This window comes from Dasypus novemcinctus, chromosome 25, assembly GCF_030445035.2.
Source record: "Dasypus novemcinctus isolate mDasNov1 chromosome 25, mDasNov1.1.hap2, whole genome shotgun sequence".
NCBI classification, from domain to species: Eukaryota; Metazoa; Chordata; class Mammalia; order Cingulata; family Dasypodidae; genus Dasypus; species Dasypus novemcinctus.
This window is the reverse complement of record NC_080697.1, coordinates 26,647,846-26,719,934: the sequence shown is the minus strand read 5'-3', so window position 1 is coordinate 26,719,934 and position 72,089 is coordinate 26,647,846. Positions and strand designations below refer to the sequence as shown.

Sequence of the window (72,089 nt, the reverse complement as noted above, 5' to 3'; positions counted from 1 at the left end):
TTTTCCTTGAGTTTTTAAGGACTCAGCTCAGGTTGTGAGGAAGCATCGCAGGTCTAAATCTGGGTGGGGGTGTTTAGCCCTTCTGGGCTTCCCAGAATGGCTTCTGATTACCTTGCTGAGACCAACACAACGCACTCAGTAATGGAGTTTCTCATACAACTTTGGAAGCATGTAGGCATCAGACACTTTCTCCCGAAATGCCCTGATGGCTGCCACCTCTATGTTTCAAGTGATGAGCTTAATAACCTTATCCTTGTATGAGCAACCAGCAAGGAAAAGGCTACATGTGGTCCCAGTCCTTTTTAGCAGAACCATTGTTCCTTCTTTTTTTTGTCATCTTAGAAGGAACACCATGTGCTTCTCTTTTCTGAGGGAGTAAAACAATAAAAACAAAATCAGTACTTATATAACCTTAATATGCACACATAGCCTAAATGCTTTACATATATTACCTCAATTAATTCTCATAATAACTGCTATCATGTACATACAATTGTTATCATCATTTTTGGAGAGAAGAGGACTGAAGCAAGGAGAGATCAGCTATTGCCCCAAATCTACAGATAGAAATATAAGGGCCAGGAATTAAACTCAAGCTGTCTGGTTCTAAATATGTGCTCTTACTTATGGTACCATATCACCTCTTTATAAATAAAGGCTAAAATAATCATAGTTTATTTTTATTGGATGCTCATTATGTACCTCCAGGCACTTTTCAAAGTTCTTACATGTATCAATACATTGATTCAGTGAAAGTCTATTGACATTCTAGCTTACAACATATACAAAAATTAGCTCAAAACAAATTGATAACCTAAATATAAGAGCTAATGCATAAATCTTTTAGAAGAAAACACTGGTAAAGTATTCATGATTTTTTTGCCAATTTCATTGCCAATCTATGACTTTGGATTTGGCAATAGTTTCTTAAATATGATACCAAAACCAGTAGCTAGAAAAGAAAAAGATAAATTGAACTTAGTCAAAATTAGCATTTGTGCATCAAAAGACATTATCAAGAAAGTGAAAAAACACCTACACAATAGGATAAAATAATTGCTAGTTATATATCTTACAAAAGCCTAGTACCAAAATAGATAAAGAACTCTCAATAACAAAAATCAAACAACCCAAGTAAAAAACAGGCAAAGGACTTGAACAGATATTAATCCAAAGAAGCTAAACTAATGGCCAATAAATACACAGAAAGATGTCTAACATCATTAATTATTAGGAAAATGCAAATCAAAACTACAGTAAGATGCCACTTCACATCTACTAGGGTGGTTGTAATATTTTTAAAAATGGAAAATAACAAGTTTTGTTGAAGATGTGGAGAAATTGAACAGTTCTTGAGGTATGGGAAAAAGAAGCATACATGGTTTATGAGAATGTAAATTGTTCAGCCGCTGTGGCAAACAGTTTGATATTGCTTCCAAAAGTTAAGCATAGAATTACCATAAAACCCAGCAAATACATTCCTAGATACATGCCCCAAAGTATTGATAACTGTTACTCAAATAAATACATGCACATGTATATTCCTAACCTCAATATTCAAAACGGCCAAATGTCCATCAGTGGATGAATGGTGGACAAATTGTGGTAAATGCATATGTGGTGGTTGCAACTGTATGTACCCCAGAAAAGCATGTTCTTAAAGTTGCTCCATTCTTGTGGGTATGGACCCATTGTAAGTGGGATCTTTGAATAAGGCTACTTCAGTAAAGGTGTGACCTATCTCAGTCAGGATGGGTCTTACTATTCTTTCTATGAATAATACAGAGACAGAAAAAGCCACAAAAGCAAGAGGCTGAAATCTCAAAACCCAGAAGAGAAGGGAGAGATCAGCAGACACTGCCATGTGTCTTGCCATGTGGCAGCAGAGCCAAGGAGTGATGGCAGCTGGTCTTCAGAAATACAGTATCACCTTAATGATGCCTTAATTTGGACATTCTCAAGGTCTCAAAATGTAATCGAATACATTTTCACCATTAAAAGCCAACCCTTTTCATGGTACTCACTTTCAGCAGCCTAGCAAGCTAAAACAGCATACAATAGAACATTATTCAGCCAAATAAAGGAAAAAAGTACTAATACATGTTAAAAGGTCAATGAACTTTGAAAACATTATAGTAAGTGAAAGAAGCCAGATATATAAATTTATACATTGCCCTGTAAGAAGAGCCACACCGCGCAAAGAAAGTACAACCTGCCCAGGAGTGGCGCCCACACACGCAGAGCTGCCAGCAAGATGACACAACAAAGAGAGACACAGATTCCCCGTGCAGCTGACAAGAATGCAAGTGGACACAGAAAACACACAGCGAATGGACACAGAGAGCAGACAATGCAGGGGTGCAGGGGGGGGGGGGGGGAGCGGGGGGTAAGGGGAGAGAAATAAATAAAAAGCAATAAAAATTTTTTTAAAAATCTAAAAAAAAAAAGCCATGCATTGTATGATTCCAATAACATAAAATGTCCAGCATAAGTAAATCCAAACAGAAACTCAGCAGACTGGAGGCTGCCAGGGGTTCAGGGAAGGGAGCACCAAGGGGAGTAACTACTTAAAGGTGACGGAGCTTCCCTCTGGGGTGGTGCACATGTTTTGGAACTAGGTAGACATGGTATTTGCACAAAATATGACACTGAATTAATCACTTTGAAATGATTAATTTTGCTATGTGAATTTCACCTCAATAAAACAAAATACGAATTAAAAAAAATTTTTTAAGATTTATTTTTCTCCCCTTCTCCCCCTCCCCTGATTGTCTGCTCTGTGTCCATTCGCTGTGCGTTCTTTTGCGACCGCTTCCATCCTTATCAGTGGCACCAGGAATCTCTGTTTCTTTTTGTTGCGTCATCTTATGTCGCTCTCTGTAATGTGTGGCTCCATTCTTGGGTAAGCTGCACTTTCTTTCACGCTGGGGGGCTCTCTTTACAGGGTGCACTCCTTGTGCGTGGAGCTCCCCTACACGGGGGACACCCCTGCCATGGCACGGCACTCGGCACTCGTTGCGCACATCAGCACTACGCATGGGCCAGCTCCATACGGGTCAAGGAGACCCGAGGTTTGAACCGCGGACCTCCCATGTGGTAAGTGGACGCCCTATTCATTGGGCCAAGTCCGTTTCCCCCCCAAAAATTTTAAAAATCTATAGAAAACCTACTGTTCTAGGCACTGAGAATATAGCCTTGCATAAAACTTCCAAAATCTTTGCCCTCAAGAGTTTCCATTTTAAGAAGGGGAGACAGGCCATAAAAAAAATGAGTACATGAATAAGTAAATATATAGCATTTCAGATGATGACTAATGTGAAGTGACATAGGATTTAGAAGTGTCAAGGTGAAAGTGGCTATGCCTACTTGCATAATGTGCTTAGGGAAGACCTCACTGACGTGGTGTTGAGTAAAGAGATGAAGGAGTGAGGAAATGAAATATCTAACTATATGAGAGGACAACATCCCAGACAGAAGAACAGCAAGCAAGGCCCCTGAAATAAAATGTGCTTGGGATGTTCAATAAACAGCTAAGACACAGGGTGACAAGATCAGAATGAGCAAGGTAGAGAGCAGTCAGATATGAAGTCAGAGAGCATCAGGCTATTTTATGTTGCTTCTCTGACCTTCATGTAGGACTTTGGCTATTACTCTGAGCTGAGAAGACATTGGAAAGTCTTGAGCAGGAATGTGTGATGTGATGCATGCTAATAGGATCATTCTGGATGTCATATATACAACAGACTGTGAAGGAGCAGGAGAAAAAAATAACATCAATTAAGAGGCTATTTAAATAACCTAGGCTAAGATGACGGTGTCTTGGATCAGTGCAGAAGCACCATGTATGATAAAAGGTTGTACAGTTCTTGTTATACTTTGAGGATAGAGTCAGCTGGATTCGTTGATTGATAGGATGTGAGGTATGGGAAAAAGAAGCATCAAGGATCACTCCTGAATAACAGAAAGGATGGTGATGAAATATACTGAGTTAGGAAAACCTGGGTATACCAGGATTGAAAGAGAAGATCAGGCATTTGGCTTTGTACTTGTTGAGTTTGAAATCTCCATTAGAGTCAAATGAAGATGTTGAAGAGAGTTACAGCCACAAATCTGAAATTCAAGGGAACGATTCAGGCTAAACATAAAAGTTTGGCAGCTATCATAAAATAAATGATAATTAAAACAATAACATGGGATGATATTTAAAGCATAATAGATGATATTTAATAGTATATTAGGTTAGTGACTATACATAAAAAAGAGGAGCCTTGCAAACTGATTCCTGGGAAACTTGAGCATTTGAAGACTGGGGAAGAAGGATCCCACAAAACAAGCAAGGAAGAAGCAGTGTATAAGAAGGGGGATATCCATAGTGTACAACTAACTAAACCCTTTCTAGAAGATATAAATGATCAACTGTGTCAAATATCGCCGAAAGGTTGTTACTGAGGGTTGAGGAATTGACCACTGGGTTTAACAATGTGCAGGTCATTAGGAACATTGATGAGAACAATTTTGGTGCATGAAGGATAAAAGTCTTAGTGGAGTAAATTCAAGAGCAAATAAAGAAGAAAAACTGGAAAGAGAAACTTCTTTCAAGAAGTTTTTTTGTTAAAGGAAGCCAATAATAGGGTGGCTAGCTGGACAGAGGAAAGCATGGTGTAAAAGGAGAAATATTATTTAGAGGAGAAAAAATTGTAGCCAGTTTCCATACCAATAGAATACGGATGGGGAACAATTGCTGGAGTAATGATGCTAAGGGGCAAGAAAGAATAGAATCTGATGTACTGGAGAGAGGCATAAGTAGTACATCCATAGATATAGGACAGAACCAGACTATATGGGGACACTTTGATAATTAGGTAATGTGACAATGGAAGAAGTTGAGTTTTTTACTTCTGATGGTTTCTTTTTTTCTCATTAAAATAAGAAGTGGTAGCTGGGAGTGAGGAAAGGGAGATACAGAGATTTGATGAGCGAAGAGAGAATGTAAAATAATCAACTAGGGGAGTATGAAAGTTAATGAACCAGGGAATATAAAATTGCCAGTCACTGAAGCACTTAATCGTCATGCCATCTTTATGAGTTTGAAGTTATTATACTTATTTAATAGATGAGAAAACAGAAATGCAGAAATGGTTCATAACTTACCCAAAGCCATAGCTTTAATAAATTTCAGGCAATTTATCTTTTGGGGCTTTGAAAGCCAAGTTGGTATTTATTCTTGTACCACTGAATCATTTTCAACAAGAATATGGCAAGATCAAGTTTACATTTTTAAAAGATCACATTGATTGAACATTGGCCAAAGAGAATCTATGGTACTTGACCAGTGTGGAGGCAGAAAAGTTGGAGAGAAGTGATAATATTTTTCAGAGGTAAAACAGATATACATAGTGATGAATTGATTATGAGGGTTGTCAGCAATGGCTACGGAATTTTGGATTTGCAGTACTGGATGGATGGTGATATCATTAACTGACAGATACAAAGTTGGGAGAAGAAAGTACTTTAATTTTTTTACCTTTTGTGTTTGCAGGAACTGTGAGCTCTTGCAATGAAGATTCTGAGTAAAGAGTTCACTAGTTGGCTCCACAGGAATGTTGCTCAGAGGCTGGAAAGATAAAATATGAGGCATAGAATAGAGATGATAATTAAACCGTATCTGAGTATGAGATTGCTTTGGAATGATCAAACAGAGGAAAAGAGAGTATACATTTGTATCTTTAAGAACTACAAAATGTAAAGGCTAAATATATGAGGATGTATCTGCCTGTTTCCACAGAGCTAAGAATAAGTTAAGAAGACTGTAGCAGCCAGGTAGCCACATAAAATTTTCAAGCGGGAGGGCCTGCTCAACAGTGCTGTTGAGAGGGCAAGATTGGGAATCAAAATATCTATTAGCTACTCATATTTCAAGGGCTCAAAAAACACATGTGGCAATTGTACCAAATGTATAGCACAGGTCTAAACAATATATTGCTTAGTTTTGACAGTTTTTGCACTTTATATAAATGGTGACATTCTTCTGAGAATTATTTCTTTTTCTCAAATGTGTGGTTTTGAGACTCATCTATGATGATGCATACAACTGTTGTTCATTAATTTGCATTGTTGCTTAATTTTTCACAGCATGAATATATCACAAATCATGTGTTCTTCTAATATTGATAGACTTAAGTGTTGTTTGTTGGTTTCTTTTAGTATGAACAATGTTAATATGTTCCTGGTACAAAATTACACCATGGTAAACATACCTGGAAGTAGAAGTGCAGTATGTGGGACGTGTGTGTGTATAATACAGATTTACTAGGTAATGCCAAACTGATTTCTGATGAGTTGTACCATTTTTCCATCTCCAGTGGATGTGAAATTTCCTGGCTCTGCAGCCTTACTAACATTTAGAATTATTAAACTTTTAATCTTATGAGTTTGAAATGGATTCTCACTGCAGTTTTAATTTCCCTAATTCCCTGTGAAGTAGAATAACTTTTCACATATTTATATTTGTATTCCTTCTGTTGAAATATGCCTATCAGTATCTTTTGCCATTTGTTCCCAATGTGTTGCTTGCCCTTTATTTATTGTATGAGTCTTTTAAAGATCTATATTCTGGGTCATAATCTTTTCTAGGTTATAAGTATTAAAATTATCATTCATAGTTGGTGACTTGTCTTTTCACTCTCTTTTTAGTAGTCAAATTTGCCAGTCTTTTTCCTTTGGGTTTGTACTTTTTGTGCCTTGTTTAATAAATATTTCCCTATCTCAAGGTCATAAAATTATTTTCCATATATGTATATATGTATTACAAATATACAAATGGAGAAACCATGGAAGACATTATACAGGATAATTTCTATAGAATAGCAAAGGCAGAAGCCAGAATGGAATGTGTAAGGATGAGTTAAATGTAAGGTAATTGCCACAAAAATGTACAAATAAACTAAAAAAAAATTTAGCTGAGAAGGTATTATGAAGGAGAATCATATTATCTATCCTATAGGTATAAGGGTTGAGGGTAAGAATTTTTAAAAGGAAGAAAGTTGATCTGGTTTAAATGTAAAAGGCAAGTTTTAGATGACAGACATTAGTTTAATTTGTGGGAATATTAGAAACATAATCGATCATGTGAGATGGGAGAAGAGAACAGAATTTCAAACATGGGTTAAAGGGTCATATGAGAAGAAGGATATTGTAACCCAAAAAGAAGCAAACGTGTTTTAGTAAAAAAGAAAATAACAATAACTGTGATAACTCATGAATGATAACCTTGATGTATGTTAGCCTTTTGAAGTAGCAAGAAGCAGACATGTATAATTATTATAACTCACTCATCTCTAACCAGGTTCCTTGTGTCTCTAATGTTGATGCTGTATTTTGAAACTGGATGATAAGAAGACAACTCCTTACTGGCCCTGCTTGTATCCCCTTATCTTGTTTTAAACCCTGAAGTGGGGTTCCCTTGCACATAGCCCCTGAAGTCAGGTGCCCTTGCATATAACCCCATGTTGATTAGCATGAATCAGCCCAGAACTGAGTACCCCAAATTCCTAAGTTATCTTGCTGGACCAAGGCATCTCTGATTAGAGTTGGCCCACCCGACATGCGCAGTAGCCTAAATCAAAAGTTTCAATTAAACTAAACACTAAACAATCTGCACATGCTCAGTGATGAGACTGTCTCTAACCTCATCATTATCCTAAGGCTGCCTGCCTTTGTTTTAAGGATATAAAACACTAAAAGTTTCTCCAGTTCAGGGAGACAGATTTATGGCCAATTGGCCTTTTGATCTCCTTGGTTTGTGCTTGACAATAAACTCTCTCTCTGTTTGAATCTCTGGTGTCACATAACTGACTACTCTGTGTGCATCACGCAGAGAACCCCACATTGATCAGTTTCAATCAGCGACTAGGAAGGGACGAAGAGGTTCCTAAGGAGCCTGACTGCTCAAAGTTCTGGAGCCTCAGCAAGACAGGTGAGCATGGTAATCTAGTCTACTGGCCACCTAGACCTGCTAGTCTAGAGCAGGGGTTCTTAGACTTTTTTGTTCCATGTATTCCTTTGCCAGTCAGGTGAAAACCACAGACCCCTTCTCAGAATATATCAGCAGGTAGTTTTATGACACTCAACATCAGCATGTCTTTAAGTTCAATTTTAGGATTATTCAAAATTATGTTTTACAATTTTCCCATAATTTCAATACCTGATAACATACCACATTGCAACATCTGTTCAAATGGTCGTTTCCAGCGAACACTTAGAAATTCGAGTTTTGTCATGGCATCATAAAACCATCTCCATCATCCTTAGCAACCTTTTTTCAGACAGTTATCATTGCACTCAGAATATGTGACATCAAAATAAAAAATCACACTAAGTCCACACTATACTGTGTATTATTTAATAAACATATCATACCTGCACCAATATGTCCCCACACAAATAAGGATTTTTTAAAATTTTCAATTCAGGTTCACAGGAACCCCTGAAATCTTTCCACAGACCTCTTGGGGGTCCATGGACCCCTGGTTAAGAATTCTTGCTCTAGAGCCTGGGCAACTAGCTCGCCCTGCCCTGCCCACATCCAAGGCTCTCAGTGCTTCAACATTTCAAAGAGAGAAATGGTTCCAGGTCCATATATCTGGCTAAGTGACTAGTTCATCAGGGTAGAAGTTGATTGGGAAGAGAGTGTGGGGGTTCGAGGCTCCCAGACCAGGGTTAGAGGTCCTAGATCTGACTTCCAGATGATCTCCTTTGCTTTGACCACTACACCTACCTGAATCATTTGAGAAAATCCTGTGTGGGCCTGAGTTGAATATTAAGTGTATGCTAGTGATAGAGATATAGTTAGTGACTATTTAACTGTTTAAAGTGAGTGTGTATTATGTGTATTAGTGAATTTGCATTGTTACTGAACCTTTTAAAATGGGAATGTCTAATTCTAACAAGATTTCAGAAGGTAGCACCTTGGGCTGTGTTCTGAAAAATTGGGAAGATTTTGGTTATGAACCTAAGAAGCAGCAGAAAATGGTGTATTTTGGTAACATGGTCTATCCTTAGTATGATTTGGAATCAGGTGAAAAGTGGCCTGAGAATGTTCTATAGAGAAAAATACTATATTACAAATAGACCTGTATCATAAAAGAGAAGAAAAATGAGATGCAATCTCATATGAACAAACTTTTATATCTTTGTATCAGAAAAGATAGAAAAGGGTGCAAAATTATGATTCAAACTAGTGAGTTTTATATCTCTGTGTTTGATTTTCCATTTATGTCTGGTTGTTTGATGTATACTTTCTTACTTCTGGATGGTAATGCCAAATTTTCTTACTTCTGGATGGTAATGCCAAAAATTCCTAAGAGAGTTCTATCCACATTGCTTAAAGATAAATAAGTGTGTGTGTGTGTGTGTGTGTGTAGCACCTTGGGCTCTGTTCGGAAAAATATATGTTAGTACTCCTGGAGTCCCAGAATTTAGGAAAGCCAAGCTTCTAGTGCTCTTTAAAATCCTCCTGTTTTCTCCCTCTGTGTCCTGGCTTAGCCTAACTCCCCTTCAATAATGATGTTTTCCCAAATCTTACTGAAGTCTCAGAGGGTCTTGCAAATAATTCAGTCTTATCATTCAGGCTTATGAGCCTGGATACTCAAAACTTTACCAATTAATGTACAGGACTGCTGACAAAATTTATGCAGAAATTAGACAAAACTATTTGAAAAGATAAAGAACTGAGAAAAAAGAAATACTCATGCTAAAAATAGTTGTTAAATTTGTAAGCATACCTAATTACAAAAATTTTTTTTAAAACCGTAAAAGCAAAATACCTCATGGATTTCAAAATTCATATAAAACTAAATCATATACAACACATTATGGGTTTTTTTGGGACAATGTAATACCTACATGTGCCATTAATATTTATCAAAAATTATATATTACTGTTTCAAAAGTGCATTGACTAAGGCATTTTAAATATTTGGACAAATCTGCTTGTGCAAAACATGTTTTCGTAGCTTCATTTATTTAGTTTCACTATATTATATAGAAAGAATATTTAGGAATATTAGTAAAAACTCTTCAAGTGACGGATAACATTAATATTCTCTGCTCTGTTTCCATGTTAATTCTAATTGGATCTAGATAGCCTTATTAATAGAATTGGTGCTGTTAAAGTTTAGTAAATTTTGAGCCAGACAACTCTATTTTAGAAATAGAAAATGCCGGTTTCTTTTGTAAAACTACAATTAAGTCATGGCTTGGCCCTAAACTCTAGCCCTCCTTCACTTGCCTCACTTGTTTCAGAAATGGTTTTGTAAATGTTTTGTAATATATCTCACTAAAATACTGATAAAATGGTAAATTGAAGAAAGCAGTATTTCTAAAAACCACCTCTTATAAGCTATCAATGTTAAATACAACTCAAGCATACAATTTTATTCTACTTCAGTATATTCTCCCTAAATTTATACTGCTTTACTAGTCAAATGAGCTAGTGTTGCATCTACTAAATACTTTAAAAATTGAATAAATTCAAAATTGAAAAATTATGTTTGCATTTAACCAAATTAAGTCATTAATTTGACAAGTTTATTTTGACAGTAATTGTATGTTGTAAGATGTTTACTTGAAAATAGTTTCTACAATCATTTTGGTAACTTAAGTATGTAAGGTATATAAGGTATATAGGATGTGTTTTTTTTCTTTTTAAGATTTATTTATTTCTTTCTCTCCCCTTCCCCCCGCCCCCCACCCCGGTTGTCTGTTCTCTGTGTCTATTTACTGGGTCTTCTTTGTCCGCTTCTGTTGTTGTCAGTGGCACGGGAATCTGTGTTTCTTTTGTTGTTGCATCATCTTGTTTCAGCTCTCCGTGTGTGTGGCACCATTCCTGGGCAGGCTGCACTTTCTTTTGCGCTGGGCAGCTCTCCTTATGGGTGCACTCCTTGTGCATGGGGCTCCCCTACGCGGGGGACACCCCTGGTGGCAGGGCACTCCTTGTGCGCATCAGCACTGTGCATGGGCCAGCTCTACATGGGTCAAGGAGGCCCGGGATTTGAACCGCGGACCTCCCATGTGGTAGACGGATGCCCTAACCACTGGGCCAAGTCCACCGCCAGGATGTGTTTTTCTAATTAAAGGAAAAGAAAGTAATTTTGTCCTAAGATAAGATGACTGGCTATTTTTTAAAAAAGAGGAAAATGTGAGGCAAAACCTGATGATTATAGACAGTGCAGAAGTTTTGCAGAAAAGGAAATTTACTTCTTATGGTCAAAATTAGATAAGATTTGATGGGTCTATATATAAAATTTTTAAGAGCCAAAGTATCAAATAGTATACTGATACAAAACTAGAATTCGGTTTTCTCTTTATTAAAGAATCAAAGTTTTCTTAGAGTATTGGTCTTCTTTTAGTAAGCAGTTATAAATGTATTATTCTGAATAATCAGTAAAAGAAAGTCTGCGTTTTATCAGAATAACTTCTTGTATTTATGTTAACCTTATCATCCTTTATTGTATTAAAAACAAATCTCCTGACTTTTAAAAGAACTATCTTTTCTCGAATTTAATTAAAATATAAAGCTCTGTGTGTAACAAAGTTAGACTCATTTATAGTTTCTCTACACATGGCTCTTCTGTCCCTTTTATTTGAACCTATAATTAGCACTGTACTTGTTAAATATATGTTCCATAGACTTAAATCTTTGATCCATTCATGTGACAATTGAGCCCTGAATCTCAGCAGAGTTGCAGCACCTTCTCTGCAGTTCATTGGACTCATCCAGGACAACTAACAAGGAGGTGATGATGGACAACACTGATCCAAAAGAACAATGAGTGTCTGCAACTGCAAGCAAGGTAGTTCCATCCATCTGCCCCATGAGACCTAAGCCCCTTCTCAATTAGAAACAAAGTGGGCATCACCATCCCCAAATCCTCAAGACTGAAGAATGAACAGTGGACTAATAGACTTATGATTCTTCTTTAGACTTATTATTCTAGCAGTGGTGTAAAGGCAGTGACCATCAGAGGTTCTGAGGGGAGGGAGAGGGAAGAATAGGTGTAATAGGGGGGCATTTTTCAGACATTGGAATTATCATGCATGACATTGCAATGATGGGTAAAGGCCACTATATATTTTGTCACAACCTACAAAATTGTGCAGAATAGAGTGTAAACTATAATGTAAAATATAGTCCACCGTTAGTAGCAATGCTGATGTGGACTATGGGTGGGAGGCTCTTTGTCTCTTTCAAAGAGAACCTAAGCTGTCTGACTTGTGGGTGTGGGATGGTGAGAGGCTGCAGTCCTGCCCTTGGTGACCATGGCAATGACTCCAGTCCCAGGAAACAGTTTAACAATGCAAGGTCTATAAACTTGAAGTATTCAGGGGAAATGCTAAAAGCTTATCTAGAATGTATGAAGTCCATGCTAAAAGCTTACCTAAGATGTGGAAGACATATATGCTAATTCAGGCCTACTGAGAACAGAAACAAAGGGACCATTTAACCTTTCCTCTCTGTATAAAAGAAACTCGGAAGTCTTGTTTGGGGCTCGGGATTGAAACAGAAAGCTCCCGAGTCCGGCTGGCCGTCAATAAACCATTTTTCCTTCTCAAAATCATTCTTGAGTCCTGGCCTCCCTATATGCAAATAATTGAACCTCTCTCAAATTCTACAACAATGCTTCAATATGTGTTCATCAATTGTAACAAATGCACCACGCTAATGAAGGATGTCAGTAAGTGGGAAAGTGTGGGAGGAGTGGGTTGGGGCATATGGGAAACCCCTACATTTTTTATGCAACATTTATGTAATATAAAGCTTCTTTAAAAATAAAAATTTAAAAAAACATATAAAGCAAATATTTTTCACAGTGACCCTTTTCCTGTTAACATAATATTCAACTCAGGGGCAAACTCTAAGAAATATCTTTTGTTTCAAACTGTCTAAGATTTTTCCAGTCTTTCATCTTGTAAAAAGAGAGGTGCTAAGAATAGTTAAGTTCATTTAATATGTTATGAGTTGTATAGAAAACATCAAAAAGAATTTTCTAACCTTCTGATAGTTGAATTTGTATTGATGAAATATTATTCAATAACTATTTAGAGATTATATAAATTTTCTAAAGATTTAACTGTGCTCCCACTGTCCGTGCTCTGTCCTGATACGGATCTGCTTAATATTAAACAATAGTGTTAGGCATGGTTTTAATTATTCTTAAAAAAATGTTAAATGCCACAGAAATAAACAAATTTCCTTGTTGGTTACACTCTTTTACTCTGACTCTTGTCCACAAGTCAGGACAAAGCTTAATCTTAAGCAAAAAAGACTTTAAGCAAAGAAAGACAAGACAAGCATATAAATTATGTTCTACCTATTAGTCAACACAATCCGAGTAAAAATGTTTAAAAAAAACAACAGAAAAAACTTCTGCTATAGTCTGTGGTTGATAACCTCAATATAACTTAATCGTCAAATATTTTGTTTCCTGAAATAACTTCATTTAGAAAATGCTCATAGATTGCAAGCTCTTGCAACAGGCATATTTGTTGTTGATAGGCTTTATTGCTATTTCTAAATTTTCAAGTGCTTTACTCTTCATGCGTTAACCTGTTAACTCCATGGAACTTTAAATATCTCTTTGACACCTGAAACTCTAGTTAAAGTTCTCTAGTTCTGGAAGTACTGAAATAGCTGCATTAATTCTAATAGACGACTCCATGCAGCAACTAATGAAAAGCTAAAAAAGAAATCAGACTTCAACGAAGAAAATGAATGAGACCAATCTAATTAAGACCAGGGTGAATTAAAATACAAGGTAAAGAGTAATATTATCTGTATTTTATTTTAATTTCTATATGAGACCAAGTAGGACTGATTTATTTTTCCCGAAATCTGAATTTTCTGTGGCACGTTGTCTAATTTTACAGTCTAATCAGTTCAGTTTAGCAACCTAACTTGGCTTTATTTAACATAGAACCTAAAATAAGGAATGAGATCTTTTATTCTATACATATTGATGCAATACCTTAATGCATTTTAGAGAGGTTTGGGCAAAAAATGAAAAAATACTTGTAAAGTTCTTTAAGGGACTAGCAAAGAAAAGCATAAAACTGCAAACCTCTCCCCCTGAGGAATTCCTGCTATTCTCTCAAGCTTACTGAAACTGTAATAATAATAATAATAAAACAATAACAACAATAATAAAACATTACAAGATCTAAATTTAAGATCCACTCTGTTTAGAAAGCAAATTATCCTCTAAAGTTATAACAGAAAGACCTATGGAAATACACTCTTTTCTATCTTTGAAACCCTGGCCACATAATTAGTTCTTCCATGCACATGGGCAGAGAACCCCTGCACTGATCCATATCAATATCTCCTCCATTATTACAAGGTGATATGGAAAAATAGATAGATTTGTACAAGTCCTTTGCATATTTGTCTATCGGCATTTTCTTTATTGTATTGCTTTGAAAGAGCTCTCATAAAGGTACTGATCCTCAACCTTCATTATATATGTTACATCTATTTCTGAATTTTTGTCTCTTAATTTTTATTAACTTATGATTTATGACATATATGTTTATATTATTTCTATCTAGCTTCTTTTACCCAATTTTCCACTATGGTTTCTACATGTTGTATTCTGAGTAGAAAGACTTTCTAAAAAACAGTTTATATAAACACCCTTCAATAATTTTTTTTTCCCTGACAGTCATGGTTTTTTCAGTTTTGAAGTTTAATGCATCAGGAAGTCAAATTTATATTAGTCACGAAGTAGGTATCTACTCTAGGCACACCTCCACCACAGGACCTCAGTGGTTAACCTTAATTAGTACAGGATGTTCACCCTCCAGGTTTCAGCCTTAAGCACCTAATAAATTGTGTAATGTGATCCAGGAGCACTTCTGAGTGCTGGATCAAAACTGCCTACTGTTTCGTTAATTTCTCATCCTTGCAGTGGAAGCAGGTTCCAAGAACTGCACACATCTTTTCTCAAGCACATGTGCCTCTCTTCTACTAGAATCATTCAGGATGTTTCCTGTGTGTAAATTTTTGATGATTTTACTCATTTCTCAATTTAAAGGTATATTTAATCTTTTATCAGGGTTTTCTTATAATGTTACAAGGTAATGTAGCTTTAGTCACAAAGTTTAAATTTATAAATGATAGAAACTTAAATATTCACTGATGTTTTTGCTGAGAACGTCCTGGTGAGAGTGGCTCTTGTGTATGTTCCCTCTTAATTGCTCTGGAGGGGTCTTCATAGTTGGCAGAATTTAAAAAAGGAAAATACACACAGCAGAAGAAAACAAGCTTTCATCTTCGTCAGTAATTAATTCTATATTTATGTTATGTTGGATTCATAACTGATGCACTAATATACCTGCAGAGATATGGTAGAGATTTGTGCATTCAAATTTTGAAGAGAGCAGACTGATTTAAGCTTTTGTTGGGTTTGAGAGATGTAGAAGAAAGTTTCTGTTGTCTTGTCTCCCAAATCCATTGCTGTTGAAGGTAATTAGAAAAAGGGATTAAAGCTACAACACAACATGTGTTGTTATTTTAAGAAGTATAGGTATCAAAGATGTACCTGACTGGATTAAAACTCTGAAAAACCCAGTAAATTTTACTTCCTTGTTTTGGACCAAGTATATGTGATCGGCTTGTTTGTTTATGACTTCCTTTTCCTTTCTAAAAACACAGTATGAATCTTTTAGGAAAGAACTCTAGTTAATTAATGTTTTATAATGTATTTCAATTGAAAATAATCCTAGTCCTAGTATATGCAAAGACTATATGTATATATATATCTTTTCTCTCTTTCTCTCTCTGCAGCATCTAAGTAAAAAATTCTGTCCTATGACAAAGCTGTATGTGGTGCAGAGGATGCTGGTAGTAGACATTTGGTTTATACTTCCATAAATCTGCTATAGAACAAAGGCTGGAGACAGTACTCTCTTCATTTTGAAAATTTAGACATTCGAATTTATATCCCCACTCTGAAAAAAAAATACCTTCCATATTTAAAAAGTACTCTGGAAAAGTATAGATGTCCAGAATGAGATTTCTTATTCTTTTTGGGTTGGAGGCTCAGTAATCAGAATTGAAAGAATTACATTCTAATGGATATGGTGCTAATTAATTAAAATGGTACTCTGAGTAGTAGTGCAGTTTAAATAATAGAATTGGAAGGGACTTTAGTGACCATCTCGTCAAATATATAATCAACATGTCTTAATATAGTTTTCAAGAGATACATTTTATTCTACAGAAATGCACAGGATGGTTTTCTCACTTGACTGCATTTTCTCTTTTCTTCTAAAGACCATGAATTTCTTTTACACCAAGAATCATAATGAAACATATTTATAAAGACAATCCAATTTTACTTGTTAGGAGGACTAGTTTAACAACCTGCCATGATCAAAAGGGTTATAATTTAGCTTGTTTTTAGGCTGCCTACTTGACTTTTTGTTATATATTTCAGTGCTAGGTGAGGAGAGAATAATCTGTACTTATCCCACCTACACTGAGATACCCAAGAACCAGTGGCCAATAAATAAAATCTACTCATTTCATAACTACAGAATGTCAAAAAAAAGGAAGAAAGAACTAAAGTTGCTTAATAACTAAAGATATAAAATTATTAATGATTTTCCCTATAGGGATAGCATATTGTCTGAAAAGCATCCCAGATATAAAAGGCTGTCTCTGTTACGAAATAGTTAAATAACCCTCACCAATGCACTTGCCATATATTTAGGGCTCAGTTCTGCATCAACATTAAGATGCTAGAATATACAGAGAATCACAATACCTTTTATAGAGGTCTACTAATCTAAAAGTTAGTGATTGCTTATCATTTACCTTCAAAGGATGAGATTATATTTTTCATGCATCTCCAAAAATAAGATTCCACAATTCAAAGAGCAATTGAAGCAGCTCAGAAGGTCATAATTTGAGAGAAAGTTTGGACGATAGCTATCCCTAAATACTTGAAAACTATCAAAAGGAAGCAAGATTAGATTTATTCTTTGTAGCTCCAGAAGGTAGAGTATGGAAAAGAGACAAAGAGAGAGTTTTCAGTTGAACCTAGTGAGATTGTGGAACTATCTCCAGTACAAGGAAATACAGGAATAAATTGTGATACTTTCTTGTGAGAGTGATTGATGGCCTTTGTCAAGGCTGTTGATGAAGGCTCTAAACATAGCATAAGATTTGGACTAGATTATTGCTAATTTTGAGATTCTATGAGTGTATGAAATATCATACCACTCTTAAATACTCCGGCTCATGGTGAGAAGGAAGAAGGGGACAATTCCTGAGTATCTAAAATGTAGTAGGCTCCATTTTGTATGTTAGAATTGTTTAAAGTTCCCACTTTACAGATGAGAAAATCGAGACTAATTGTTCACACATCAGAGAGATTACATATGCTACTCCTGGTCATACAGCTAATCAATTAGTAAAATCTTGGTTCAAATTCACAACACTCTCCCAAAACACATGCCTTAACCATGTCTTAACTGCCGCATGGTAATTAAGCAGGGCTCATCTAGCACATGACACTTGTAGGAGCTGAGGATATTATGTTTAACACTGACTGACTCAAGAGCACCTACAGTTCTGTCAATGTGTGAACACCTTTTGTTTAACCACAGGAACTAAGACTTCAAATGCAATATACCTCTGGGAGTTTAAAAAAATTCAGCAATTTGCACTGGAAAAGGTTATGCCAATTGGTAGGTTGTCATTCAAGGAAGCATCCAGAGGTAGGCATGACAAGGAGAATAAGATAATAAAGTTGATAACTGCAGAGCAAGGTGTAATTATGGCAGAAACTCAGGGACACTGATACTTCTTTGCCTAAATGGGGCTAATAGTTCATAGTGGTGTTGTAATCGCAAGACAGTGAACAACTGCAGTGAACAACTATGAGAACAGCTGCAGTTTTTATTCATGAATATTAAAGAGAGATGTATTTCTCCTTTATTTTTACTTTTAGAAAAGGTAATCCTTGGAGTTAAGGGCCAAGAACTGGTTTATCCTAAAAGGCTCCCTCTGATGCATAAGAGAAATGTTGAGAACATGCATGATCCTGACAAACAGGTACAAATTTTGTGCATGTGTGCATATGTAAATTACTTTTTTATTGTCTTTTATTTTCAACAATGATTACCTGAACCTAAAAAAAAAGACTTTATTAACCTAATGATCACTGAAAAGACAAACCAGGTACAGCTTTTGATTGTATTTAGTAAATACAATTTATTGCTTTCACAAGGCAATAAGAAAGTTACCTTTGACCCCACCCCAGAAACAAACATGAAAATTCACACTCAGCTTATAATGTGCTTGGGAATGGGGGTTGCGGGTATGGAGAGCAACTCTTTAACCAATTAGGAAATGAGAAGGAATAACATTCAGGTTTTAGGGAATGACATTTAAAATTTTCCAACTTATAAGAGGACTTCCACCAACAATATGAACCATCTTTCAAGATTAATTTAAGGCAACCTCCTTTGTGCTGAACTGGTACCCTTAGAAATCATTCAGTCTCCAAGCATTTTGCTTTCTCAGTAATCTTTTTTGCAGGTTTGTCTGTTGTACTGATTCAGCAGCAAAACTGGACAACTTTCATAGAAACGAAAGAGTCTGCTTGGGACGGGTATAGCTCAGTGATTTGAGCATCTGCTTCCCATTTACAAGTTCCCGGGTTCAATCCCAGGTACCTCCAAAAGAAAAAAAAAAGGGACTTGTCACTTTAGAAGAGTGTTTATCCAGGTTTTAACATTTTAAATATTTAAGAATTTAAAAGTAATAAATGGTTATCATAGGAAATAGATAATACAGATGAGAGGAACAAGCTTCAACCTTAGATGGTTTTCAGTTTCCCACTCTTTTATGAAAGATAATAGATGAATGTTCTTAAATATTTATGATTAGGCATTTGCATTTTAAGCCTTACATCTTTAATTTGGTCTTGGAGAATAATGATTGGTGCTTTGTTCCAACAAATTTTGGGAGTGCAGACGTCTCAAAGCAACAATGTTTAGCACTAGTCCTGGCACAGACTTTGGATTTTTTCTATTATGATGCTTCACACACTGAATCACATTTGCTTTCTCAACTGGTGTTCTTAGCCAAGCTGTGGTTTCCATGATGTCAGTGACCCATATTTTGTGCCTCATTATATTTTCCATATTATCACTGTGCCTGAAGTAAAAGCTATTGAATGAATGGGTGAACAAAAAACTAAGAGGAATGTGCAGCATGTATGACCAATAACTGCGAGCCTTAAATGATAAGTAATTCTTATGAGTCATAAAGAAATAAAATACCACAAAAGACAATAGTGATAGGGCACATGTGAATTAGCAATTCATATAAGCATAAATAACTAAATAAAGGAAAGGAAAAAAATTAGCCATCTCAATAGTCATCAAGGAAAACAATTCACAAGTAGTTACTATTTCATTATTTGACTTTTCTTAATGATATTATCTATTACTAGTAAGAATGCAAGGAAACAGGAACCAGTATAAATTGCTAGTGCTGTTCTAAATTTGTACTTCCTTTCTGTAGGGTAATCTGGCAATATTTATCAAAAGTTTTACATTTTTTCCATGTTGTTAACAATGCAATTCTGTCTAACTACAGTGGGAACACCTCAAAACAAATTTTGAATATTTAAGTAAATGAAATTTCATTCACATTGTAAAAGTCTTTGCAGTTGTAAAAAGTAAGCTACAATTAACATTTATTGGAATAGAAAAATGGTCATGATTGATTGCTAAGTCAAAAAGTAGAATGTAAAGCATACAACATTGTTAAAATATGTAAACAAAAGATACCTGAGAGGATAACAAGGACATAGAATAAACTGTCCTTCTCTGGATAAGAGAAGGATTTACATTTTTCCATTTTTTTTTCTTTTATAACTAGGGGAAAAGCCTTTTGAAAATTTTAATTAAAAAGTAACTTGAAAGTAAAAATCCTCCTTATAATTTTGGTTCTCTTAGAAATTCATCTTTCTTATTAATAGTATTTATCATTTTGCATGAAAGGACTGCTGGGTAGGCTGTGGGAGAGCTGTAACTACCTCCACTAGCTTCTCACCACCCTTAATGCATGTTTTAGTTTGTTAGGCTGCTGAAAGCAGATACCATAAAATGGGTTGGCTTTTACCAATGGGAATCTATTAGCTTACAACTTAAAGTTTTGAGGCTGAGAAAAATGTCCAAATCCAGGCATTAAGGCACTGCTTTCTTCATGAAGACCGGCTGACAGTGATCCGAGATTCCTATGTCACATGGCAAGGCAATGGTGGCATCTGCTGGTCTCACTCTTCTCTTCTGGGTGTCTTTCATTTCAGCTCCTTGCTTCTATGGCTTTCTGTTTTCTTTGTCTGAATTATATTCTCTTATAAAGGATTTCATTAAGAGGCACCCTGGGTCACTCCTTAACTGAAGTAATATCATCAAAAGGGTCTATTTACAATAGGTTTATATCCACAGTAATAGATTAGCTTTAAGGACATGATTTTCTGTCCTTAAAACCATTTTCAAAGCACCACAACACATTTGAGTCATGTAATGAATATTGTTTTTCAGGAACCTTATGAAGAAGAATTGTTGTATGAAATCAGACTTAATAGAAAAATCTTACTACTTCACCTTTTAAGAACAAGGTAAGTTCTGTTGTGATTCATTATATTAAAGACTTAGTAATTTGTAGTATCTCAGTATCCTAAAGACCACCAATGAAGTGAATTCTTCAAGTCATTGTCACCTATTAGTATCAGTATTTTTATGCTTCTAAGAAGTCTTAGTGACTTATTCCATGTAATCACTCCAAGATTAATGTATTATTCCTTTGTGAACCAGTGGAATTTGAAAATCTGATATTTAAAGTGACTTCTAAAAGCTATTTAAATTACATATCAAACCAAGTTTTATTGGAGATTAAACAGAGAAAAGGGAAGAACTTGCTTCATAAAGTCATCTTATGTAAGCTAAATAATTCTAATGCCCTTAACTTTCTTCATTAGCCCTCTTCAGAATTTTTTTTAATTTTTCATTGTTTTCTTTTAAGTCATTCCCACACAAAATAGCTCTGACTCAGAGTCTCAAACATTAAAATCATGAGGCAACTGTACTGAAGAATGTGGAGTAGAATGGCAGCTCTGCTGAAGAATCAACTCTCTGCCCTGTTAGCTAAAAACAAACAAAAAGCACAGTAAAACTACCCCTCAACTCTGTCTCTTACCCAACAAATGTACAGAAATACAATAAACCTAATAACATAACCATACTGATCATTTACACAGACCCTGTGTATCCTGACAATCTAAGAATGGACACTGACATTTATTGAGCTGTTTCTATGTGTTTTTCACCAATGTTATCTCTTAATTCCTACAATATCCTATAAAGTAGATGTTCTTTAATTTCCATTTTACTGAGGAAGAATCATAGGTTGACTGAAATATTAATTTGTCTAAGTCATAAGGAGGTGATGCTGCTGACACACTAACAAGTCTACCTTCTTTCAAAGCTACACCATACAACCTATGCCTCAAGTAGCCAGTCTCATTACATGAACAATACTTTTATGTTGCGTATCATCCTGGAGTGGTATATTATAGAATTTTGTACACACAAAGCAGTTAAATGCAATAAGAGGTAAAAAGTTACATCTGTTGTGTATATGAGGCAGTGGAGACATACATTTAGAATCTATTACAGAGCAAAGCACTTTATTAGATTTATATATGCTCTCTCAAAATAGCCTCAGAAATGATTTTATTCTACCTATTTACATGATGTATGTAATTCATCTTTTTAACAATTTATTTTTTTAAATTTACATATACATAAAAGTTGAAAGATTTTATAGTGGACATTCATATATCCATTAACATACACCTAGATCCATATGTCCATTAAGATATACATATATACACATACCCATTAACATTTTACTATACTTGTTTTATAAAATATTTCTCCATTTTTTCATTCCTCCCACTATCCATCCATCCATCCATCCCTTATATTTAATGTTTTTCAAATTATATTACAGATATCATTGTATTTCCTGCTAAATTGTTCAACAAGCATAACATTAGAGTTTTAATATTTGATTAATTTTTTCCTTTTGATGTAAAATTTCCATATAATGAAATGTACAAAGTATGAGTGTACATTCATTGAATTTTGACTTATACATAAACCTGTGTTAGCTAAACTCCTTTAAAAGTATAGAACCATAACTCCAGAAACTTTCCTCGTGCTCCTTCCTGGTCAACTGTGCTCATAGAGGAAATTGCATATCCTGTTTTTTCTTAACATAGATTAATTTGTCCTGTTTTGGAAATTCTAATGAATCATAATGTATGCAATTGTGTAAAACTTCTTTAATTCAGCATAATATTATTGAGATTCACCCATGATATTTCAAGTATTAGAAGTATGGTTCTCTTATTTTGTGATTAGTATTCCCTCATATAAATATACTTACAGTCCTTTTATCCTAGTTCTCTATTAATGGGCACCTGGGCTGGTTCCAGTGTTTGACTATGAATATATCTTTTAAGAGTATTGATGCACAAGTCTTTTTTATAAACATATATTTTCATTTCTCTTTGGTGAATACCAAGGAGTAGAATTTACTGGATAATAGGATACATATATCCTATATATACATATGTAAAAGAAACTGCCAGAATCTTTTCCAAAGTACGATTTTACCTAAATGCTAATAATGAGAATTCTGCTTGCTCCATATCTTCTTCATAATTTATTGTTGTCAATTAAAAAATATATATCTATACTGGTTGTTTTGTGTTAGTATTTTGAGAGATGTAAATTTCATTTCCTTTTGAAAATTGTTTCATGTGTTCTCTTTTTTCTATCTTCTTTTTCTGTATCTTCTTTTGTAAACTGCCTATTTAAATCTCTACCCATTTTTAATTGGGTTATTTGTCTTGTTGTTCAACTTGGATACAAGTTTTTTGCCAATTTTCAAAAATTGTTTTAATGTAAAATATATACAATCTAAAATTCCCCTTTTTAGCCAACCACATTCTACTATATAATCCAGTGGAATTAACTACATAAACGACGTTGTGCTATCATCACCATCAATGATTTAAAAAGTTTCCCACCACCTCAAGTAGAAACTCTGTACCAACTAAGCATTTAACTCTCCATTCTCCACCCATACTCTGGCATGGATAACTTGTATTCTAGTTACTGACAATATTAATTTGCTTATTATAATTATTTCATATTAGTGAAATCATATAATATCTGTTCTTTTTATGTCTGGATTATTTCATTCAAAAGGATGTTTTCAAGGTTCGTCCATATTTTGTCATATATCAGGGCTTCATTCTTTTTTTATGCCTGTATAATATTCCATTGTATGTATATACCACATTTTATTTATCCATTCATCACTCAATGGACACTTGAGTTTGGCAATTATAAATAATACCACTATGAACATTGGTGTGCAAATATCTCTTTGAGCCCCTGTTATGAATTCTTTTGGGTATATATCCACCAGTAAGATTGCCAGGTCATATGGTACCAGTATACTTAACTTTCTGAGGAACTACCAAACTGTCTCCCACAGCAGCTGCACCATTTTACATTGCCATAAGCAAAAATGAATTCCTATTTCTCCACCTCTTCTCCAATATTTGTTATTTTCTGGTGTTTTTGTTTTGTTTTGTTTTGTTTGTTTTTGTTTTAATAGCAGCTATTTTCCTGGGGGTAAAATGTTATCTCATTCTCTTTTTGATTTGCATTTTCTGAATGGCTAATGATGTTGGGCATTTATGATGTGCAATTTATCATTTATACATCCTCTTTGTAAAAATATCTATTCAAGTCTTTAGCCCCATTTTAAAAAAAATTAGATTGTTTGTGTTTTTGTTGTTGACTTGTAGGCTTTCTTTATCATTGAGGATACTAAACCCTTATCAGATATGTAGTTTCCATATATATTCTCCCATTCTTCAGGTTGTATTTTTAATATCATGACGAAGTTCTATTTGATGCACAAAATTTTTTTTTTTTTTTTGATGAGGTCCTATTGATCTATTTGTTTGTTTTTCTTCCTCACTCACACTTTTGGTTAAAGTCTAAGAAGACGTTGCTTAACACAAGTTCCTGAAGATGCATCCCAATGTTTTATTCTAAGAGTTTTATAGTTTCAATCCTTATATTAAAGTCATTGATCAATTTTGGGTTGATTTTTTATTTGTTGTTAGGTAGGGGCAGCCATCATTCTTTTACTCATGTATTTCCAGTTTTCCGAACACCATTCATTGAATACTATTCTTTCCCCATTGAATGGACTTGGCAACCTTGTTGAAAATCACTAGGTCATAGATGTAAGTGTTTACTTTGGGACTCTCAATTATATTCTATTGGTCTATGTGCCTATTCTTGTGCCAAGATCAAACTGTTTTGATTTCTACAGCTTTATAGTAAGTTTTATAATCAGGGAGTATGAGTCTTCCAACTTCATTCTAATTTTTAAAGATGTTTTTGGTTATTCAGGGCTTATACTTCCATATAAATATAATGATTTAGTTTTCCAGTTCTGCTTAGCTCTAGACACCCTTTTATTGATATTTCAGCATTTTCTCTATATAAGATCATGTCATATGCAAATAAGAAATGTTTTACTTCTCCCTTTCCAATTGGTATGCCTTTTATTTCTTTTTCTTGACTTATTTCTCTGGCTAGAACTTCCAGTACAATCTTGAATAAAGGGGTGATAGGGGCATCCTTGTCTGGTCCAAATGTTAGAGGGAAAGCTTTCTGTCTTTCACTTTTGAGTCTGTTAGTTGTGGATTTTTCATAAATGGCCTTTATCTTGTTGATAAAGTTCCCTTCTATTCCTAGTTTTCTGAGTGTTTTATTTTTTTGAGAAATCATGTTAGGTTTTGTCAAATGTCAAATGTCATTTCTTCATCGACTGAGACCATCATATGTTTTCTTTCCCTCATTCTGTCAATGTGGTGTATGACACATTTTGTATTTCTTTTGTTGAACCACCTTTTCATACCTAGGATACATCCTACTTGATCATAGTGTATAATTCTTTTAAGGTGCTGTTGGATTCAGTTACCACAAATTTTGTTGAGGATCTTTGCATCTATATTCATAGGGGATATTGGTCTGTAATTTTCTTTTCTTTTGGTATCTTCATCTAACTTTGACAATAGGATGATACTGGGCCCAAGGAATGACATAAGAAGTTTTCCCTCCTTTCAGCTATTTAGAAGAGTTTGAGCAGGAATGAGGTTAATTCTCCTTGGAATGTTTGGTGAAATTCACCACTGAAGCCTTTTCTTCATTAGGAGGTTATTGATTACTGATTCAATCTCTTTACTTATTTGTCTGTTGAAAGCTATTTCTTCCTGAGTTACTATAGCTAGTTTTTATTTTTATGTACATCCATTACATATTTTTGCAAATATGTTGATGATTGTGTCTTTAGAGTTTTGTAATGTTTTTGTCAGGTTATAATATTAGATTATATTGGCCTCATAAAATGAGTTGGAAAATATTTCTTCCTCCTATATACTCCGTAAAATTTCCAACTCTCACAACTTCTACTCAAATTATTTTATATTTGTATACAATTGATGTTATTTCTTTTTAGAAGGTTGATAGAATTCACAATTGAAATTATCCGTGCCACCTCTCTTCTCTTGGTGCCAGCAAAGACTATGTGGGGGGCCTAAATTTCCATCAACCAGCAGCAACAATCCCCCTTCTAACTCCCCAGTGGAGTAGTGTTAGCAGAGACCCAATGGAGGGGAAGGACTTTCACCCCTCTTCAGCAATAATAAGACCATCTCCAATGGTGTAAATTGAAGCCACATGAGAATCAGTGAGAAGGTATCCTTTCCCTTCTCAGCCAGGTTGTTATTAATAGAAGCCTAGTGAGGAGCCTGAATTTCCCCACCCAAAAAGCTATAAGGTGGTTCCTATATAGGCTGAGTGGAAAACATGGACTTCCATTTCTACCTGATGGGAATGATGCACCACTCCCCCCATCTACTCCTATCTTCAACCACTGGAATATGTTAGAAGCACTCTCTTAAAACATACATATTAAATAAGAACCAGAGTCTTATAAAAAAACAATACCCAAAATACCCAGAGTTTCAATTGAAAATCACAAGTCTGATGAAGAACCAGGAAGATTTCAATCCAAATAAGAAAAGGCAATCAACAGGTGCAAACACCAGTATGAAAGAGATATTAGAATGATCTAGCAAGGGGATTTTTATGCAGCCATCATAATAAAGCTTCTATGAACATTTACAAACATGTTTGAAAAACGGGAAAAAAATAGAAAATCTTAGAAAAGGAATAAAAAAATCTCAGCAAAGAAATAGGAAAATACACCAGAAAAAATAAATGGAAATATTAGAACTGGAAAATTCAATTCTGAGAAAAATAACAAAGTAAAACCTCAAGTAATGAGCTAAACATCAGAAAGGTGAGGATAGAAGAAAGAATCAGTCAACTTGAAAACAGAACATTAGAAATTACATAATCTGAAAAACAGAGAGAAAATAAACTGGAAAAAAAATGAATGGACCCTACAGTACATGAGGGACTATAATAACATATCAAATTTACATTCATCATGTCCCCAGAAGAAGAGAAAAAGGGTGGAGCTAAAAAAGTATTTCAAAGAAATAATGTCTAAAAATTCTCAAATTTGGTTTTAAATACCCATAAAATTACAGATTCAAGAAACACAAAACTAACTCATAATAGGATAAACCTAAACAAGCCATGCTAACTGACATCATAAATTTTTATAAATCAGAAACAAAAAATATTGAAAAGCAGTGAGAAGGACACATAGGTGGAAACCAATTAGAATAACAGTGGTTTTTTCAATCAGAAACCATGAAAGCCAGAAGGAAATGACATAGCATTTTTCATGTGCTGAAAGCAAAAAATTGCCACCAAGAATTCTATATATGACAAAATATCCTTTAAGAATAAAGGAGAAATTAAGACATTCTCAGATGTAAGAAAGTTAAAAGAATGTGTTGCCAGTTAAACTATACTAAAGACCAGATCACAGAATTTTCTAGAAATTAAAGAAATGGTAAAAGAAAGAAATTTAGAACATCAGCAAGTGTGCCACTTTAGAAATATAACCTGAGGTCCCAGGGTGTTATCATCCTTGCTCAGGAGTCCAAAGGGCACCTTGGAAAAACAAGGACAAATCATACAAATGTTTATATGGAGACTTAAGAATGTTAAAATAGATATTATCCACATGGGATAATTTGGCTAGAGTTAAGTAAAATATCAGAGCACAGAAGGGTGTGCTCTGAAAACAGTCCCTGACTGTTTTCAGGACTTCACCAGACAGCATGAATAAGAACAATAACTGAACTTCTTTTCAGTAGCAACTGATAATATGCCATTGAATGAATAATCAGTGTCTGGGAGGAAATGACTAGGTCCCTATCTATATCCTGGTGCCAGAAAGTGTTTGTTTGGGCAGATCAGGCAATATCTTCATTTTGACCTCAGTGTTGTCTATGTGATACTTCCTTCCATTTGTGCCTTTGTTCCAAGTACCACACATCTTCCTTCATCATATGCCTGCTGTCCATTACATTCCCACACACTTCTTTTCTACCAGAATAGACTCTCTGACCATGTTGGTGATAGTCTAGACTGGCTTCTTTTTCACTTTTTTTGGTCTACTATTCATAGAAGACTATCTCGATCTCTTCAATATTAAACTTCGGAAACTTAAAAGCTCAGTTCTTGCCTTTCACAATTACTGGAGTCCTTTATGAATGGAAGCAAAGCAAATAAAGAAAGCCACAGAACTAAGGAGCTGAAAGCAAAGAAAACCAGAACAGAGAAGAGAGACTAGTATGTGCTGCCATGTGTCTTGCCATATGTCAGAGGAGCCAAGGATCACTGGTAGCCAGTCTTTGGGAAGAAAATATTACTTTGAAGATACCTTGATTTGGGCATTTTCTTAAACTTATAAGTTATAAGTTTGGTACAAATGTAAATTTCAGTTTTACATTGTTGGAATTTGCCATTCGATGTTGGCATACATTCTTAAATAAATGTGGTTATGTTAAACATCACTTTAATGTGCATTTTGGGCTTTATGGTGTTTTTGCTAATTACTTGCTGTTAATTTTATATTTATTTTCGGCTATGGAATTGATGTTAGACAAAAAGCAAATTCAAGCAATTTTCTTATTTGAGTTCAAAATGGGTCATAAAGCAGTGGGCACAACTTGCAACATCAACAATGCATTTGGCCCAGGGACTGCTAACAAATTACAGTGCAGTGGTGGCTAAAGAAGTTTTGCAAAGGAGACGAGAACCTTGAAGTTGAGGAGCATAGTGGCTGGACATCAGAAGTTGAAATGACCAATTGAGAGCAATGATGGAAGCTGATCCTCTTAAACTACACAAGAAGTTGCCGAAGAACTCAACATTGACCTTTCTATAGTCATTCAGCATTTGAATCAAATTGGAAAGGTGAGAGAGCTTGATAAGTGGGGACTGAAAATTTTTAAAAATCGTCATTTTGAAGCATCGACTTCTCTTATTCTATACAACAACAACAAACCATTTCTCAATCAGATTGGGACACGCAATGAAAAGTGGATTTTATACCACAACCTGTGATGACCAGTTCAGTGACTGTACCGAGAAGAAGCTCCAAGGCAGTTCCCAAAGCCAAACTGCACCAAAAAAGGTCATAGTCATTGTTTGGTGGTCTGCTGCTGGTATGATCCACTACAGCGTTCAGAATCCTGGTGAGACATTTACATCTGAGAAGTATGCTCAGAAAATCCATGAGATGCACCAAAACTGCAATGCCTGTAGCCAGCATTGGACAGTAGAAAGGGCCCAATTCTTCTCCATGATAATGCTCAACCTCACGTTGCACAACCAATGCTTCAAAAGCTGAACAATTGGGCTATAAAATTTTGCCTCATCCACTGTGGGAAGCTGCCTGTGGCACTAGTATTGTATCGGCCATCTTGTTACCAGACGCCATCTTAGATACTAACCCAGTTAGGTTTCTATTCCCCCATCCTCACTGAAGTAAGTTAAGTTTCTATTTCTCTTTACGCCACTCCCCCAGGCTCCGATTGGGCACTCCCTAAAGCGCGCGAAAGTTTTTCCGCAGACGTTGCCCAACAACCATCTGCGCATGCGTGTGGCGCGAAAACCGAAAATCTAGTTACTTAATCAGTTACCAACACATGCGCTGTCGTCAGTATGTACTACCTTCTTCCTTTCTAGTTATAAATACCCCTATCCTACCCCTAATAAACGAGACTTGATCAGAATCCTGTCTTGTCTCCATTCTTTCTCGTCCCCTGCCCCTACCCCTGCTTCTTCCCACAGGTCCCTGGACTCGCCCCCGCCGGTTTCGGACAATCCACCATATTCACCTGACCTCTCAACAACTGATTACCACATCTTCAAGAATCCTGACAACTTTTTGCAGGAAAAAATGCTTCCACAACCAGCAGGCTGCAGAAAATGCTTTCCAAGAGTTTGAAGAATCCCAAAGCATGGATATTTATGCAATAGGAATAAACAAACTTATTTCTTACTGGCAAAAATATGTTTATTGTAATGATTCTTATTTTGATTAATAAAGATGTGTTTGAACCTAATTATGATGATTTAAAATTCATGGTGTGAAACCACAATTCCTTTTGCCCTAATCTAATAATAAAGTCCTATTGTTTAAGCCAACCCATTTCATGGTATTTGCTGGAGCAGCCTAGGAAACTAACCCAGTGGGGAAGCAGAATAACTCTAATGATAACTCAGAACATCATTCCTTTACTTGTACAGAGAAAATACTATTAAGGGTTATACAGAAATAATTGCAGTGATTATCTCTTGATGGTGGGAACAGTACAATTTTTTTTCTGTTCTTTTCTACATTTTCTAAATTCACTGTAACCAATATATCTTGTCTTTAATCTAAAAATATAACTGTTGAGGTTATATGTACATTTGTGTAAACATATGAATATATCTCACACATTTTTGCATTAATTTTGGCTCTTAATGCAAAAAATTTTCACTTAGACACAATTTGTTCTGAGTTCTTTTTAAGATGATGACTTGAAAAAATTGCCTGAATTTGTTTTGGTCTCTTCTACAGTTTTTATCAAACCAAGAAATCTAGGTAGTAAGTCGACTCAATTTTGGTATAGATTTTTTTTAGCAGAAGACATCCTTGCTGAGATACAAAAGCAGCCTGGAAATACATCCATCATAAATTGGTTTTATATGTGAGGTTTTTAGACTTCTCATCCTACCTCTTTTTCAGGGAGCTACTATCCTCAAATTACAGTGAAACATACTACTCCACAAGAGGGGAGGAAATCACCAGACATCCTCAGATCACGGTATCTTTCGGAATTTCTTATGTCTCTTCTTTGAACATCTTATTTACTGGTGTTAAATTTAAGATCCCATTCTAGCTTTACAAGCACCTTCAGAATGTGCTACATCAGAAATGAATCCAGCACTTACTATACTAACTTAATGATCCTAGAATAGAAAACAAGACCTTCTGAAACAGAAGGCAGCTGATCAAAGCTTCATAGGACCTTCAGTGAAGCATATTGACCTTTTTTCCAGCAATAAACTGACTTCTAGGCCCTGGGTATAATGCTAAGTCAGGGTGAAGGGTGAAGCAGTATATCAAAAAAAGTTTATGAAATTGTAATCAAGCTCAATGGATAAAACCTAAAAGTATGAAACAATTTTTAAAAAATAGCCTCTCTCTACTTGGCCCTGATTTGATTCACATCCCCTTGCTCAGTCTTTCTGATGCCCTAAACACTAAGGTCTTGCCTTCATTCTCTAAATGAATCTTTGTTCATTTATCATTACTATTATTTCAGTGGATACAGTTCTATATATATATCCTCATTTGCCTTTCCAGATCATGCCCTCCACAGCCCTCCTAAGGCCAAAATTATTCTCTCTTACCTAAATTACGCTTTTATTTTTAAACCTATTTCCTCTATTTAAGGCAGCTGTCAATGTCTATAAATATAAGCCATCATGCCATCTTTGTAAAATAGGACAGGAGGATAACTAACATTTTATTTTGCCGAGGGTAAAGATGGGCTAGTGAAGGTCTGAGGTCGTTGGAGGTCTGTGGAAGTTGCAACCCATAGGCTATAGTTGAACAGATGGAAATGATGTGAAGAGTAATTACCTAAGGAGATCACCACGGGCAAAGAACCAAGTACAGAATTTTAAAAATCCCAAATTGATTGACACAGACAGAATAGAAAAGAATGAGGGGACATGGTTGGGAAGAGAAACATAATTATAGAGATCATCAAGAGGTTGGGCTTGATTTCACAGGCAATAAGAGAAATTGTAATATTAGCACAGGAAGATTAGTTTGGTAGAGATATTAGGATGGATTACTGTATTAATATTTCTAAGTAAAAGAATCACATTTCTGAGGCTTGTGTCCTCATCTACTAGCCTGGTAAATTTTTGAGGGAAGAATCCTTATACTGATGTACACAAAATAATCATGCAAGAAAGATAAGTATTTCAAAAAGCATTCTAATGCTTAACATTTCCAAATGAATGAATGCAATAATGGAATGCTTGAATGAATTTAAGCATGATTTGTTAGAATGAAATGCTGATATACTCCATACAGAAAATAGTCATATATTCATTTTTATATTAAAATGTAGATGTCAATATTTCTACTTATATTAATAACTTCTTCATCCATTTTAGGATCACTGTTTTTACCAAGGATCCATCATACATGAATTTGATTCTGCTGCTAGTATAAGCACATGTAATGGTTTGAGGTAATGCAAAGTATTTTTTTTATTTTCTTGTTGAGTTTTCTGTGAATTTTCAAAGACATCCACCTCACTTTTTTCCTTTTAGAAACTCCAGAAGACAGAAAAATTAATAGGAAAAGTGCTACTGTGTATTTTCAGCAATGAGTAGAAGCTTTGTCTCATTAATTTATAAACCAGAGAAGTTTGAAGTGTATAGTCAAGAGATTCAGAGTTGAAATACTTCTAGAAATCATCTAGCTGGTGCTCTCTGAAATCAAAGAATTGTTTCTGAACATAAAATTTGCTTGTATTAGAACTGAGTCCAAAAACCAGCCCCCTTGACTTTTAGGCCTATGGATTTCTACTACACTACAGCATGTCACAGCTTTTTACTAAACTAGGCAGGTTTTCAGTATCTGGAGACTAAAAGATCAGAAGCAAGTCTATAATTCTTCACAGATCTTGCGCTCAAGGATGAAGAAGGAAATTTTGGTGGCATGGGGCAGAAGAACAAGAAAATTTTTTTGTCTTTCTTCAAGAGGGCATGAGTAGTTCTCCCTCTTTTCAAGAATAAGAACCCATTTAATGACAAAATTACCACATACTAGTACAGGTACTTTCATATATCTAGTGTACAGTTAATGCATGATAGACACAAAAAATGCAGATATTTCTTGCAATAAGGTAGAGGTATGCCCAGTGTCCATAGCTACAGGCTGGGAATTTCTGCCCTACCTACTTCAAAACAGAGAGATGACTGTCAAACTTCTTCAGATGAATTGACTCATTAGTTTCTAATCCAGTCAAAGGCAACATAACATCTCATTTCTGTACTACCCAGAGCACCTGGCTACATGCTTATGGAGTCTTGACTTTGTGATTTCCCTTTTTCGAAAAAATTAACTTAATTAAGATAGAATGGACTAATGATAGATCTTGAACACTTTGTGTTCTCAATTTCTACAGGGGGTTCTTCAGGATATTTGACCAAAGGTACCTCATTGAACCAGTGAAATACTCAGATGAGGGAGAACATTTGGTGTTCAGATATAACACGAAGAGGCAGGATGCTGCCAATTACTCTTGTGCAGAGCACAATTTTACCTGGACAGCTGTTCCTAGCGATAATATTAAATCCACAAAAGACATCAAAATGGAAGTAAGTGCTTATGATCTGGATTTGCATATGCATATGATCTGGAGAAAGATATTATGAACCCAGATAACTTGTTATTTCACATCTGACTCTTCATTGTCTGAAATAGGAAATGTCAATTTTTTTCTATTTATAGTGTTCATTCTCTACAGTGAATCCTAGATTGTCCCATCAATTTAAGGAAGGTGGGAAGGGGGGTGCCTCAAACCCTACATATAGATTTCCAGCTTCTTAAAGGCTAGCATTTTTAGAGAGATTGTAATCTGCAATATTCTAAAACCTATCCTAGTTATTGCCTTTCTGATATTTTCCTGAGAGTTGATGTTGATGATAAGCCACAGTCTCCCCTTTCATCAGGATAAATGTTCTAATTGTTAAGAACAATCAAAGGTAATGACAAGTTAAATTTCTTGTTTCATGGCTGCACAATGAGAATCTCTTGCGTATTAGGTTTTTAAATATAACTACAGCTCTCCCAGATATTAGCTTGAAGTCTTCATGAGTGTTTATTTTCCTCAAAATGAAACAGTCTGTGGTGAGGACAATGCCTGAAACATAACAGATGCCAGTGGATGTTTGTTGAGTGAATAATTCAATGGAAAAAGAATTGCTTAGTCAACAAAACACTGACCTATGATTTAAGTCAAAACTTGGTGAAGTATGCCTCTGGTTTATACTCAAGGAATGTTAATTACCTCAATGCATATACACTAAAAGCTAAAACCAGAAGAATTTCCTGGTGTTGGTGTTTTATAAAAATCAACAACTTTACTCTATCTATACGTTACCTTGGAATTGAGACTACTGGAAGGTATGAGGTTGGGAGGAAAGGCGAGGAGTGCAAGGAGTACAGTCAGTCCTGGTAATCAGGCTTCTGTTTGAGCTCTCAGGTATAGATGGCTGCTTTGACCTTGAGCTTCCATTTTGCTTAGTAAATGAAAAAACTAAATTATGACAACTGGATTCATAGTTCTTTAAAACTCTTATCTGACTGAAAGACTAACCAAAGATGGTCAAATATGGAATGTTGCCTCAGGTTTATTTAAATCTGATGTAAAAGGTCACATATTTTAATAATATAGTAGATCTCACTTAGATAAATTTATAGAATTATTAGATAATAAGAGGGTGGTATATGGGACTCCTGGATGTTATGCTTGATTGTTCTGTAAGCCCACAACTTCTCTTCTCTAGTAAACAATAATAAAAAGATTTTAAAATGTTTGAAAATGAGAAATGTTAACCATACTTCATGAAATTTTCCATAAATTTCCAGAGTATTCATAGAGAAAAATATGTCGAACTGTTCCTTGTTGCTGATGATAATGTGGTAAGTTTCAGAAAAACACTTTATTCCATATTCATCCTTATTAAAATATTTTTGTGATTCTAAGAGAGCCAAGTATTCTAATCAGAGTTGAGTTCTGAACTCAGGGCTCTATTTTCAGCTTCCCAAAACAGACTTATTTAAGAGACTAGAGGGTCCTTTGGTGATATAGCAGACCAAGCCATGATAGAATCCTCCCATTACAAACATATAGAAATGCTAAACAAAATAAATGAAAACATTAAAATGTGTATAATTTATTGCAGAGCTCAGAAGAAAGCAGAGGAAGTCTCCATGTAAATTTGAAGCAGAAAATCTGCCATAATAGTAAATAAAAGCCAAAGGTTTGGCAGCCCACATTATAGAGAATACAGATATGGTTGCTTGGGATTTGGGAAAACAAACCTCTTTAGGAACAAAAGAAAGGACCTCAAACTTCCACAAGGCTGAGATTTGGAAATGCATCCTCTACTTAATGCCCAGAGCCATGAAGGGCTGCGCCATCTCTGAAAAAGGAACTAGAAAAGGCCTAGCCACTGAAACTTGCAAAAGAGTAGGGATATTTTCTGGTCTCCTATAGCCATGGTCAGGGAAAATATTACCCAAGGGAAAATAAAAATCCTAAGCCTGGGTCATGCACAGATGTGGCACATGATTTTATATTTTTCTTGAGATGAAGAAATGTCAAGTAAACCCTTGAACATAAAAACTGATTAGAGACCAGGGAAATTGCTAGGGTTCAAGTAAAAAAATGGCCTATAAGGATACTTTCAACAATCCAAGATAAAATGAATCATATGCAGCATTGTCAACAAACATAAGGGAAAGGATCATAAGCTCTTCAATTGTTAGAAATCATCCAATGATATTTCAGATTCTTCTAGAAAATAAAAGTGTATGTTTAACATCATTAAAGATATAAAAAGGAATAGAAATTACAAAGAAAGAACTAGAAAAAACTGAAATAGAAGAATGGATGTGCATGAAATAATATCTAATTTAACATCTATAGGATAAAAAATTTATGCATAAATATTCTTGAAAGAATTAAACAGAAGATTACCCACAGATGATAAGATATTTAGTTGGGGAGATCACCATATATGGAGCACCGATATATAGAGTTGAAAAATATGAAAAAAAATCAGAGACATGAAATGTAAAACAAAGAAGTTCATAGAAAGGAAATGGGTTGGGAGTGGAGGTGGCTTGAGCCATTGGGTGCCTCCCTACTACATGGAAGTTTCCAGGTTCGGTTCCTGGTGCCTCCTAAAAGGAAGACAAGCACACAATGAACACAAAGAGCAGACAGTGAATACAAAATGATGAGGGAGGGGAGAGAAATAAATTTAAAAAAAAAAAACCTTTAGGAAAAAAAAGGGGAATGTGGGTGCTTGGATTAGAGAGAAAATTTGAGAGACAATTCTTGAGAATTTTCCAGAAATAAAGGAATAATAAAACCAATCAGATAATTTTGTAGTGAAATTTCTGAATATCAAAAATAAAGGAAAAACTTTTTAAAAATAAACACTAAAGAAGAGATATTAATAGATTATCTATAAATGAATCATTACTAAACTGAAATCATACATTTTGCAAGCAATGAGAGATATTTACATATGTTTAGAATAATATATTGAAAAAGCTAATAGAAAATAATTTTGAAACCACTTTAGAACTAAGATATTAGGCAAGTATATAAGAGGGATATGGAGGACAAAAATCATACTTAAAGAGTGCTTATGGAATGTAGGAATGTAAAGATATTTACCATTTTAATCTTGTTAATTTGGTAACATTGTTAGCATTTTAACTGCAACCATCAAAAGGGAGCAATTAGAATGTACCTCTCCCAAAAGAATACAGGGGCATAAAGGTATAAAGAAAACAAGACCAAGCCAATGGACAGTCAGAAAGGTTAAACAAATATTAAAAAAGAGAAAATTAAAAATAGAAAATAATATGTAGAGGTCATACTAAATATGTCAATGACCCGAGTAAATAAAATGACTACATCCACCTTCTAGAAGAAAGAGTTTTAAAACTGGATATAATACAAAATCAAGCTATATGGTATTAAAAGAAACACACCTAAATCTGTAAATGGACTGAAAAGTAAGATTGTAGGGCAGTTATTATCCCCAAGAAAGCAGGTATCATAACTTTAATATCATACAAAATAGAATTTAGGATTTAAAAAATTATTAAAGGGTATTAATTATTGTAAATAATTAATTATAAAAGAGCATTTCACTAGAATATCCCAAAAATACGTATATTCTGTATAACAAAAATAATATAGTTATTTTATTTTTTTAACTTCCTGCTATCAGACAATTTTAACTCAATCAGAAAAAATTCAGCAAAAATAGGGATTTGAGCAACATAAATATAAGTTTGGTCTAATCAAATGATAGAAAACCATGCACCCCCAACATCAACATAGATAATTTTTTTAAGTACAAAAATCATTTGCAAAAATTTAACTGTTACTTAGCTAGAAAAGAAATAGAAAGAAATAAGAAGGAAAAGTATCATATAATTTTTTTAAAATTTTACTATATCAAAGCCATAACAATAAAGGACTTGCTGTGGAAAGTTAAGTTTTATTTCATTGACATAATGAAAACGGACTCTAAAGAAGACCTCAGTTTGTTTAACAAATTAAGGTAATATAATATAAAACAGGGGCAAGCAAAGTTGGAAGAAAAGAAACTTCAAGTAGTGCAAAGCCTAAGCATGTCTTAGAAACTGCTGTATCTAGTTATTGAATATCAAAAATTTATCTCAGTTGACTAGAGCACCGCATTTGTCATTATGTCAATGAATTTTCTCATCAAAGTATTTCATAATAGATGACTTGTTTTTTTACTTTGCATTCAATTCCTGTTATTAATGAATTTTGATCTGATGTTCATATTTCCAGTACCGCAGGAATAGTCATCCTCACAGTAAACTAAGGGACCGAATTTGGGGAATGGTCAATTTTGTCAACATGGTAAGTCTGATGTAGTGTGAATCAAGCTAAAAATGCAAATGGAGAGAAACTGTTAGGGTAGACCTGTTGGTTTTTTGTGGTATCTCTGATATTAAGACAGCCCAATCAACAAAAATTCACCAAATACACAAATTAGGAAAAATCCATTGAAGACATTCATGGCAACAAATGAATCATAATTCTGTTTTTTCCTTAAGTACATCTAATATTTAAATTTAAATAAGTGTCAAATATTGGTCTCTAATAACAAAATTTATTTTAAAAATGTACAAGTAATTTGAAAACCAATCATGTATAAATCAATTCCCTTTACTTTAAATCACTCCTTCATGACCTTGCATGACAAAAAAGGCATTCAAGCCTTTATTGCTCATATTTTGGCACAGAATTCAGGGTTAATAGTTGAGTAAAATCACTAAAATGATTAATTTGTCTGAAACAAAAGCACTGTAACTCTTCAAAAAAACAATATTGTTAATTGTACATATCTTTCTTATGCTTACTCCTTCTAAGTTATCCCAGTTCTATTATTAGGTTAAAAAGGCCCCAAGAAAAAGATGCAGTCAGTATTCATTCATTCATTGGTTGAAAGACATTTGGTCTGTTTCTCATTTTTTACTATTATGAATACAACCGCTTTAACATTTTATACAGTTTTATGTCTGAACAAATTTTCATTCATTTTGTATAAATACCTAAGGAGTGGGAATGCAGGTTCATAAAGTGTCTGCTTCTTTAACTGGTTCTCAAATTTGTTGATATGTTTTGTATCAATTTTCATTCAATTCGTTTGAAAATATTTCTAATGCCCCTTGGGAGTTCCTCTTTGATTCATGATTAATATATGTGTGTTATTTAATTTCCAAATATTTGTGAATTTTTCACATCTATATGTTACTGATTTTAAAATTTTTATTCCATTAGACTTAAAGAATATGTTTTGTTTGATTTCAGTTATTTTAAATTTATTAAGGTTTGTTTCATGGCCCAGAATTTGGTCAGTCATGCTGAGTATTCATGTGTACTTGAAAAAAAGAAATAAACGTATTCTGCTGTTGGGTGGAGTATCCTATAAATGTCAATTATGGCAAGTTCGTTGACAGTGTTTTTCAGGTCTTCTACATCTCTACTGATTTTCTGTCTACTGTTCTAACCATCACTGATAGAAAAATGTTGAAATATCAGTTACAATCATGGATTTGTCTATTTCTCCTCTCCATGTTACCAGTTTCTGCTTCATGTATTTTGAAGTTATTTGTTAGATGAAAACTCATTTAGGATTGATATGTCTTCTTGGTAAACTGATATTTTTACCATTATGTAATATCTTTCTTTACCCTGGAAATTATTCTTTGTGTGATATTAATAGAGCCACTCCAGTTTCCATTAGATTAGTGTTTTCATGGTATATCTTCTGCTATGATTTTACTTTTTCTTCTCTTTTTTTTTTTTTTTTTTGTATTGAGACCTGATAGATGCAGAGCAGGCACACTTCAACCACTGACCTATGTCTCCTCTGCTACCATTTTACTTTTAATCTGTCTATTTCTTTTTCTTTAAAATGGATTTCTTAGGGATTGAATTTTTATCTAGTTTGATAATTTCTGTTGTTTAATTGGTATCTTTATCAATTTAATATACTTATCGATATGGTTTGATTAAAATTATCATTTTACTAGTCATTTGCTACTTATTCTATATGTTCTCTGTTCCTTTTATCCTTTTTCTGCCTACTTTTGGATTGGGTATTTTTTATGATTCCATTTTATCTCCTCTTTTGGAGTATTATTTTTACCTCTTTTAATAATAATAATAGTAGTAGTAGACCCTATAACAGTGTACTCCAATGTGTTCCACCCAACTTTGCTGTTTATATTGTCCTTCATTTTTAAAAACAGGCTTTATTGTTTAGAGCAGTTTTATATTTACAGAAAAATTGAGAAGATAGTACAGAGAGTTTTCTTGTACCCTAAGCAGATTGCCCCTATCATTAACATCTTACTTTTATATATTTGTAACTATTAATGAACCAATATTGGTACATTGTTATTAATTAAAATCCATACTTTAAAATATTTCCTTAGTTTTTACCTAATGCTCCTTTTCTATTCCAAGATCCCATTCATGATATGAACATTACATACAGTTGTCCTACCTCCTTAAGAATGTCTTGGCTGTAAGAGATTCTTAAGTTTTCCTTGTTTTTAATGACTTGGAGAATTTTGAGGAGGTCAGATATTTTATTGGATACACTTTTATCGGACCTTGCCTGATGTTTTGATCATGATTAGACTGGAGTTACAGGATTTGGGGAGAAAACTACAGAGGTCAAGTGCAATTTTAAACACATAATAAAAGGGTGTATACAATTAATATTATTTATCATTGTTGACACAGACCTTGATCTCCTGGATGATCAATGTTTTTCAGGCTTCTTCATTAGGAAGTTATTCATTTTAGTCCTTTCTATACAGTACTCTTTGGAAGGAAGTTACTGTGCACAGCCCACATGTTAGGAGTGAGGATTTATGTGACCCCTTCTTGAAGGTGGAGTATGAACATAAATTATATGGAATTTTTATGAGCAGGAGATCCTTGATTAAGTTTGAATTAATTTTGTGTATGGTGTGATGTAGGGATTCAACTTCATTCTTTTGCATGACTATCCAGCTTTCCCAGCATCATGTGTTAAAGATACTATACTTTCCCCATTATATAGACTTAGCATCTTGTAAAAAATTGAATTAGACTTCCAATTCTATTACATCGGCCTGTTTGTCTATCCCTATGCCAATAGCTTTGTAGTCACTTTAAAATTGGGAAGTGTGAGTTCTCCAGGTTTCTTCTTTTTAAAAGTTAGTTTGGCTATTTGGGACTTCTGGCAGTTCCATATAAATCTGAGAATCACCTGTTCCACTCCTGCAAAAAAGTCCACTGAAATTTTAAAATGGACTGCATTGAATCTGGGTTATCTAACTCTGGGATACTTGTGTTGACATACTTCTTCTTTTCTAATGTGAATGCCTTTTATTTCTTTTTGTGCTTAATTGCACTGGCTATATGTCTAGTACAGTAGTGAATAGCAGTCATGATTCTTCCTGATCCTAGGGGGAAGCTTTCAGTATTTCACCATTAAGTGTGATGTCAGTCTTGGGTTTTAATGGACTTCATCATGTTCAGAAACTATCTATTGCTAGTTTTCTGCATGTTTTTGTCAATAAAAGACGCTGGATTTTGTCAAATGCCTTTTTTGCTTATATTGAGATAATCATGCTTTTTTGTTGTTATACATTCTATTTGTGTGGTGTTATACATCGACTTATTTTCATATATTTAACCACCCTTGCATTCTTGGAATAAATCCTACTTGCTTGTGATGTATAATATTTTTTATATGTTTTTGGATTCAGTTGCTAGTATTCAAAGACATTATCTATCTCTGTTATTATGTATCATTTTTCTAGCATTTCTATTCATGTCTATAGTTTTCATCTCTTTGCTAAAATTTCTCCTCAAGCATGCTTCTAATTATGTTAGTGATCTATTGCAACATAACAAATTATCACAAACTTTTCAGTATAAAAAACACCTGTTATCTCATAGTTTCTGTAGATCTGAAGTCTGGGCATGCATGGCATGGCTGGGTTTCCTGCTCACAGTCTCATAAGAATGAAATTGCAACTGGGATCTCAGCTGCTTACTGTCTTCTTCCAAGCTTATTCAGATTGTTGGCTGGATTCAATTCCATCTGGTTCTTGCTCTCGATTTGCTGGAGTTGTCTTTGTTCCTAGAGGCCCATATAATTCCTTGTCATGTTTCTTTCTCATAGGCCCTCTCACAACATGGCAGTCTATTTCTTGCTCTGCAAGAACCAACTTATACAAGTTTATACCATGATAAGATCAGGGCCAAGAGGAAAGAGACTGGAAACTGCAGGCCCTATTGTGGATTTGAGATCATGATTTGATGAAAGATCAGAACTAACTTAATGAGAGGTTAGAAGAAGCCTAGTTATGAAATGATTTTCCTGGGTTGTTGTTGACACATAAAATTCAGTGTATTTCTTTTCGGCTGATTAGGAAAAATGACAAATCAATGTAAGGGTATCATAATAGAAATAAGTGAGCATTTAACCTCTTTTTTTTTTTAAGATTTATTTATTTATTTATTTATTTATTTATTTATTTATTTATTTCTCGCCCCTCCCCCCCCACCCCGGTTGTCTGTTCTCTGAGTCTGTTTGCTGCGTCTTCTTCATCCACTTCTGTTGTCAGCAGCACGGGAATCTGTGTTTCTTTTTGTTGCGTCATCTTGTTGTGTCAGCTCTCCATGTGTGCGGCACCATTCCTGGGCAGGCTGCACTTTTTTTCATGCTGGGTACGGGGCACACTCCTTGCGCGTGGGGCTCCCCTATGTGGGGGACACCCCTGTGTGGCACAGCACTCCTCGCACGCATCAGCACTGCACAGGGGCCAGCTCCACACGGGACAAGGAGGCCCGGGGTTTGAACTGCGGACCTCCCATGTGGTAGACGGACGCCCTAACCACTGGGCCAAGTCCACCGCCCATTAAACTTCTTAATAACCAGTTATATACTCTATTAGCATGAGTGGCCTTTCTATTTCTGTTCTCAATTTAGATGTTCATAGTTTATCATTCACTAATGCTTTCAATTTACTTTGTACTGGCTGACATGGAATATAAAATTGTTATGACATAGCCCTTTGTCTCAAAATTCTCATAATAATTGCCTAATTTATGTCTTTTTTATCCTGGCATCAAGCTATTATCAACTAAGTGTTTACAAAAGCATATGAGAATTGGAGTGAAAAGATTTATAGGCTGCAACTATTTCTGCCTGCTTTGAACAATTTCTTGAACAAAAAAAAAGTAATCCTAGATATCAAACATGGAGAACAGCTACAGAAGTTAAGTTGAGGTTTTGAAAACCAATACCATCTAACATCCCACTAAATTAACTCATGACCTAAAGTAGATAAACAAATAAAGAACATGTATTCCACTGTGTGCCACTGTAAATAAGTTAACCTTTCCAGGCCAGGTGTATCCTTAGATAAATCAATTATTTCTGCATCCAGTGTCTGGATAGCTTAAAATGATGCCTCAGAAATCAGACCTTTTCAGTCAAGTTTCTTTGTTGGCCATGGCAACTCACCCATTGTTCTTGGTGAGTCCCCTGTGTTCTGCTGTTTCAATAAAACTTTTTGTAAAATGAGGCCTGCACTTTTTGCTTATGTACCTCACAAGTTAAATTATTTGTTTATTTTTAATGTAAAAAGTGTAGTAGTGATGAAGGATTCTTCTAGAAACCTGATCGTGGAAAACGATTTCTTCCTTGGACAGATTTATAAAACCTTGAACATTCATGTGACATTGGTTGGCCTTGAACTTTGGACAAATGGAGATAAAATAGAAATAGATTCAGACATAGAAACTACATTATTGCATTTTTCAGCTTGGCAAGAAACACTCCTTAAAAAAAGGAAGAAATTTGATCATGCTCTGTTACTCAGGTATGGGCCTACTCTATTTTCCTGTACAACTTGGGCAAATTATTTAAAAAACAAATTTTTAAATCAACTAGATTTTGAATAGATGACTGGGGCAAAATATTATGTCTAGGTATATAGAAAATTTATAAACACACTAAATTTTTTTCTTTCTAATATTGTATAATACTCAAAAGGAAAAATCTATATATTCATATTCCTGGGTTAAGAATGTTAATGAGTAAGTGAAATACTTTTAGAATCTATAATATTTACTTCACTTATCAGTCAGTGATCTCATCACTTTCCCATGAAATGCTATTCCAGACCGTAGTGCTCTAATGTTCCACCAAAGTCTACCTTTCTGGGAAATAACCTCACACTCTGGACATTTCCTCTCAGCCCAGTGTGCCTAAGCTATGCCTCATAATTCAAGAGCTTCTTCTTGACTAGCCAAGTTGACAGATAACTAATCTGATTAATTAAACTCTACCATAGCTTTAAGCTTCTTGAGTGAAAGAGTGAAATATTGAGACTTAAAAACATTTCAATATAAAAGAAATAGATCTTAACTTGTTGATCAAAATATTTAAGGGCTGAAACAGGTCATCTAGCCTCTTTATAATTTTCTAATTGTGGTCACCCAGCCTGTGATCAGCTCTCTTTAACATGGTCCAACTCTAAATGTTCTCCTTTGAAAGCAAACCAAATTTGACTCCCACATTGACATCTTGTCTTTAGGTAATCGAGATATAGTCATGTTTTCTTGATGGCTCTTTTGTTTGTTTTTGTTTTTGTTTTGCCTTTTACAATGTTTTAAGCAGAGCTGAGTTCAGAGTAGACTCTAATATTATTATTATTTTTAGAAAGCTTTTTATGTTTTCATCCTAAAATTACATCATCCCTTTCGATGCAAGCAATATACCACAGGCTTATAAATGAACCCATTTTTCATTGTCAGCTAAGGTCATCCTCAGTACCAGAAATCTAGATAAATGAAGGCACTTTCGCCAACACCCAATCCAGTCATTAGCATTATGGTCGTTCACTGCAACCCTGTCTTTATATTAATTAAACTACTAACTCAGGTTGAAGGATGTATTTGCATCTTGTTTACAGTGGGAAGTGGCTCTACACACATGCACAAGGAACTTCTTATCCAAGGGCTATGTGCCTGCCCTATTACTCCTCTAGTGTTGTTAAGGTGAGCTATGTTTTATTTATTTTATGTTACTTAATCAAAAATTTTGAATTAAATCTCTGTTATTTCCTGTGTCCTATTGAAAGAGACCATGTTTGCATTTTTATCATATATTCACCACTATGATATGCTGCAAAGCGACAGTCATGTTTCCTTTATTAAATAGGAAAAATAAATGTTTCCTAAAAGCAAATGAGTAATGAACGTCCACCAGTGTTGTTTAGTTTAAAAGAACATCATATACAGATTAATAGATAAAGATTAGGAAAGTTCTTTTGCACATTAAATGTAGTTTTTTATCAGGAATGTAATATACATGAAACTTGATGGCTAATTGAGCAAATGAGGATAATTATTCTTTTACTCTTTTGAAAGTGCATAAACAACTTAATATATCATATCAAGACAACCTTGCAGTTCATTTTCAGAGAGCATCAGACCTACAAATTGTTGCCACCTCTTGTTTATCTGATCCTATCCCAAATCTCTAAGCTTCTCGCAAGTGCTGTCCAAGCAACCCTATCTGAAAGATCCTTGAAAGCCTCAAGGTTTGGATTTATTTCCCTTAGGAGCTCTGCCTAGTTGTTACTGTGTATCCAGCTCAGCATCCTTAAGTCCTCGAGCTTAAGAAGCTAGTACTTATTAAAATAACTGCATGGCTGGTAGATTTTTTGGTTCTTTCTATGCCTATGACTTTGCCTATTCTATTTCAGTAAGGTCAGTTGAGCATAATGGAGCATAATGGAGTCAATCTAATCTAAAATAGGTTGTTACTACTCTGATTGTGGTAATATAAGCAGTTAGGACACATTTTAAATTTCATAAGAGTAAGATCAAATGATCAATTAGGGTGTCTTATCTTTATGGTAACCTGATGCCTTACCCCTCTTTAGAAATTAAAATTGTTTCATTAATATAGAGGTTAAAACATAAAATAAAAGTACAAACCAAGATAAAAACCAACTCTGCCATGGATTTTACCTTTCTTACCTTTAAGATTTCCCCATAATAAAAAAATTCCTCTCCATTATTGCATAACATAATTGTAAAATGTGGCACTACAAATTGAAAACAAGAACCAGGATTATTTAAAATTTTGTTCCCTTTGAATAATTAGTACAGAGAAAAAGGCTCAATATTTATTTTCATGTAGGATATTAGTTAGTAATTTTAGATATTTTTAAGAATGAGTCTATATAAATCTAACAATTATTGTAATTGTGCCACAAAATAGAATTTCAAAATGTTCAGACCTACAAACACTTAAAAGGTCATTTGTCCAACCTCATTATATAATTAAAGAAACAGGTACAGGGAAGGGAGGTAGCTAAGTTCAAGATCTCTTAGTTAGCTCCTAGTTAACCAGTAACTAGAACCCTGGTCTCTCAACCACTAGTTTAAAGCATATATATTATATTGTGCAGTCTTTTAGAAATTTCTGATGCATGTATTTTTTGTATCAGGATCTCTTGCCTGACATAAATATAGTTGCAAACAGAATGGCACACCAGTTGGGGCATAGCCTTGGGATGCAGCATAACAATTTCCCATGCACCTGTACCTTTGAAAGATGTGTGATGGATAGCAGTGGAAGGTAAGGTTTAACAATTTAGAGAATACCTTTAAATATTTTGGGAGTAGCTTTGAGTAAAATTCCCTGTTGTAGGGATTTTTTGTTATTCTATAGAATTTTTTCCTAATATACCACAGAAGTTTCATTATAAAACTAGGCATGGGGAGAAGGTATAGTTCAGTAATTTAAGTGCCTCCTTCCCATGTATAAAGTCCCAAGTTCAACCTCCAGTATAAAAAACAACCTCCAAAACAAACAAACAAAAAAAGACAAAACATGGAAAGAAAGCAAGGAATTCTCTTTTAGGGGCTAATCTTGTCAAATTGGTATTGCCTCTCAGCAATGACTTGATGAGAGAAATTCTAACACTCCACCTACCTGGGAATATAGAAAAGGACATTGTTACCAATTAGTAATATCCATACCAAGGCACTTAGAGGAAGATTACATTCCATGTGCCCTGTTTTGTTATCTTTGCCATAAGCATAAGTTATAATTTCTTCCTTCATATCTTTACATCTCAGACCTTCTTAGCCAGGTCTTCCCTGGTTACCTGATCCAACTTTACAATCCTTCCCACAATACATATATCCTGGCACTTTCCAACTCCCACCACCACTACTACCATCCCTTCCATTTATTTTTCTCCTTAGGGTTTATCACTATCTAACATATAATATGTTTCACTTTTTACCTTGTTTGTTATTTTCCTTTCCCTTTAGAATACAAGATCCTTGAGATCAGAGATTTTGTTTGTTTTGTTCACTGTTATATCACCATTGCCTAGAAAAGTCCCAGGCACATATTAGGTAATCCATAAAAGTTATAGAATAAATGAATGCCCAGAATTCCCCCATATACTGTGAAGTATCTTGTGATCAGATCCTAAGTCTTTTACATCTTTGTACCCATTCACAGAGGGTTGAATGTTGTGCATTGTATACAGAAGCAGAGTGTCTGTTGATGATCAGTTTCCATATATCAATCAAATGAGATAAATTAGTTCAAATATCTACTGTAAGTGACCAGCACAGAGTAAGAACTTAAACTGATATCTAATTTTATATACCAATCTAATGTAATTAATACTATGTATTCAATCATTTTGTCAATAATGAAGGTAAGAGAATCAAAACTAAAGGAAATTGGAAGGGTCGTGAATTTCAGTTAGAAAACAAGTGAATCACATTCCTGTGATGTGTAAGACATCATTAAATAAATAGTTGGGTTCAAAAATTTTTACAGAGACCTACTCTCTGCCAGGTTGTGTTGTAATTAGTGTTGACTTTTTTAAGAAGTTGAACCTAATACAGTCCCTACCTGGAGAAGTCTATACTCTTGCAGGGTGATAAATACAAGTTTATAGGTTATCTCAAGAAAGACAAATAAAAGAGAATATAGGAGCAGAAAACACAGACAATCAATCTAAACAGTGGTTTCAGAAAGTGTTTGCTAGAGGATATTTGGCCAGAATATTTTCACTAAAAGAGCATGTGCTGGTTCTGTTTCAATAAGACATTTAATAAAATAAAGAGCCCCAGTTATTGCTCTGCTGTAACAGTACTAGTAAAGGCAAGAATAAGTGCAGCAAGAGTAAGAGAAGTAAATTGACTCTCAGAGGTCATCATTTATAATAGTTATTTCTCAATTCTTCATAAAACTTTCACAGTTGCTCTACTATGCATTAATATTATTAATCCTTGTTTTTAACTCATCCTATCTCTAGCATTCCTGCACTAAAATTCAGTAAATGCAACAGAATCCAATACTTTCAATACCTGAAGGACTATAAGCCAACATGCCTGCTCAATATTCCATTTTCTGAGACATTAACTGATAACCCACATTGTGGAGACAAGAATTTGGATGAGGGAGAAGAGTGTGATTGTGGCTCTGCTCAGGTATTTGCAAATGATGCTGTCTTTAAATTACAAATTTTGCGTTCAGCTAGAACACAGACAGAAATGTAGTCATTAATCAGTCTTGGTATTTCTTGTAAAGCTTTAAAAACTACATTTTTTTCCCATTTGGCAGCAAGCTGTTGGTGTAACCTCATTGCAAGGCAATTAACTAAGGCATGGGTCACATATAATGATCTTGTGGGAGATCGGCAGCATCACATTTGCCTGGTTTATATATTAATTGGCTCTTCTAGTGAGAAGGGCCCATGGGTTTCATTAATTCTAATCTCATATGCCTAGTAGGAATCTTTTCCACAAAAATCTTTCAGTCAGCCTTTGAAGTTTCACTCAGGACTTAATGAGGCTAGTCTATATCCCAATTGGACAGCTCAAGTTATTTGGAAATTCTTTCCTAATAGAGCTGAAACCTTCTAAGCTTTCACATATTCATTGCAGTCTTGATCTCTGGAACATTTAGAATAAGCCTTTGAGGCAAATTTTAAGGTGATTTTTAATCTGTTTTTCTCCAAGATAAAAACGACTTTCAACAGCTTATCATTTGGTATGATTCTTAGAAAACAGAACTCAAATTATAATGCTCATTTACTTACCTAGGGATGTTGTTAAATGTGGATTCTGATTTAATAGGTCTGGGTAGGGCAGAGATCCTACATTCCAAGTAAACGCCAAGATTTGCTGCTGGCCCTAAGACCATATTTTTCAAATCCACCCTTTAGACCCTGCATAATCCTAAAGATATCTAATAGGATGCTGATTAAGAAACTCCATGATCAGGATCCCTGTGGTGATAAGAAGGTTCAAATAAAGACAGTAACATTTTCAGGAGTTACAAGATCTAGTCTTTAAATGTCTCAGATTAAATAAATGCAATTTTGGACACTTAGCCTTTTGTCCATATGCGTGCTTTAGTGTGTTTCTACAATTCCATTCTAATATACAAGGTATCTTACCTGAACAGACTGACAATTTTCTTTGCAGTTTTAATTTTGTTAGAGCAGATAGTACCTAAGTGACCAGACTGCAGTATTTAGTCAGTGATGTATTAAAAAAATGAAAGTTCCAGATCCAAATACTTGAGCTCTTAAAAGTTAAAGTCAGATCTTCAGAAGTTATATTATTTCACATCAAACCTTTGCATAGAGAAGCAGCAGTACCCTTCGAATGGAAAGTCACAAACTTCGGACTCCCTAACTCTGCTAATGAGAATTCATTAGCTGTGGAATAGTGAGAGCCTCGATGGCAGAAAACACAAAAAGTCCCAAACAGTAGCCTTATTATATATAGCATAGCCAAAGATCGTGCATATGCGTTTATATTTAACTTCTAGAGCAAGTAATGCTTGATTATACAAAAACACAGCGAACTGTTCAAAAAGAAGTCAAACTACAAACTAACTTCTTATCTTTGTTTTTATTATTATTATTATTGCCAAGGAGTGCACTAATTATTGCTGTGATGCAGACAAATGTATGTTGAAGCCAGGATTTACTTGTGCAGAAGGAGAATGTTGCGAATCTTGTCAGGTAAGATCCTTTGCCATGATGGAGTTTCTCTGCTTTCAGTTTGTTAAGTGTATGCAGGACTAAAGAGTTCTCTGACCACTGGATCCTACGCAACTATTCCCCGAGTTGTGTCAGTCTTTGAAACACCCAAGAGAGTGTCTTCTGAGATGCTCCCAACTTCTGAGCACTGATTGTGAAGTGCTGTGTTTTGGGGAGTGGAGAAGCTGGTGAGCAATGCTTGGTCTTTCAAGAGTGAAATCACCTGACCAGCACCATTCTGCTCCTTTGTAAAACATTCTTAACCTATGTAACCTCAGCAGGGAGGAAAAATGATATTCAAACAGCAGTGAGCTAGAATGGAGAGGGATTATTGGGGATCGCAAGCTGATAGAGGCTAGTAGGTGGGGGAAATCATCCTAGGGAAGATGAACAGATACCTAAATGACTCTGGCCAAAGTTTTATTGACACTTCTTTTTACCCCCACTGTAATGTGAACTCACAAAGGAAAAGAAGCATGTCTTATTCATCTGTAAATCTCTCCAGACCCCAGCACAATAAAATGTGTATTGAATGGCTGAAGGAGAGAATGTCTCAATGCATTTCCCAGCAGCAATAAGGGCCATGATATTTTTGCAGTTATTCGGGAGACAGCTGCTTTCTTAGGATTGGAAACTTTACACTATAGTCAGCAGTTCCCAGTTTTGTAGGGGGTGAGGAGGGAGAGAGTATACTGGAGCAAGGAATGAAGAAAAGTCAAGATAAAGGAGAATATCTATTTCTCTATTTTATGTCTATTCCAATTTAACCCAGGGCTGTTTGAAGACACACATTTTTAAAAACACCATCTAGCCATTCCTAAAAGTACATACAAGCCAAAGCATTTAAAGAATGGCAGTACTTCTAAGCTGAATAAAGAAGGAAGTTATGATCCATACTTCAAGTCTTTTCTCGATAACAACCTGAACTTTGCCTACTTAAATGCATCCAAGGTTCAGTCTCTTCATTTTTCCTCAACAGATGAAAAAAGCAGGGTCCATGTGCAGACCAGCACAAAATGAATGTGATTTCCCTGAAGTATGTTCCGGCCACTCCCCTAGATGTCCTAAGGACCAATTCCAAGTAAATGGATTTCCTTGTAAGAACGCAGAAGGCTACTGTTTCATGGGGAAATGTCCCACCAGAGATGATCAGTGCTCTGAACTGTTTGATGATGGTGAGAGGCAATCATAGTGAATGAGTGATAAAGATAATAGCCTTTTATTGTCCTTAGGAATTTGGGGGCAAGATTAGAGGTAATGCTTCAAAGCTATTACTGAGCATCTTTCTAGATGTAGGTTTAATCACCTTAATCTTACCTCTGCTAGTAATTGACTAGTTCAGTATGTGGGATAAGTTATGTTTGTTACTCTCTTATGTGCATACTCCTTCCTGAAATATCTTGAGGCTAGAGGGTAGTTCTTTACATATTCCTTTCCGCTTTACCTCTAAATGATGCAGAAAGTCCAATCATATTAGAAAAATAGGGTCTTTCATGACTCATGATGTTCATGCTTTCATTCTTTTATTTTTATCATAACATTTTGAACCCCAGAGGCAAAAGGGAGTCAAGACATCTGCTACAAGTTGAATAAAAAAGGAAATAAATTCGGATACTGCAAAAACAGAGAAAACAGATTCATTCCCTGTGAAGAGAAGTAAGTGTCCTCTGAAGAAAACAGAGTGTTTTGCAAAGTCAGAATGATTCCTGTTATGACAGGAGCTGACCTGTTTTCTCAGGAGATTGAGAAGAGAGGAGAGTAGGAATGGACGGAGCACACAGACTTGACATTGCTAACTGGCATTCAAGATGCTACAAAGAAGAGAAAAGGGAAAAGAGAGGAGGGAGAACAGAAACACGGATGAGGAACAAGGGAGGCAAGGGGTAAAGCCAGAAAAAGAAAGGGAGAAGCTGAAATTGGAAGAGAGAGTGAGAGAATGGGAAATTAAGGCCTGAATTAGAAAAGCACAGGCTGAGCCATACTTCCAAGGTTTTATATGCCAGCAAATTATGTTTCCAGGTTTAACTCTGCTCCTAAATACACTCTGTGAATAAGAGCAATCTATTTAGTTTCCCTTACTTTTAGGTGCTGTCTAATTCATAAAACCTGTGTTACAATAATAGCAACTTCACACATTTGCTGTCATGTGCTCTGTGCAAAAAGAATAAGTCTTAGTGTTGTGATTAAAGGTATGCTAATTCAAAATAATAAGTGTTTTCTGTAAATTGTATTAATGCTGATTTGTGAGAATCACAGATAAATAAAAAACAAATATCATTTTACAATCTGTATTCATCTCAGCTCCCATAGTCCACACTTTTTTCCCTCTCCCAGCCCCTTTTCAACCTGTTGACAAGCCTGGATGTAGAAAAAAGTGGTCAGGCCATTCCACTGCCAGCTTAGCCTCTAAAGTCCTATCTCTGTTCCCAAGACTGAGAATACCCTCACTTTTCTTCAGAGATGTCAAATGTGGAAAGATTTACTGTGCCGGAGGACAGCACTCCTCTCTCTTTGGGGAAGACAAGATCATCTACCTTAATGTTGCAAAGCAGAATGCCACTGTGGAATGCAAAACCTTTTATTTGTCTCACAATTCCAGTGACCTTGGCTTGGTTGATCCTGGAACAAAATGTGGAGATGGAATGGTAAGGTGAAAAGCCTTTTGTTTTATTAAAATTTCTTAGTTCAGCCACTTAGAAAAATTACTGGACCCTATTACTGGTAGAAAGCTGGAAAAAAACCCGACAATTTAAATTGAGCAGAGTAGCAATAACACTACAATAAATATTCATTTAGCCTTGTCTTAGTTATATCAAATAATATGTAACTGTTATAAATGTCTTAGGGTCTCATAGTAGATATCTAATTAAATTTAGGCATACATTTTTCTAATTAAAATAACTATACAGTAGGAAACATTCTTCATTTTTTATTCATTCAACTATATTTAGTGAACATGTACTATGGTGCCAGTGACTGTGTTAGACACAGGGGATGTAAAAACAGGTTCACTTGAGAAATTTATAGATTAGATTAAATAGATCGTTGCAATTTAATAAAGGTATTTACATAGTAGCACAACCAATGTGCATTTGGAGTCCAGAGGAAGAAGTGGCTGACTTTGTTTATAGACCACGGACTGGCATCATAAATGAGGTGACATTTCAGCTTTTATCTGATTAACAGTTTTCCACACATGGAAAATGGAAAAAGACTTTTTAGAAAAAAAAATCTTCATAATTTGCAAAGGTACAAAGTGAGTAGCATATTCTGTAAATATGGCAATTTCACCGTGGCGGAAGCTTGTGTGAAATGGCGAGAGATGAGGTTGAACAGGTTGAATGAATCCTAATGGGAGAGCGTTTACAATGCCAAAGTAAAAACTTTAGAATTTGTACTATATACAATAGGCAGCTCATCAAGGCTTATAAACACAAAAATATATGGATAGCATAGAACACTTTACAAAAAAACAGTCATTTGAAATGGAATGATCTCTCTGCTGTATACCTTGCCTTTCTCCCTATACCACCACCCACAACATTACAGGAACATTTATGTAATGTGATAAAAAAATGAATTGGGAAACAAAAATTCGGGATGGAGAAAAGGACTAAGAGTTTAAAAACTTAATGGAGACTTACATTTTGAATCCATATTTAACTATAAATTTTCCAATTAAAGTGATTGAAAGAATATCAAAATAGTAAGAAATCGGCATTTGTGAAAATTTAGGTATGAATACCAACCACAAGGTAGAAAGTCCAAGGACTTTGAAAAAGAATGTACGGGGCAAGGGTTTGAAGAAATAGCAAAAAATTTGCTAGTCACATCAGGTAAGTAAATTCAATGGCAGGATGTACTCCCCTTAATCAAGCTCCACTAGAGTGGCAGGGACTGAAGAAAGACTCTGATAGAGGAGCAATTGTTAAGAACAAATACGGATCTTATAAATACATCATGAGTAAGTACCAGCATAAGGAGTGCCTATTCCTTTAAAGGAAGGCTTAATACAGAAGCACACCAATCACAGTGGAGGCAGTTCTTTAGCTGATTCCTAATGAAGGTATTCATTCCTTACAAGTACCAGTCTATGGGAGTATTGTATTACAAGGGCACTAGTTAAAATATTTTATATTTCATTTTTGTTTTGAAATACTATTTTTAGACATGTTGAACTTAAATGAATAAAAGCACTCTAGTTTCACCAACTATTTTTTCTCTCTAGGTACATTTTACTTTGGCATTGGAACAAATTCCAATGCCCCCAGGAGCCCTTTCCCATAGTTATGCTACAATACTGGCTGGATAGAAAATAAGAAGGAAAAGAAAGGAAAAAAGAAGGGAAGGGAAAGGAAAGGAAGGAGTGAGGAGGAGAGGGGAAGGTAGAAGAGAGGAAGAGAGGGGAGGTAAGAAGAGAAAAGAGGAGAGAAGACAAGGAAAGGGAGAAAGAGGGAGGAATTTAACTAGTTAGTTCCTTTGTTCTCTAGCACAGAAGAGTTGCTGTCTCTTTAAGTAAATAAAATAAAAATGGAAAATAAAACACACATTTATAAAGTCCTTTAACTAAGACTATAAGACTTGAAGAGAGATCTACATGGATTTTAAAGCAGTCCATCCCAGCTCAATTATTTATATATCAAGACCATTCTGTAAAGATAAGAAAAGAAAAAAAAAAAAACCAATGGACAAGTGTTAAAAATGGAGACCAATTTGAAAAATCATAGATAATAGTCCCCATGAAAGATATACATTTAAAACCTACTTTGGAAAACGTCAAATGTATATTCTTAGTAAAATACGAAGGATACTAAAAAGATTTTAAACTTAAAAAAAGGAATAATTTGAGATCAGCAAGCACTGACTTTAAATTACAAAATAAATCATGATTGCTACTTTACATATAATTTGGATAATAAACCATAAAGTACACTCTAACAAAATATCCCTAAATTAGAGGCTAAGCTTCACAACACAGAAGAATAAGATAAATTAATAAAATAGAGAAGAAATATATAAATGCAGGAAAAAAAGTTTGAAGATTCCAATATAGATTTAATTAGAATTCTTGATAAAGAAAATAAAGTAGACAGAAAAGAGAAAATAATTACAGAAAGAATAATGATAAACATCCCTGACAGAAAGAATAATAATAAATAACCCTGAGCCAAAGAATGTAGAAAATTTAAAAAAACAAAACAAAAAAAACTTAGTATCAGAAAAAAAATCATAGGAAGAGATGAGAACTTAAGACTGGCCCTCATGCCAATGGATGTCAAGAATTTTTAAATGTGCTATATGTATACAAGAATGCAGGAATGTTTTCCTAAAGAAAAACTTGTCAGGGTTCCATCGTATTTCTCTACAATAAGAAACGCCAAAAAATGGAACAGTATCTACAGAATTTTGCAGAACAGAAATACTGGGACCTTAAAGCCATACATACAACCAAGTTATTAGGCAGACAGAAAAGCAATGGAGCAACACTTTCAGACATTTAATGGCTAAGAAAATGTACAATCATATATAAACTGGATATATGTTCTGGATAGAAAAATATTCAAGGAAGTAACCCAGCCAGCTGAGGTATTAATTTAAATTAACAACTTAAAATGAGGAGAGATGACATTAAAGAAACAGTGACAAATAACAAAATCTATAAAACTTTCAACTAAATTCCAGGTATTTGTTGTTAATATATGAATTAGTCTGCCAAAGGGGTCCTGAGGCAAAGTACCAGAAATCTGCTGGTTTTTATAAAGGATATTTATTTGGAGTAAAAGCTTACAGTTACAAGGCCCTAAAGAGTCCAACTCAAGACTGGTTTTCTCACCAAAGTCAGTTGCCACATGTTGAAGCAAGATGGTTGCTGATCTCTGCCTAGTCTCCCAGGCCTCTTCAGCTGCAAGCTATCAGGCAAATGGCTCATCTCTGATCACACGGCTTTAGCTATTTGAGCCTTCTCTTTTCTGTCACATGGCAGAACTGAAATGACCAAGTTCTCTCTTCTTCCCGTGTCTCTTCTTGAGTTAATGTCCATTTACATAGGAGCACCATGGGAGCTGGGACTCAACATGAGTCATGCCTTACTGATGAGGTTGAATTAAAACCCTAATCTTAACAGGTAATTTAATCAAAGATATCTCAGGTGAATCTAATATAATCAAAGGGTATCACACCCAGAAGAATAGACTGGTTTACAAACATAACCTTTCTCTTTTTGGGATTTATGAAGTATCTCAAACTGCCTCAATATCTTTATGATGAAAATATTAAGATGCATCTCAAAAAATGAATAATAATGTCACAAATTTAAAATCTCTATTTACTCAAACAAAAATTTGACCGAAGGGGAACAGGAAAAGAGTGTAAACATAACAAATTTCTTATCTTATACAAGGAAGAGTTAATGGTGATTTCTTCTTGAAAATAATAGAATTATTTCAGCTCAAAATTTTAATGCAAATTAAATCAAAGTTTAAAAAGGAGTATATAGAGCTTTCAAAATGGAATACATTTTGCATTAATAAAAGTGATAAATATAGTCAAGGGTAAGTTCAAATGTCAAATATTAAAAGTCATAATAAGATGACAGGAGTTGGGTTAAGCATATCACTTATCAAATAAATATGAATGGATTAAAATCTCCCTATTTAAAATTTTTAAAATTTTTGGATTAGTGGCAAAAAGAATGTACAGAAGAATGTTCTTTATAAAAGAAGTAGCTAAAAATAAAACAATAGTTAAAAATTAAATAACTGGACAAAGATAAGCTAGGCAAAACCCAAAAGCAATAAAAACAACATTTTGTTTACAAATTACAAAAAATAGGAAAATTTAAAAAAGTATATTAAGTATAAATAAGAATATTAATTGATATTAATAATAAAATATCCAACCAGCAATTGTGATATAATAAGCATGGATCCTTATATCAAATCTAAAGGAAAATATGATAGTTAACCATTGATAAATTTAAATATAACAATATTTAATGTATAGTATTTTCTTTTCATATATCCAATAAACAGTATATTTTTTTCATATATCCAATAAACACTTACAGAGAATTTCTCCTCCATGGAAGACTATGCATGTAAAATTTCACAATAGGAGTAAGCATGTAAATTATAAATGCAAGTAATTCTAATTCATATTCTTTACTTCATTTCTAGGTATGCAACAATGGAGAGTGTGTGAATATCAAAAGGTTCTATAATACAATCAATTGCTCCTCTCAATGTGATGAAATTGCTGTAAGATTTGACTGCTTTCTTTATTGTCTTGCCAACCATTTATTTACATAGTGTATATATGTACGTATGTATGTATGTATGTATGTGTGTATGTATGCTTACTTTTAAATCAAAAATTAATTTGGGATTCATTTTATTCACATCATCAATAAAATTGGTCTGAACAGACAAATGCTGGATTACACATATGTTTTATTATAAAATTGGACTATAATCTAGAAATATAGCTATATATACATAACCTTTTAAACCAATAGGTTGGATCTATTTTAACATCATTTATAGTTTAATTACAGCAATATAAAGATTAGTTTAACGTTCTCAAGACAAACAACAGGGAAGTGGACTTGGCCCACTGGTTAGGGCATCCGTCTACCACATGGGAGTTCCGCAGGTCAAACCCTGGGCCTCCTTGACCCGTGTGGAGCTAGCCCATGCACAGTGCTGATGCCTGCAAGGAGTGCCAGTGCCACACAGGGGTGTCCCCGTGCAGTGGAACCCCACGCTCAAGGAGTGTGCCTCGTAAGACAGCTGCCCAGTGTGAAAGAAAGTTCGCCTGCCCAGGAATGGCGCTGCACACACAGAGAGCTGACACAACAAGATGATGCAAAAAAGAAACACAGATTCCCAAGCTGCTGACAACAACAGAAGAGGACAAAGAACATGTAGCAAATAGACACAGAGAACAGACAACTGGGGAGGGGGGGAAAAGGGGAGAGAAATAAATTAATTAATTAATCTTAAAAAAAAAGACAAACAACAATAATTATATATTTTTTCTTAATCAGTTAACACTGTTCAATCCTAGCAGTTATGAGCAATTTGAGTTTGTGGGTCCCATCTTTCTAATTAATCAGTAACACTTCTATAGAGTTGTATATGTATCAGACACTCTTTTAAGTGCTTTACATGTACATTAGCTTTTTCTTTTTTTCATTCATTGAAGTATATCACCCATACATTAACATATATAAACAGTAAGTGTATAGTAATAGTTGTGAACTTATAAAACAAACACGCATAACATCACACAGGGCTTTCATACTTCACCTTACCACCAATATCTGGGCATTGTTTTGAAACATTGTAAACTACTGATTAAAGATCATCCTCAGAATATTACTATTAACCAAAGTATCTTATATTTGATGTATTTTCCCCCAACCTACCCTATTATTATTATTATTTGTACATCATTTATATGTGAACATACACAAACAATAACTGTATAGTAAAAGTTGTGAACTTACAAAACAAACATGTTTAACATCATACAAAGGTCCAAAACATCAACCTACCACCAACACCTTGCATTGTTATGAGATACTTGGTACAAATTATGAAAGAATATCATCAAAATCTTTCTACTAACTATAGTCTTTATCTTACCTTTGGTGTATTTTTCCCCCAACCTACCCTATTAATATTTTTTATGACAGAAGTTGTAAACTTATAAAACCACCATGCTCGTGTGCAGGATTCCCATACAATGTTCCTTTACCAACACAACACACCATGGTGACACATTTGTTACAGATTATGAGATAATATCATCAGCTTATTACCAGGTCCATAGCATACATTTGACACTCTTTTTCCATACTCCCACATTATCTACACAGTATGTCTTTGGCATAGATGCATGAATATTACATTATTACTGTTAACCACAGTCCATAGGTCATTCCAGTTGTATTTTCCCCATGCTTCTCCACATTCCCACTGCCCTGCAATAGTGATGTATATCTGCTCTAGCTCACAATGGACACTCTTGCATTGTTCCATCAACCACAATTCTCATCCACCTCTGGGTTTACTGTGTTATTCATCTCTAGATTATACTCTAGCTTTCTGTCAATTAGCATTTACATCCTTAGACTATCCTTTCCAGCCACATTCCCATTTATAAACCAGCTGTTACACACTATAATGTGCTATCATCTATTCTATACTTTTCCACACTTTTATGGTAAAGTTAATTAAAACGTCTTCATACATTAAACATCAGTAGTCCATCTCTGTCCTCCTCTTATCTCCTTTAAGAATCCACCACCTATCACCAGGTCTTGAAGATATTTTCCTACAATTTCTTCTACAAGCTTTATGGTTCTTGCTTTTATTTTTAGATTTTTGATCCATTTTGAGTTAATTTTTGTATGAGGTGTGAGGGGTCCTCTTTCCTTCTTCTGACTATGGATATCCTGTTCTCCCAGGACCATTTGTTACATGGACTGTTCTGCCTGAGTTGGATGAGTTTGCCAGCCTTGTCAAAAATCCCTTGATCCTAGATGTGAGGGTCTGTTTCTGAACCATCAAGTTGGTTCCATTGGTCTATATGTCTGTATTTATGCTGATACCATATTGTTTTTATCATTGTAGCTAGGTAATATGATTTAAAGCCCAGAAGTGAGAGTTTTCTAACTTTACTTTTGCTTTTTAAGATATTACTGTCTATTCAGGACCCCTTACCCTTCCAAATAGATTTGGTAATTGTGCTTTCCATTTATTTTAAAAATGGTGTTGGAATTTTTATCAGGATTGCACTGAATCTGTATATGAATTTGAGTAGAATTGACATCTTAATGATATGTAGTCATCCAATCTGTGGACATGATATGTTCTTTGAATTATTTAGGTCTTTTTTATTTATTTTCACAATGAGTTGTAGTTTTCTGAATACAAGTGCTTTATATCATTGGTTGTTTATTTTCCTAAATATTTGGGTTTTGTCTGTCATGTTTATTTTCACCATTCCTTTGAGACTTTCAGTTCTTATACTGATATAAAATTCATTTCTAGACTCTCTTCCAAGCCTCTCTCTCCTGGTTTTTTTTTTTTTCTTTTCAGGCTTTAGCACACTTTTTAGCATTTTCTGCAAAGCCAGTCTCTTGGTTATAAACTCTCTCAGTTTCTGTTTATCTGTGAATATTCTAAACTCACCCTCATTTTTGAAAGATATAAGATTCTTAGTTGGAAGTATTTTTCTTGCAGTATCTCACATATATCATACTACTGTCTTCTTGCCTCCATGGTTTCTGGTGAGAAACTGGCACTCAATCTTATGGGGTATCCCTTATATGTTATGCATTGCTTTTCTCTTGCTGCTCTCAGAACTCTCTCTTTGTCTTTTGCAGTTGACATTCTGATAAGTATGTGTCTCAGAGTTGGTCTATTTGGATTTATTCAGATGAGATACATTATTGTTCTTGGGTATGGATATCCATGTCCTTCAACAGGGTTGAGAAATTTTCTACCACTATTTCTTCAAATATTCCTTCTGCCCCTTTTCCCTTCCCTTCTTCTTCTGGGAGACACATGACACATATGTTGGCATGTCTCTTGCTGTCATTTAGTTCCCTGAGACCTTGTTCAATTTTTTTCATTCTTTTCTTCATCTGTTCTTTTGTATGTTCACTTTCAGAGGCCATTTCTTCAAGCTCACCAATCCTTTCTTCTGCCTCCTCAAATCTACTATTATATGATTCCAGTGTATTTTTAATGTCATTTACTGCACCTTTCATTTCCATAAGCTCTGCTATTTTTCTATGTATGCTTTCAAATTTTTCTATGTGTTCTTCCAATGCCTTTTTAATATCCTTAATCTCTTTAGCCATTCCATTGAATTTGTTAAGGAGATTTATTTGAACATCCATGACTCATTGTCTCAACTCCTTTATGTCATCTGGAGGCTTATCTTGTTCCTTTAACTGGGCCATAGCTTCCTGTGGATTGTAATTTTTTGTTCTTGTCTTGGCATCTGGCTTACTAGATGTATTTATTCTGGGTGCAGTTTCTGTCTTTAGTTTTGGACTTTCTTGCTCTTTCTCCCTTGCTGGTTGTGTAGTAGGAGCCAAAGATGTAGTTGGTGCTGTAAGCTATGGAGTCTTAAGCTGCCCTCCTTTCCCCAGGGACCAATAAAGCTTCTCCCAACTTTCTCCTTTGCCAGGGGTAGGGACAGAGACACAGATGTGTGTGATAATCCAGGCCTAGACTATAGTTAGTTGCTTTGAGAGACTGATGAAGCCTTAAGCACCTTTCTCCCCTGCCTGGGAGGGGATGGATTTGCAGGTGTGGGCAGCAATCTATGCAGTGTTGGTCCAAAATGACTGCAGTTGCCCCAATGAGCTTCCAACTATTCAGTCTGCCTACTGAATGTACCTGCGACAACCCAGAGTGACTGGTGCAGGGCCTGCCAGCTTCCCCCCTGCTAGAAGTGGGGCTGAAGCCAAGGCTAGGGCTGCAGGCCGATCTTGGTGAAAGAAACTGGTTCCTACTATCACTGTGATTTTCAGTCAGCCCGGCTTCCCCTCGGGCTGGGGGTGGTGTAAAAATGGTGGCTACCAGCCTCTTTCTGACCTGGACAAGTTCAAACATTAGCTGTTCTTAGGGTTACACTTTAACCAGCAGAATTTACTAATTAGTAGCTGAATTAAGTGGCCAACTGTCTCTTCCTCCCCTGTTTTTGGGAAATGGAGCTTCCAATTCCAGCCATAGAATAGCTCTTGGGGCAGCTTGTGCCACCTGAGCAGGCTGATCACCAGCCTCCACAGTGTGACCTATATTTTCCCTGAGAGGCTACTGCAGGTCTCACCGGCTTCCTCCCTGCCAGAAGTGGGGCTGGGGCTTAGGCTAGAGCTACAGTCTGATCTGGATGGAAAGAAGCTGGTCCCCACCAACACTGGGATTTTTATCCCCCCCACTTCCCCTCATGCCAGGCGTGGAGTTAAGATGCTGGCTCCTGGCCTCTTTCTGACTTGGACAGGCTCAAACTTTAACTGTTCTCAGGATTATACTTCAGCTTGCCAAATTTATTAATCAGCAGCTGAAGTCATTGCCCAATCATCTCTTCCTCCCCCATTTTTGGGAAGCAGAGCTTCCAATTCCAGTTGCAGAAAAGCTTCTGAGGCTACTTGTGCTGCCAGTGGAGGATGGGCACTGACCTCCAGGGCATGGAGCACTGTACTTAGGAATCTTCTCTTCGGATGGGCAGTCTCCTCCTTCTATTCTGTCAAGGATGTTGCAGAATGCTCTTCTGTTCTCCTGGAGCCCCCGACTGGTACTTTAGGTAGCTCTGGGTGATACTAACTGCCCAGTAGCATGAGCTGACACTAGGAGTGCCTTACTCTGCCACCATCTTGCTGCTTGTCCACGTGTTAACTTTTAAAATCTTATATACCAACGTTAAAAACTGAGTTAATCCTATCTCCACTTTTTCAGATGGATAAATAAAGGTACAGTGATGTTGTGTAATTTGTGAGTGGAGAAAATGGGATTTAAATCCAGAGAAACCTGCTGCAGGGTCTGTGGTCTTAACCATTACCTATTGTTCTTCAATGAACTAACCATTGTACCATCATTTTTTTATGGCAATATGATCACTTTTTTATTAAGCCCAGTTAAATTCTGGTCTTTGGCTGTGATATGTCCAGCTCTAGCAAAGCCTGTTCATTTAAAGAGAATGATGCTTCCTGGATAAATTATGCTGTCATGTTCATCTGTCTTTGCGTTTGTCAGAATCATTCCCTTGTAAAAGATTTTCTTCAGAGTGGTTGCTTTATGCATTTGATTTCCTTACTTTTGTGCAATGTTGATTTTTTTCATGCAGTTTAGTTAATCAATCAAAGGTTTGTGCACATGTTAATATGTGTACATGTGTTTGCTGTATAACTAGCACTAAGCTAAGTGAGGTGAAAATGCAAGTTATGTCACTTGACAAAATTATATTAACTCCTCTTTCAGGATGACCGAGAACTTGAGTGTCAGTGTGAGGAAGAACAAGCATCTCTAGGCTGGAAAGATACCTTAAATGTAACCAGTAAGTGTTCGAGGATATAATTATTAAAATTAGATGAAATTGTATATATTGTTCTGTAGCAAATTATTAAAATTAAATCAAATTATATATATTTTTCTGCAGCAAAAGTCCAATCAGTGATAAGCTGTCTTCTATTTTCTAGGTTTGTTACTTCTTTGTTGAGTTTCTGTATTTTTTTAAAGTTATTTTGCATATTTGATGTTCAGATTAGAATGTACTACAATTGTCCTAGAATGAATGTACTGTATCTTCTAGCTACATTTGGCTTAGTTCTTCTAAGAACCCAAAACCCAAAAAGGTATTTTCTATATTCAGTTAAAAATTGACAACAAAATGTTTCCTACTGTGGTTTCTTTAAACATAAGGCAGCCTTAGGTGGTGCCAATTGCTTATACAGATGATAACTTATATAATGTTTTGACTTTTTATTTTATCTAAGAAAAATGTTTGGAGAAAAATTAAAGTTCTTTTGGAAAGATTAAACAAGATAATAACAGCTCAATTAAAAAGGGAGATGTTAATATTCCACGGTCCTAAATGTGACAACTTGGCCAAGACTTGTGTTCTTCGGTGTTGCAGATATCGCCATTCTGGTTGTGGTGTTTGTGCTTATTTTTTTCGGAATTGGAGCTGTCACATTTTTAATTCGTCACAAGAAATGTATTAAGTTAAAGCAAGTTCAGAGGTAGGTCTACATTTTCTATATATTGGAAGAGGCCAATTACAGAAAATATGTAAGCTCTGAGACCATGTAGGATATTTGACGGGGGGTAGGATGGGGAAATCTAAACCTCTTACTGAAAACCAGGCAAGGATTGTCATTAATCAGTGGTACTCAAACATATTAGAATCAACTGAGATATTAAAAAACATACTGATGCTAGGTCTAACTCCCAGGCACTATGATTTGTTATGGAGTGCAACAAGGGCATCCATATTTTTATAAACTTCTAAATGATTTAATGTTAACCATTGACTTATCCTAGAGCTGTTGTCAATGTCCAATTTCCTTCTTGATAGCTCACCTGAAGATACACTGGGTGTGGAGAATAAAGGATACTTGGGTGATGAGCAGCAGACAAGGAATGAGCCAGTATTACCAGATATTCATCCCTTACAAGTAGGAAACTTTGATTTGCAACAGTTAATTAATCAATGAAAAAAGTAATTGCAGCTATGTTTAATCTGGAATTATCACTAAGCTAAGAGACATGGGAGATGAAGAAGAATGATTTAACATGGTTCAAAACAAATGAAGCTATCAATCTAAACATGGGGAAAAGAGCAGGACTAAAATAAATATGAAACAATAACCAAAACACTATTTAATTCAGAGCAGAATACATTATGATATTAATTTGTGTACTATTGGAAAAATATATGAACATAGACAATATTTTGGGCCATAAAACAAGTCTTAACAAATTTTTAAAAATTCAAGTAATATGTTCTCTGTCTGTAATTAATTTATAGACATCAGGAATAAAATGATATTGGGACAATCCCCAACTGGAAATTAGGTAACAAATTTTAAGGAACCAATGGGTCAAAGAAAAAAAATCCAAAGGGAAATTAGAGAGTATTTTGAAATGAATGAAAATGAAACATATTAGAGTTTGTGTAGTAAAACTATAGCAGTAGCAGGGAAATTTATAACACTAAATACTTATTTTAGAAATGAAGAAAAGTATCAAATCCATAACCCCAGTTTTCACTTTAAGAAACTATAAAAAGAAAAGCAAATGAAACAATGTTCAGCAGAGGACAGGAAAAAGTAAAGATCAGATTTGTAACTACTGAAATGAAGAACAGAAAAACAATGGAGAAAATCAGTATATACAAAAGCTAGTTTTATTTCATTTCATTTTATTTATTTATTATTATTATTATTATTAAAGCAGAGCAGAAACTTTATTCTTTGGTAAAGAATGGAAAAGAAAGTGTCTATAAAACACCTTCTTCCCAAAGGCACATGGTTAGGGTTCTTTTTTGGGAGATTGGGACCAGACAAGGGAGGCAGCTTTGTCGTGCACATGTGGTCTTTCCTTTCAGCAGGTACTTTTTGCACATGGAGTACAGTTGCCAGTTTGGAGAGGACTAGCTTGGCCTGGTCTTATGTACTAGCAGGTGGCTCAGACTGATCTTGCAGTTACTGGCATCCTGTACTTACTTTCTGAAAGCAAGTGTAGATCAAATGAACGGTTAGGTGGAGTTTTCCATGAGTATTCATTCAAGTGGCGCTCCATCATGTTGACAGATCCTCATTAAAAAAAGACCCTACCAAGTTCATCTAACTTATGATATGACAACTAAATTACAGGGTGTTGAAACCTCAACCCACATTTTTCAACTAAGAAAGCCCCAGCCAGAGTCCTGGACTTGTTCTCCCTCTGGAGAACTCAAAGAAAATCAAACTACTTGCTGGACTCATCTTTGTATTTCTTTTTTTTTTCTTCTTTATTTTTTTTTTTTAATTTACATTCAAAATATATGAGGTCCCCATATACCTCCCACCCCCCCTACCCCACTCCTCCCACATCAACAACCTCTTCCATCATCATGGCACCATTCACTGCACCTGGAGCACTGCTGCACCACATGAACAGTGGTCTACATTGTAGTCTACACTCTGCCCCATTCCACCCAGTGGGCCATGACAGGACACACAATGTCCAGCATCCACCCCTGCAGCACCACCCAGGACAACTCCAAATCCTGAAAATGTGCCCACATCATATCTCTTGTTCTCTCTCCCTACCATCAGCAGCTACCGTGGCCACTTTCTCCACATCAATATTACAATTTCTTCCCTTACTAATCACAATAGTTCCCCAGCAGAACACAACACTTAACAAACCTCTAACCAGACTGACCAGAAAAAAAAAACAGCATCGACACAGATTGTCAATACCAAGAATCTAAAAAGTGACATCACTAGAGATTCTACAAATATTAAATTGATAATTAGAGAATTTAAAAAATGTTATTCAATATATGCTACCATGTTGATAAAACGGAAAAAAAAAGAAAAATACACATGACAAAATTTTATTCATGGAAAAATAAATAACCTCAGTAGCCCTATATCTATTAAAGAAATTAAATCTATAGTTAGAAATCTTTCACAGAATAAGCACTATGGCCATATGTCTTTATTAGTGAGTTCTCCCAACCATTGAATAAAGAAATAATACCAATTTTATGTAAACTCTTCCTGAAAATGGGAGGGAAGATATAGTTCCCAACTCATTTTATGAGGCAAATATTTCTCTGATAATTACCTATATACCCTGTAAGTTTTAGTATGTTTTGTTTTTTGTTTCCATTTGCATGAAGATATTTCTTAATTTTGCATATGATTTTTTTTCTTTGGCCCATTTGTTGTTTTTTAGTGCATTGCTTTATTTCCACGTAGTTGTGAATTTTCCAGTTCTCCCTCTGTTATTTGATTTCTAGCTTCATTCTATTGTAGTTAAAGAAGATACATTGTATGATTTCAATCCTTTTAATTTAATTTAATTTTTTAAAAGAGGAACTGGGGCTTTGAACCCAAGACCTTGCACATGGGAAGCAGGTGCTCAACCACTGAGCTACATTTGCTCCCCAGTGAGGGCTGGTTTTTAGTTTGTCTGTTTGTTTGCTTTTTAGGAGGCACCAAGGATTGAACCTGGAACCCCATACATGGGAAGTGGGTGCTCAACCACTCGAGCTACATCCACTCCCACTTTTAATTTACTGAAACTCATTTTGTGACCTAACATGTGGTCTAATCTGGAGAATGATCCGTGTGCATTAGAGAACAATGTGTATTCTGCTGCTGTTGGGTGTAGTAATGTATATATTTCTCTTAGGTCTGGGGGACTTATACTATTGTTCAAGTTTTTTCTTTCCTTTTTAATCCTCTCTCTAGATATTTCACCAGTAATATTGAAGTCTCCCACTATTAATATAGAACCATATATTTCTCCCTTAAATTTGTCAGTATCTGCTTCACATATTTTGGCTTTGTGATTAGGAGCATATAAATATTTATAATTGTTATGTCTTCTAGCTGAATTGACCCCTTTATCAGTATATAGTGACCTTAGTATCTCCTATAGTTTTTTACTTAAAACCTAATTTATCTGATAGTAGTATAGCTACCTCAGTTCTCTTTTGGTTATTATTTGCAAGGTATATATTTTGTTGTAACCTTTGATTTCAAACTGCTTATGTCTTTGAATTTAAGGTATCTTTGAATTTCTTGTAAACAGTATATAGTTCAGTCATGCTTTTTTATACACTCTGCCAATCTCTGCCTTTTGACTGGAAAGTTTAATACATTTGTGTTTAAAGTATCTACTGATTAATGAAGAACTTTCTGTATTTCTTTTTGCTGCTTCAATCCACTGTCTGGTGTCCTTTCCTTTTAGTCTGAAGAACTCCCTTTAGAATTATTTGTAGGGCAAATCTAGGGAGGATGAACTCCCTCGGTTTTTTTTCTTTTTTAAATCTGGGAATATCTTAATCTCTCCCTCACTTCTGAAAGAAAGTCTCATAAGATATAAAATTCTTAACTGGCAATTGTTTTCTTTCAGCACTTTAAATATGTCTTCATGGTTTCTAATGAGAAATCAGCACTTAATCTTATTGGGACTTCCTTGTACATAGTATGTTGCTTTTTATCTTGTAGCTTTCAGAACTCTGTCCATGTTTTTGGCATTTGACAGGTTGACTGCTATGTGTTTGGGAATGGTTCTTTTCAAGTTTATTCTGTGTGTTGTTGATTGGACTTCTTAAACATGCATATCCATGTCTTCCTTCAAATTTGGGAAGTTTTCTGTCAGTATTTCTCTGAATATCTTTCTGTCCCTTTCACACATTGTTCTTTCTTGAGAGCAATGCTTGATTGTGACCCAGGTCTCTTGGACTGTTCACATTTTTTCACTCATTTTTTTAAATTTATTTTTATTGAAGTATATCATTCATACATGAACACACATAAACAATAAGTATATAGGGGAAATGGACTTGGCCCAGTGGTTAGGGCGTCCGTCTACCACATGGGAGGTCCACAGTTCAAACCCCGGGCCTCCTTGACCCATGTGGAGCTGGCCCATGCACAGTGCTGATGCGCGCAAGGAGTGCCCTGCCATGCAGGGGTGTCCCCCGCGAAGGGGAGCCCCACGCTCAAGGAGTGCGCCCCGTAAGGAGAGCCACCCAGCGCAAAAGAAAGTGCAGCCTGCCCAGGAATGGCGCCACCCACACTTCCTGTGCCACTGACGACAACAGAAGCGGACAAAGAAACAAGACACAGCAAATAGACACAGAGAACAGACAACCGGGGGAGGGGGGGATTTAAATAAATAAATAAATCTTTAAAAAAAAATAAGTGCATAGTAAAGATTGTGAACTTACAAAATAAACATGCATAACATCACACAGCGGTCTCATACATCATACATCACCCTTACACCAACTCTTTGCATTGGTGTGAAACATTTGTTACAAACTAAACAAGGGCATTGTCAAAATATTACTATCAACTATATTCCTTATCTTACATTTGGTATAGTTTTCCCCCAGCCCATACTATTTTTTTAAATATATTTTTGCTACAGATATTGTGAATTTGCAAAATGATCATACAGATATGTAGATTTCCCATACAACTCCACACCCTGCTGGAACATTTGTTACAGATTATGAGATAATGTCATTAGACTATTACCACCAATCATGGTCCATAGCATACATTTGGCATACTTTTTCCATACACCTCCATTATCAACACACTATAGCTTGGCATTAATGCAAGAATATTATAGTATTGCTGTTAACCACAGTCTATAGGTCACACCAGTTGTAGTTTTCCCATGTTTCTCCATATTCCCATCACCCTGCAATAGTGATGTACATCTGCTCTAGCTAACAAAAGGACTCTCTTCCATTTGTACTCTTAAACACAATTCTCAACTGCCTCTGGGTTCACTGTGTTATTCAGTCCCTAGATTATTCTTCAACTTTCTTTCATTTACTTCCCCAGACTACCTTTTTCAGTCACAACCCCATATATAAACCAGTTGTTACTGTAATGTGTTACCATCAACTCTATCCATCTCCACACTTTTACAGTCAAGTTAATTAAAATTTCTACTTATATTAAGCATCCATAGTTCTTCTCAACTCTCCTCTTATCTCCTTATAACCTATACTGTAGATTCTAATTCCATGTGTTTATTATTTGCATTTAGCTCATATTAATAAGACCATGCAATATTTGTCCTTTTGTGTCTGGCTTACTTCGTTTAGTATAATGTCTTCAAGACACATTCATGTTATCACATATGTCCCAATTTCATTTCTTCTTATTGCAGCATAGTATTCCATCATATTTATATACCACGTTTTTTTATCCATTCATTGGTGGATGGACACTTGGGTTGTTTCCATCTTTTGGCAATTGTGAACAATGCCACTGTGAACATTGGTGTGCAGATGTCTGTTTGTGTCATAGTTTTTAGTTCTTTTGGATATATTCCTAGTAGAGGAATTGCTGGATCATATGGCAGTTCTATATCTAGCTTTCTGAGGAACTGCCAAACTGTCTTCCACAGAGACTGCACCATTTTACACTCCCACCAACAGTGAAAGAGTGTTCTTATTTCTCCACATCCTCTCCAGCACTTATTTTTATCTTTTTTTTAAAATAATGGCCATTCTATGTGGTGTTAGATGATATCTCATTATTGTTTTAATTTGCATTTCATTAATAGCTAGTGATATGGAACATTTCTTCATGTGCTTTTTGGCCATTTGTATTTCCTCTTTGGATAAATGTCTATTTAACTCTTTTGCCCATTTTTTAATTGGATTACTTGCTCTTTTATTGTTGAGTTGTATGATCTCTATATATAGAATGGAAATCAAACCCTTATCAGATAAATGGTTTCCAAATATTTTCTCCCATCGACTGGGCTGTCTTTTCACCTTCTTGATGAAGTCCTTTGAATCACAGCTATGTTTAAGTTTGAGGAGATCCCATTTATCCATGTTTTCTTTTGTTGCTCATGCTTTCAGTGTAAGGTTTAAGAATCCACCACCTACCACCAGGTCTTGAAGATGTTTCCCTACATTTTCTTCTAGAAGCTTTTTTGTACTTCCTTTTATATTTAGGTTTTTTATCTATTTTGAGGTAATTTTTGTATAAAGTGTGAGGTAGGGGTCTTCTTTCTTTCTTTTGGCTATGGATACCCAGTTCTCCCAACCCAATTTGTTGAATAAACTGTTCTGCCCCAACTGGGAGGGCTTGACAGGCTTGTCAAAAATCACTTGGCCATAGATGTGAGGGTCTGTTTCTGAACCATCAATTTGGCTCCATTGGTCTATGCATCTATCTTTATGCCAATACTATGTTGTTTTTACCACTATAGCTAGGTAATATGATTTAAAGTCTGGAAGTTAGAGTCCTCCAACTTCACTTTTCCTTTTTAAGATGTTTCTGGCTATAATTTATGTTTTCCATTTGCTTAAAAAATGCTGGTGGAATTTTTATTGGGATTGCATTGAATCTGCATATCAATTTAGGTAGAATTGACATCTTAATGATATTTAATCTTCCAATCCATAGGCATGGAATGTTCTTCCAATTATTTAGGTCTTTCTTTATTTCTTTTAGCAATGCATTATAGTTTCCTGAATACAAGTGCTTTCCATCCTTGGTTAAGTTTATTCCTAAATATTTCATTCTTTTAGTTGCTATTGTAAATGGAAATTTTTTCCTGATTTCCTCCTCAGATTGTGCATTATTAGTGTATAGAAACACCACTGATTTTTACATATTGATCTTGTATCCTGACACTCTACTGAAATCATTTATTAGCTCTAGCAGCTTTGTTGTAGATTTTTGGGGATTTTCTAGATATACAATCATATCATCTACAAATAGTGAAAGTTTTAATTCTTCCTTTCCAGTTGGATGCCTTTTGTTTCTTTTTCTTTTCTGATTGCTCTGTCTAGAACCTCTAGCATTATATTGAACAACAGTGGTGACAGTGGGCATCCTTGTCTTGTCCCTGATCTCAACAGGAAAGCTTTTAGTTTTTCACCATTGGTACAATGTTAGCTGTGGGTTTTTCATATATGGCCTTTATCATGTTGAGAAAATTTCCTTCAATTCCTACTTTTTGTAGTATTTTTTATCAAGAAAGGATGCTGTATTTTGTCAAATGCCTTTTCTGCATCAATTGATAAGATCGTGTGATTTTTCTTCTTTGATTTATTAATGTGGTGTATTACGCTGATTGATTTTCTTGTGCTGAACCAGCCTTGCATACCTGGTATAAAACCCACTTGGTCATGATGGATAATTCTTTTAAAGTGTTCTTGGATTTGATTAGCATGTATTTTATTGAGGATTTTTGCATCTGTAATTCATTAGAGAAATGGGTTTGTAATTTTCTTTTTTTGTAATATCTTTATCTAGTTTTGGTATTAGGTGATATTGGCTTCATAGAATGTGTTTGGTAGCATTCCTTTTTGTTGAATATTTTGGAAGAGGTTGAGTAAGATTGGTATTAAATCTTCTTTGAATGCTTGGTATAACTCACTTGTGAAACCATCTAGTCCTGGGCTTTTCATTTTGGGGAGCTGTTTGATGACTGTTTCAATTTCTTTACTTGTGATTGGTTTGTTGAGGTCTTCTATTTTTTCTAGTGTCAGGGTAGGTTGTTTGTACATTCTTAGGAAGTTTTCCATTTCATCTACATTGTCTGTTTTTTAGCATGAAGTTGTTCATAGTATCCTCTTATGATCTCCCTTATTTCTGTGACATCAGTAGTAAGGTTCCCTTTTTTATTTTTTATTTCATTTATTTTCATCTTCTCTCTTTTTTTCTTAGTCTAGCTAAGGATTTGGTGATTTTGTTAATCTTGAAGAACCAACTTTTGGTTTTGTTAATTTTCTCTATTGTTTTTTTTTTGTTCTCAATTTCATTTTTTTCTGCTCTGATCTTTGTTATTTCATTCCTTCTACTTACTTTAGGATTAGTTTGCTGTTCTTTTTCTAGTTCCTCCAGCTGTGTAGTTAGGTCATTGATTTTAGCTCTCTCTTCTTTTTCATTGTAAGCATTGAGGGCTATAAATTTTCCTCTTCACACTGCCTTTGCAGCATCCCATAGGTTCTGATATGTTGTATTCTCATTGTCATTCATCTCAAGATATTTATTGATTTCTCTTGAAATGTCTTCTTTGACCCACTGATTATTTAAGAATGTGTTGTTTAATCTCCAAATATATGTGAATTTTCCCTTTATTTGCTGCTTGCTGATTTCCAGCTTTACTCCATTGTGATCAGAGAAAGTGCTTTGTATAATTTCAATTTTGTTGAATTTATTGAAATCTGCTTTGTGTCCCAACATATGGTCTATCCTGGAGAAAGATCCATGAGTACTTGAAAAGAATGCATATCCTGCTGTTTTGGGGTGCAATGTTCTGTATATGTCTATTAGGTTTAGTCCATTTATCATATTATTCAAGCTCTCTGTTTCTTTATTGATCTTCTGCTCAGATGTTCTATCCAATGCTGAGAATGGTGTACTGAAGTCTCCAACTATTATTGTAGAGATGTCTACTTCTCCCTTCAGTTTTGCCAGTGTTTGCCTCATGTATCTTGGGGCATACTGGTTAGGTGCATATATATTTATGATTATTATTTATTACTGGTGAATCATCCCTTTTATTAATATGTAATGTCCTTCCTTGTCTCTAATAACAGGTTTATTTTTTAAAGTCTGTGTCATCTGATATAAGTATAGCTACTCCAGCTTTTTTTTTTTTTTTTTTTTTTTTTTTGGTTACTGCATGTGTGGAATATGTTTCCAACCTTTCACTTTCAATTTACTGGTATCCTTGGGTCTTAG

General features: G+C 35.0%; 1 protein-coding gene across 1 annotated transcript; it reads left to right on the top strand.

Moving 5' to 3' along the window:
- Positions 1–15,037: 15,037 nt before the first annotated feature.
- ADAM7 (ADAM metallopeptidase domain 7) lies at positions 15,038–63,350 on the top strand. The gene is made up of 20 exons (XM_004459519.3): positions 15,038–15,089; positions 18,012–18,115; positions 20,620–20,696; positions 30,395–30,473; positions 31,840–31,916; positions 32,859–33,051; positions 34,325–34,378; positions 37,302–37,373; positions 42,738–42,907; positions 44,003–44,087; positions 45,548–45,678; positions 47,384–47,558; positions 49,013–49,102; positions 50,100–50,295; positions 50,674–50,776; positions 51,579–51,765; positions 56,296–56,376; positions 62,116–62,191; positions 62,771–62,876; positions 63,212–63,350. Exons 1-20 carry the CDS (start codon positions 15,038–15,040, stop codon positions 63,348–63,350), a joined length of 2,247 nt encoding a protein of 748 aa, XP_004459576.3.
- The last annotated feature ends 8,739 nt before the right edge of the window (positions 63,351–72,089 follow it).

What these genes read in the sequence shown, in the direction of transcription:
- ADAM7 (XM_004459519.3), top strand. Translation starts at nt 15,038, where the DNA reads ATGTTTCCTGTGTGTAAATTTTTGATGATTTTACTCATTTCTCAATTT. An exon ending in CCAGACATCCTCAGATCACG is followed by an intron (nt 30,474 to 31,839) that starts GTATCTTTCGGA and finishes CATCCATTTTAG; the next exon opens with GATCACTGTTTTTACCAAGG. An exon ending in AAGTTAAAGCAAGTTCAGAG is followed by an intron (nt 62,877 to 63,211) that starts GTAGGTCTACAT and finishes CCTTCTTGATAG; the next exon opens with CTCACCTGAAGATACACTGG.